Raw genomic sequence first — 72,089 nt, 5'->3', positions numbered from 1 at the left:
TAGTCCAAAATGTCGCACCACTGTAGTTTAACCCCGTGAGTAGTCGAAATACTCAAGTCTAGGGTTTTCTACTCCGGTGGTATTATTTGTGTAGGAGCTGTAAACATTTCTGTTGGCAAGTGCCTTGAACAGTTGTGCCAAAAAGCCGGAACCACTTACTGCTCCCCGCAGTAGAGTACATAGAGTACTCAAAGTCATTTCCCGTTTGCTTTAATCACTTTTTACGTAGTTCGGTGGCTTTCATAAATCACAACTTATCACTCTGCCGACGGCAGAATACTCAGCACTCTAGTACCTCTGCCACGCTGGCAAACTTAGTGCCATTTCGAGCGAGTGCACTAACGAGCACACAGTGTAATTCGTCAAACATGTTACAGCAGAGCGGTTAAGGGAAATCCTGCTTTATTGTGGCGTCCATCCACGAACAGAAATCAAAACACGTGACCTCATCCGACGAAGCAATCCCGTCACGTAATGACGCCATCTCTTTAGATCGTCGGTTGTCCAAAGTTGGGTTGATCCCGGAGGCCGTGTAACCGGTGATGGGCCGGTCTCGGAGGCTGGGTAGAAACACATGTACAGTATGCCTTTCGTACGCGTTCTGCCGCCGTCGGTCGAGACTGGGTGCTGCGTTGAAGTGGTCGTGCGCGGCAAGTATGGTGTGATCGCCCGATGGGACGCTGTGCTTGTGAAGGACGCCGACGAGAACAGGCCGCGGCGAAAGTGCGCCCGTCAGCTCCCACTGGCCCATGCACCTTCACAGAGTGAAATGGCGCCGACGCAAACCGTCCACCCTTTATTAAATGCGAAGCATTTCTTAGCGAACATCAGGCACTTTGGGCGTTTCTATCTATCTATCTATCTATCTATCTATCTATCTATCTATCTATCTATCTATCTATCTATCTATCGCCGCCTACGTCTGCGCGCTCTCCCGGTCGTCTCCACAGGTTGTAATATACCAAAATTTGCCTAGCCTAGGATGAGTGTATTACGAACACGATTCACTAATGATGACGTGAATAAAGCAAATACCTGCCGCGTACGTTATGAAACCCTTTCACTCATTCACGTGTGGCATATACCTGCAAACGAGAGTTTATGTTATGCGGCTATGTGCCACAGGTGATAAGAGAGTCTCAATCAACGCAGTAACTGCAAACATACATATTTATACAGAAAGAAAGTGATAATAATAGTAATTGTTGGGGTTTTCCGTCCCAAAACCACGATATGATCATGAGAGACGCCATAGTGAAGAGCTCCGCAAATTTTGACCATCTGGTATTCCTTAACCTGCTCTGACATCCCCCGCTCACAATACACGGGCCTCTATCTTTTCGCCTCCATCGAAATGCGAGCGCCGCGGCCGAGATCGAACAAGCGACCTTCGGCGAGCAGCCGAGAACCGTAACCACTACACCACAGCGGCGGACGCAAGGAAAATTTGGGAGCTGAAGACAGAACAACCCTGGAACACGCTGGGCTACCATCCACTCGTCTAAGTCGTCCACAACGTCGACCACGCGGATTACGCGAAAACCGGGGTCAATATTTCGTACAATAACTCTGCCGATAGCACCATGTTCCTCAGAATTACCGGTGATGTCAGCATTAGTTTAGCAAAACCCAACAACGCATGGTTCTGAGACGGCTTGAATGTGGACAGGGCATCACAAGACCTCGGTGCCACGTCCAGGACAGAAGGCGTCATAGATCCTTTCTTCGTAATAGCCATCCGCGGTCTCCAGCAGCTCTACTATACCTCGCACTTCACAACACTTAGACCGTTCGTAGCCGCGATCACGAACGGATCCGATAACAAGTACTGTCCAGCTGCTGGTGCTCACTGATCACGGTGACGATGACCTTACTCAAGAACTGCCAAAAACCCCTTCCACATATACACAGGGGTTCGTGAAACGTGCGCGTGTTCTGCGTCATAACAAATAAGTATAATCATAACAGCTGTAACTTAACTCTAACAACTGTAACTGTGACTGTAACGTACGTGCAGTGCGCCTGCGCGTGCCACTCGGCAGCGTAAATATCTAGGGAGAATTTTCTGAATGAAGCTTTGTTGCGCGTAGCGTCTGTCCTCTGTGTTCCTTCTTTGTCCTATTCGAACCCGTGCTATCCAGTATTGAACAACATAAGCAATACATATCACCTTACTGCGTTTAGTGTTGGTAACACCTATGTTGGCATCGTTAAGCAACTGTAAAACCAGTGGATAAATAATACATAGGGACTCTTCAAAATATGTGTGCGCGTATAGCCTTTGCACATTTCTCTAGCGTCATTCCGTAACGTTTCGCTCAATGTGAATTATTGCGGCACAGTCACCTTCCTGCACATGCTTCGTAGAAAGGTGGCGCATGCACAGCCACCTTCCTACTATGAACTCAATCTGGATTAGTTTGGAACGTGTAGTAGCGAGCGCTGTTGATCACCATCAAGAAATGCGATCCGTTTTGAGCCTTATCGAGATCAAAAGTGCATTTGTGACACCCGCATTCAACAGATCCTTGTGGACTTAACTGCGTTTCAGAGAAAATATAAAAGATTCACAATACTACGCACTCGAATATGCCGAAGCAGTTTGCTGTCCCTGTGTTGAAAAAATGTAGGGTGCCTGCCTATCACGGCACGGCGCCACTTATAAAATCAATGTTTGCGGTGGTGCCATAGTTCCTCATTGGTTGCATGGTAAAAAACTATGCATCTGGGAGATGACGACACGCCAGCTGTCGGTGTCATGAAAATGTGCCGCGCCGACTTGCACGGTGCTGTCCCGTCGATGCTGACACGTCTGCTTTTAGCTACCTTTCCAGGGCCCCAGAAGTCAGTCATGGCAAACGCCTCATCTATTTTTTCAATGCCAGTGCAAGCGCTCGCTCTTCAATGGCAGCCGTCGATCCGCATTAGTTCAGGGAGTTTCCATGGTGCGACGCCACATAAGGGGTACGGCTGCTTGCGTCACACGTGCGTCTGAGCGCGCAACGTTTGAAGCTGTGGTAGACGCGCCGTCCTTCTCCTATATCACGCGTATTTAAGATTTTTTAGGGGCGAAGCTCCTTAAGGCGGCACCCGTTCGTCCCTCGTAATCGTCGTCATCGTAGTAGTGCGTAACAAGTCTTTTTAACAAGTGCGTAACAAGTCGCCATTTCTTTTTTTTTTTGCTTCATCTTTTCTTTTTTGGTGACGTCATATCGCGGCATAACGAGTGGGGTGATCGGAGATCTCTGTTCTGCGCCGTTCGTTCTGTACCCATTCTGGCGGCGTACTCGATTGGCCGAAGCCGGAAAAAAGCACGTCCCTGAGGGGCATAGCCATTTTTCTTTTTGCCTGATCATTTATTTTTTGGTGACGTCATACCGCGTCATCACGAGCATGTCATCTGCTACAAACGAACGGAGCACGAGACCGTTCGCACGTGTTCTCTCGAGCGAACAAACGGCTTCGCACGGCATGATGCGGCGGTTGCGGCTGCCGCAACAGCTGATTTTGAGAAAATGGCGCTTGAGACGTGTGCTTCCCTTGCGGTTGGAGGTGCTAGAGCGTTTGAAGACATGAGCGAGTGCGGCGTCGCTTTCTGTTCTCGAAACGAACAGTGCAAAAAAAATGAACGGGCCTACCACTGGGCTGTGGTCTTACGCGCAGAAACTTCTTAGTTCAAAAGCGCTACCAGCTACTCCCACGTGTCGTCCCGGTCCTCACTCGTGAACGACGGCCCCAGTGGGCACGACGGCGTAGGTATCTGTGGGTGCTTTTTTATAAAAGCCAGCAGAAGCTCTTTTTGACGATTCGACACCCGGGAGCCAAGCCAGACATTCCGGTGGGACGACATCTTGAAAAACTGCGCCAACCGCTACTTTTCTCTTTTTTTTCGCATGCGCGACTTCACATAGCGAGCACGTTAGAAAAACTAACACCAATGAATATCAGCGCTCAAACCAATTGCTCTTTCAGAAACTGTTTGAGGTTGAAAAGAAAAACAATATCTTTTCGTGTAATAACTGTATTTACTAGAAGGCGAGAAACACTTCGTTTTGAAATATACGGTCCCCTTGCCGAGGACAAACGATGAGCGTCTACTTCCGGAAAGCTCGCCGCTCACCGCTTGACGATTGGCTGTCCTCTTCCTCTCGGCGGAAGAGAGCTGCGGACTGCCCACTTTTGTGACGTAACAGCGCCAGAACGAACGCGGAACGAACAGAGATCTCTGATCCCCCCCTCAGGCTATAACTAGACGAAATATTCGTGGTTTTCGCGAAGTTGTGTCTTCTTTTTGACATCTTGAATGCAGTGTTTTCAATAGAACATTTGAGTGGAATTACGCGAAAAACATATATAAAGATCTTGTAGAAGTTATGCTACCCGTGCCAATGTATCGCGCAGTCTATGAAATCGGATCCGAAGAGGGTAAAGAAAGAGGGTAAAGAAGATTCCATTAAGGGCGTCAACAAATTCATTGTTCTTTCAACTACATAGCAACACACTTATTGTCAAGCCTTCACTAGAGCAAAAAGGACTCTTCGTGCGCTAGAGTATAAATTGTATATTATGCGACAAACCAGAAACGCTAAAACACATATAAACGATAACGAGTCTCGTTATGGGGCATTCTTCAACGCATTTTAAAGAAACAATTACCTGTTACTCCCAATGGTATTCGCTTCCTTCCCACAAATACAACAGGTTCATCCTATGACATGGCTATGCTGGCATGCATGCTCGTTCCGCTATATAGCTTTTTCATCGAATATGCATTATATTTAAGAGAAACCTATGGAGTTCAGGAAGAAGCTCCAATATGGATGTCTGTGTTAGATTATCTCGTTTCATTGAAGCGGTATTATTGGTTGGAGAGGTTGACCTTTTTAAATAGCACCGTCTTTGTTACGCGTGTTGTCTGAATTTTGTGTGTTGAATATGTGTGTTTGCGACATGAAATTGAAAACTATGAGTCAGTCTGAGGCATGCAGAGTCGGCGTGTTGTTGTGTGGTTCAGTGTACAAACTGCGCAGCGCAGAGAGATTCCCGCGTGTCGGCGCCGCAAAGAGCAGACGCGGAAGGCCCCGCTCTGGGAAAGAAAGGCGACTCTGTGGTGACGCCGTCAAAGCGCAGGGCCGCCAAAGCCGCCTCCTTGCTTGTAACAAAAGGGAGGAGATAGGAGCTGAACGGGAAGACCGTCGCGCCGGTGGGACGACCGCGACACACGGCCGCCTGGTTTCAGTTATCGTTTAGCATCCGCATGCACCCCTTTGACCGTTTACCTGCGCTGCCGTTCCGAGAACCTGCTGCTAACAAGAAACACGTGTCGGCGCCGCAAAAGGGAACGCGAGGAATTGGTCTTGCGACCGCTTGGCCGGATGCGACCGGGGGATGTCTTTGTGTACAATCGCTGTCTGGTCGTAATTACGGAACTCGGAGCGTTCAGGTGAACCGGCCCCCAGCTGCATGGAATGACCGAGTGTCATTAGACTGGCGAGCAACGCACTATCGCGTACACATTTCACCAGTGGCCAGGGCCTGGGAAATTTCTGGCTGCTTGTGTGGCGGCTTCTTGAAAGAGACGTTGGTACGCGGGCCGGTTGAGCCCGAGCCGAGCTTTCGGCGCTGGCGGACGACAGGGGCATGCTCAGACTATAACGTAGGGGAGAGTGAGATGACACGTGTTGCGCAGTGAACCTATCCCCTCGCGTGTTGTAGATTGTGTCGTACGTTAGACCAATGCCGTGTCTGTCATGAAAGTGTTTGTGCCATTGGTTGTGGTGATGCCAACCCCCAAGTGTGATTGGTTTGTTGAGGGACTCTTTGTCTAACTGAACGTTGAAAAGAGGCTGTTTTGGATGTGAGAGGGGAGCGGAGGTTCGGGCTTGGACCCGGGCAGACGCCTGAGCGTGGCAATAAAGCGTCTCTTCACTGGACAACGGCTCTTCCTTCGCGCTGCCACCGTGCACTCGAGTCATCGAGGGGCGCCGATTCGAACCTCAAACACCTTCCCTCCTTAGCTAGTGTTGAAGCTAGCAGAGGATAGTAGGGAAAGGAAATTAACTCTATGCATAATAAAGAAGAAAAAATTTGGCGATAGCTCGGTGGGCTACCAGCCCGCCAGCCATCGTCGCGGACCTAGAGTCCATGGGTTCCACTCCTGTGAGCGGTACTTTTTCTAATAGTTTTCTTTTCCTTTCCGTCAGATGGCGTTAATCTTGCTCACGTATTTCCGGGATGCAAAAGCGTCATGAAAGTCTCGGTGGACCCCGGCATAAAACACTTTCGTGTTAAAAGACGCGACTTTATGACGCGTGCAACAACGCAAAGGGACAACGCATCAAGTAAAACAAGGAGAAATATCTCACCGATGCGAACTGTGTCCTATCCCAATAAGCTAAACGTAGGAAAAACATTACACCATCTCCCGCGCTAAAAGAAACCATGTGTGGATGCGAAGCAGCGGGGAGATATGGTTCGCTTGAACGGTAGATGATGTAGTTTTTTTTAAGACCTGGCTCACTAGGTCTTTAAGGTGGGGCGACCTCCCGCGCCGTAAGCTGCATCCATCCATTCAAAGCGTCGTGGAACGCGAAGAGGAACGTTACGTGCGTCGTGTCTTCCCCCTAGCCTGGCCGTTCATTCTCACAGGGCGAGCGGGGAAAGCGGTCGACAGGTGCGCATGTGGGGAGGACCGTAGGAGCGGAGAGAGAGGGGGAGGGGAAACGCATGCGCTGGCGCTCATCGCGGTGTTGCAGCATCTCCCGCTAAAGGAAACCATGAGTGGAGAGGGGAGGCGATAGTGGAGGAGTGGAGAGGGGTGAGGGGGAGTGGAGAGGGTTTGCGCATGCGCAGTAAGTGTGGTCCGGGCGCACATCACCGAATAGAACTCCGCCACAAGATGCTTCGCATCTTATAAAAGGAGTTTTTTTTTTCTTTTGCATTTGACGCTGAATATAAATACACAATATGGGACTGCACTCATGAGCAGTAGCCTTCGCTTCGTTGACAAGAAAAGTTTTCCGCAAGTGAATCGTAGAGAAAGAAAAATAAGTTAAGAGAGGACACTCCGCGAAATCTGGCCTCAGGAAGTACGTCACGAGTACGTAACGAACTAATGCTCTCACCAAACGCCAGAGGACGCAAGCGCGAAAAAAAAAGTTGTCATCAATCCAACAGAATTGTTTTTACAAAACAATAATTATATGCCCTTAGCGGCGGAACATGGGAGAGGCCTTTGCCCTGCAGTGGGCGTAGACAGGCTGATGATGATGATGATGATGATGATGAATTCTATGCCCAAATTTGGCATGTTCTTTATACATAAAAACAATTTATTCAACACACCTTACGTGGTTATTTTTATTCAGCCGTACTGTCATAAACACCATCTCCCAGCGGAGAGCCCACGCATGACAGCGAGAAGGTTTCGTCCACGTCGGCTGCGTCGGTGTTTTCGTGAGTGAGACAACCGGTGAGGCACGTTTTCAAGCAAAGCTTGTAGAATGCCATGTTGGGCTAGTTGGGCCATTTATTCAGAAAAAGGTTACAACTGCGCGAATAAGACACCATGTATGAAACATAGAGACACGCACACACACACACGTGCGCTTCGTGTGCTTGCGTGTTTCTATGTTTCTTACGTGGCGTCTTACTCGAGCAGTTGAAACCTTTTTCTGACGGTTGTAAGGACGGCGAGGTTCGCTAAAAAAACAGTTTGAGGCTCTATGCGGCAGCTAGACGTGAACATTGTGCAACGTATGCGTCAAGCCGAGGCGACACGCGCTGCGTCTGGCACCGACGCGAGCGTCTGTGCGCTGAGCTCGGTGAGAAACGTTGAGGAGCGTTCGCTGGGCATCGCATGCTTCACGACGCGTTTCCCGAAGCCTCGGACCACGAATAAATCCTGGCTTTTCTTGTATGTTGTGTCGTGTGGTTTCTGTGCGCTCTTTTTTTTTTCTGTGCATTATTTCGTTTAATCCTAGTCGTGACTCGCGATTTCATTGCTATGTGTATTTCACTTCTTCCGCCTTCAACCTTGTGCGCTGTGTTTTTGCCAGAGATCCTTACGCCCCAGTGTATCATACTTCACTAGCTTCTTCCAACTCTAGCGATGTGTGCATTGTCTGTGATCTCTCTGTATTTGTTACAATGTTTGTTACAATTTATATGTAAGCCGAGATGCATTTGTTGTCTACCTTACATTTCTGTGCGATGCTGTTCTCATTTCGCGCTTTTTACATGCTAGCCTCTACTTTGCATTGGAATAAAAACATTGCGGATACTCTGTCTCTTTGATTGATACATAGATGGACCGCTTGTTCGAAAAGAAAAACACAAGCGCGATGAATAAAGCCGTAGTGAAATATGATTACCTGCATCACTTTCTATTATAACCTAATCGAAATAAAAATTACGTCACGACCTCACTTCGCACGAACCATTAAACTAGACGAAACAGGGAATCGCTAAATCACAACGACAAACAATAGCTTTGCCATTTCGGCAAAGACAAGTGGTCTGAGATCATTAACTTTCGCCATAGCCAAACGTCGGTTACGCAGAGTAATTCAAGTTTCGCGCCAGTGAAACCGAAACAGGAAGCGCAGGCCACTTGCTCTCACCAACCACCAGGTGCGCTAGGGTCGATTGGGCCGCTGGGGTCTATGGGAGTGTCCACTCTTAACTTTTTTTTCTTTCTCTATGAGTGAATTAAATGGGGACGCGGGGGTGGAGCGTCAATGGAGCCAAATTCAAAACGACACCCCTAGCTTAGGTCAATCTTGAAAGCCTACATGCTCGGTCGAGTTTCAATTCGGAGTTTGGTTAACTATATGAATAGTTTTACATGTAACCTGCAGAATTGTAATTACTGCAAGAAAATAAATCAAGTTTCTCTTCCATCCTTTAGGCAATCTTCTACAAAACAGATCAATCGCTCAAACGTTGCAGCATAAATGTATTCTACGAGTTCCTATGTCACCAGTCAAGGGGGAGGTTCAACAAAAAGAAGCACTGCTAGCCACAGCAGTGAATAAATGAATGAACGAGTGAATGAAATGAAAATGTACTCCGGAATCTCCTTTTGAAGTTGTCTAGTGGCGAATTCCACTGGGAGATCCGGAGCGGCCGCCGAAATCCTCGAGCGAGCATTCGCATTGCAGTGCAGGGCTGGGCAAAGATACTTTGAAATTGTATCGCGATACGATTCAAGATATTCAGGCAAGAAGTACTGGAGATACAGATACAAGATACTGCCGCAATGATTGTATCCCATACGATACTTGGTAAATGTATCTTAAAATACTTCGATACATTCTCTAATTTGTTATTATAGATACATGTAATGTAGCAGCGAACGCGTATGCACGAAAATGTCTTCGTGAAAATTTCCTAACAGTGACCTATTTTGTTTCACTTAAATGTCTGTTAGTATCCAAAGGTTGTGCCCTTCTTGCTCAAAGTACATTAGTTTCCTTCCAAAACAATTTAGTGCGGTTTGGCTTAGCTTCTTCACAGGACAACTCTTTATACAGTTCGCTGACAGCGGTTCTTGCTTATGATTTTTACAATTAATGGGAGTCGCTGCTCAGCTTGCCGACCAGCTAGCGGGTTGCCGTTTAATCACAATAACTTCTATAGCAAGCCTTTGAACGGCGGCGCAAATACCGGTGTAGACTTTACCTTGTCCGTAAAAGACAGCTTGCACAATATCGTATATCTGGACAGGTGTACATCAGCAACAACGCTCGTAGCGACTATTTTTTGGGGGGAGGGGGCAGAGACGCATGGTGTATACTAGGGGTTTGAGACCGTTCGATAGCGGCCCCGCCCGCACACATGACCATCTTCGTCCCAATTCTTTATTTTCTAGATAGGTATGTTCGTGCTACACAGACATGACAGGTCTCAAGCTTTCCTTTCGCGAGGAACATGTGGTCACGATGTGCTCAAACATAACCGTGGAACAAACACTATATTTCAGAATCTGCGTCCAGAATTCACTCGTTGCGCACATCGGTATCGATGTTTTTGTAATCCTGACTCCAAATTCCCTTCAGAAATGACCTAAATATGAGACGTGGGAAAGGATTCCTTTCGAATGGCAACGTCATTTTGTTCAAACTATCTCCCACCATCTTCACTGTCCCGGCGCTTCGAACTAAATTTCGCGACTGTGGCCCGCTAGCTATAAGCTGAGTTTGAGACCCCTGGTGTATACGTAGATGACGTAAAAGAGCAATGAATTTTCATATTCTACTTATCTGCTGGCGTGTAGGGTTCTTTGTTGATATCCCGAGTAACGTGTAATCTTTTAGCAATTTTTCTTCAACGAGAAAACATGTGCAACACAGAGACGTCTCAGACGTATTGCGTAGCTGCACAAAGCGTCGGAGGACACCGCCATTATTCGCGCTATTGCCGCTTATAGATCCCATTAGGCGGGGATTAGTAATACGAAAAATATTTAAGAAGTCCTAAAACAGGAATACTAATATAAGTAAAATAGAGAGGTGGTTCTGTATCAAACATTCACATTGAATGAGTACAGAAACAATACAGACGGCGCCCTTAATACCTATGAGCATGAAGTATCGTCAACTTACCTATTAAGACAATAGAATGTTCAGTGCCTATAGGAAATTGCCTGAAACGGCTCGTTGGGACGCTCATGAGTAAAACGGAGCATTCAGTAAAACAACGTTCCTCGAATCGGCTTCCTAGCATCTTTAAGATGGCTCCTAATGATTTCCATTATTATAATGCAAACTCGGTTTCGCTATTTTCCTAAGCCATAAGCAGAATGCTTCGTACTGTAACTGAAGGGACGCCAGATACTTATATATTTGTTTTCAAAATCACCTTGGCAACGTGTAAATGGGTAAACAGTAGTAGAAATATGAAGCAGACAGAAGAATAAAGCAGAGATCTTATTTTGGGAGTGCTTTACAAACGACATACTGAAGTGACCAGACCAGCAAAACAGTACAGAGACCTATGTGATGTATGGGATGCGAAATGACAGCAAAAAAGCAGTTGTGCTAATATTCAAGTTATGATTTCATCAATACTTTAAATAAACGTAGCAGGACGTGAAAAATACGGTACGCCAAGTTATTTTCTGTTAGGTAAACGCTTGCTCTATTAGATCTAGCATCAGTACTAGTGGTGGTGTAGTTGCTTGATATCTTATTTGCATATAAGTGAATTCATTGTACGCAAGTAAAGCTTTACATCCACGAGATCCTTCAAATCGCTGATACGTAAAATTCACGATACACAAAGCAACCCCATTCTTGCACGCATCACATTTCGTTACGGAGCAAGACGCAAGAGAATCTTCAATAACGACACTGTAGCAACATCAGAATTTGCGCGACAGACGCTGCGCAGGACAGTGGCTTTGAGCAAGTGTCGCGGCACTTGCTCAATCGACAAAACAAATGTACGTGGGCTGGGCGTAGACGTCCGCGTGCTTGTCTTCCTCATCTTCTGTCCGCACTGGAGGACTCTGGCGGAAAAATAAAATTGCGTCACCGCCCTTACACTTGATCAGATGGCTTAGTGGCACCAGCACCAGCTTGAGAAGCGGAGCTCGGCCAGTAATTATTGTTTCGCACGGTTGTGCTGCGATTGAAGTATCTTGTATCTTAAGATACATGATACAATATCGAATGAATCAGAAATACAGATACTCATCTTTCGAGACGTATCGCGATACAGATACAAGATACCGATAGAGTATCTAAGATAGTATCTAAGTTTATACTTGGAAGGGCAGCGCTAGTACCGTATTTTTCACGTCCTGCTACATCTATTCAAAGTATTGATGAAATCATAACTTGATTATTAGCACAGAGTTGCTAGAGCGCTTCCGTCTGTGTGTCCGTGTTTCTTCCTCTAGTCCGTGTCTACTAGCGCTACTCTTCCAAGTATGAATTTCCAACTCGCCCAAGAAACAGCACTCCTAAGATAGTATCTAAGATATATGTATATTCCAGACTGCCCAGAACTGGATTGCACCAAGCCAAATCTGTCAGCGGAACACGTGAATGATCCACGTGAGGTAGCTCCGAAAGTTGTTTAGCATACGCCACGTAACCGGTTCTGGAAACGATTTCTTCTTCCGCTCTCTACGTTTCCATGGTAACTTCGGTCGCCACTGCAAAGCGCGCATTTTGACGACGCAGTCGCGGAAAGCGGGGATATCGTCTTTTTGCGTTGCATTGACAAATATGGACGAGCACATGGAAATCTCTCCGGCTGTGCTTCGGCTGCTGCTGGGCGTGCTTACGAATGGTGGGGATGAGTTCAGAGGAAAGTGCCACGTACGTGACACTGATCATAAATTATAAATCATTTTGAAATAATGGTTTATGACAATCACTGATCATAAATCATTATGAAAATAATGGTTTATGACGGCTGGCCACATACCTGGCCGGTATATATGTGCGCGCGGCAGCAGCCGCAATCGGGGCCCGCAAAAATGCGGCATGTTCTGAGCAGAATTTTTTAGGAGCTGGCTCGCCAGGTTCTTAAGCTGAGGCGAAGTTTCGCGGCGTAACCTGCATCCATCTATTCAAAGCGTCGTGGAACGCGAACAGCAACGCTACGCGCGTCGTGTCTTCCCTCTAGCGTGGCCGTTAATTCTCACAGGGCGAGCGGGGAACGCGTTCGACAACCAGGCGAGCGTCGGACAGCTATTTTATATGCGAAGCAGCTTTTCCGCTGGGCTTTGTCCTTACCAAGGAGGTTAAAAAAAATTGCTGGAGTGGCGATTATTGCGCAATAGTGAAGCCGTGCCCACCAAAAGATGGCGGCTGCACCCACCATCTTAGTAGGGGCACGATAAGCCATCGGCGTTTGGCGAAGGAAAGCGAGCGTTCTCCACGCACGCCAGAGAAGTTTAATGTGGCAACTTTTGCGGGTCAGATACTGCAGCAAGTGTGTCTTTGTGTTACTAGTTTTCTTAAATAAGCCTGAAAGTCATGGCAAATTTTATTGGATATCAATCGCCAATAGTCCTCTCGACGGGTTACTTTTGTCGGCAACAACGATCTTTTATTTCATAATTAACGTAGCTCTTACACCAACAGATTAAAACTACTTGATCTCTAAGAAGGCACCACCAGAAAAGAGCATGTTTCCGAGCTCTTTGGTGGGCAAAATCCGGCTTCACTTTCTCTGGCAAGGCGTTTCGAGAGCTTCCACTCCAGAATTTTTTTTTAACCTCCTTGGTCCTTACACACCGTTATGATGGCTAACTCCGTTTCACAAGCTGTTGGCAGCGTTGTGGAAGGTACGGGCGCCCTCAGCCAATCATGACACAGCGCACTTCATAAGTGTGTTCCTACGCGGATATCGCGTCCGTTAATTCGACCGTCTGTATGGAAGTAGCTGTACTATAATAACTATCTTTTAATTTTGGTAGCAAATGGCGCTTGGTACTTTTTTGATCTGTTTTGCTTATTTACAGAAGGGACGACCAGCGTTGCAATAAAACTGGCTCGACCTTCTCTATTTATCGCCACCCGGTTCGTATGAGTTCTTGGGGCCTTAGAGTTTTTTTAATTGTTTATGCACCGTGTATAAGAATATTTACTTCAGTCACTGAATTACTTAACGAACGAATGATTGAATCAATCAATCTGAAGCTTTATTTTCACTTCTCAGTGTGACTTGCTTGGTTCCTTGTCATAATAGCAGACAGTTCTGTGTTTTCATTTTGGCTACTCTCACTACGATAGTACTCAATAATTCCGACCTCTACTCATACATGTAATGATAGACGTGAGCTTGTTACAAGAGCTCATATGTCATGGTTCTCATCACAACTTAAATGTGAACTGCTCATTGTTTCGTCATCCAGGGTGATTACGACAGCTGCATTAATGTCAACATCATCAATGAAGTGCTCCAGTTTTCTCATTACATCTTCCTGAGCGGTAACATGCTTCACATATCTCTTCCACTTCTCAACGGTTACTTGCTTAATTCCTTGCCATAGTAGAGTGTGAACGTCTTGAAGCTTAAACGCATTGTTTGCCGCTGCTACGAAGCCCTTCACGTCCCTCCAAACAAGCTCTATGGGGTTAAGCTGGCAGGGGTACGGAGGTAGGCGCACAACGAGGTGACCAGCAACCACAGCGATGCAGTACACAACGTTATCGGTCCGCGCTTGCATGTACATTGTCGAAAAGCTTTATGAGCTCCGCCTTCACCATGTCGCCGCTCCACGTAACACCTTTTTTGGAAAGCCAGGCCTGTATGTCATTTTTTAATATACTCATACGCGGTACTTCTTCCTGCTTCACAGAATGATAAGGTGTGTTATCCATGACTATAACACTGCGAGGTGGTAGTAGTGGAAGCAGCTTCTGGGAGAACCACTTTTCGCAGTGGTTCCCGTTCATTTCTTAGTGGTAGTCACCTGAGCTTTTTTTTTAGCTTGGAAGACTTCCGCTGCGCCTTCAACGAAACCATGTTCGCTACCGCAGTGCGCGAGAATCAGTCTACCTTTTTTGCTACTGGGGTTTCGAAGACCAGTCGACAAACCAAATCGACGGGCTTCGTGCGTAGACTGGACAGTGCGGTCTATCCACACCCGACTACGCGTATGACCAGCGTTGATCCACGTTTTGTCGGTAAAAAAAATTGCCCTACCCTGGCGTGGCAGCACCGCTATTTGTCGCAGGTACCGGCGGCGACTCTGGACAATGTGCGTCGCTTCTATGAGAAGGGCATTCCGACAGCGTTTCTTGTACCCGAAGCCAAGCTTTTTCAGCATCCTCTGCATCGTCATCGTGGACACGGTCGGTAGCGTCTCGTCTTCTTTGAAACGCTGCACCACTTTGGCGATAGTAGGAATTTCGCCTTTCTCAAAAAAGCCGTGCACCACTCTTCGCAAAACGCTCAGGTCAAAATTGTCCAGCTTTTTTTTTACCGATCACGGCCTTTCCCACAAGAACGCTTCTAGCGTTTTACTCGACAAGTATACGCCCCTCCCGACAAGCGCCTAACAGGAGAGGAGGCAATAAATTGGAGAAAAATTCAAACTGGGGTTTATCCCCACTTAAACGATTACACGCCATGTTCCCTACGTGCTATCGAAGTTCCTGCCCCTGGTGCGGAGGAAGCCCTACACTCTATCACATTACCTGGGGCTGCTCTGATCGACCAGGTTGAACGGGCGGCCAAGGCCAGTGGGGCCCTCGACTAGGGCTCCCCCCAAAAGAATTTTTTATTGTAAATAAAGTTTATCTCTCTCGCTCGGTGGTAGGACTTCGCCGGCGTCTTCCATCTTCCTTTTCCACCGATACAGCGTTCGCTCGCTCCCCTGGGTAAGTTCCGCGGTCCTCTTGATAAGTGCATGCACACTTGCACTGTCCCCGCACTCGACGCGAAGTCCTTCAAAAACATTTCAAGCTATCTGCTTCGCCAGCTTTTGAAAACCGCGCATATTCGAAGGATGGCTCGCTGGTCGCACAGCTTGAGAGGCATCTTGCACAGACATAACCAACTCGGGCGACTCCATGATTCCAAAAGGGGGCGCATCACCACCTCATAACAAGCATCTGCATAGATGCGTCTATGCGGGCTTTCTCATTTAATACCACTGACGATAAAAACACTCTGCACGCTTTGAAAAAGTGAATCCTAACAATATTTTCAATTTTTGTGGGTGTAGATTGCGAAATAGAACAGGATTGCTAAAATATTTCAGGGACTATTTCCTGTGCCCCTACAGCCCTCATTGGACGAGAGAGCTCTACCTTTGGCTGCACTGCCAACAGCTTGTGAAACAGAGTTTAGTTCCATTGGCGACCGTCCGCTTTCTAAAACCTACCATAGCCATCCGTAACATACTGAGCGCGCGCTCGTGACAAGTAGAAGTCTTCTTCGTCTTGTTCTTCGACCGCCATGATGATGATAGGTGCAGAGCACGTTAGGGGCCCGGGCTGCCGTATGCTGTCCTAGCTTGGCGTAACGCAGACAAAACCACGTGTGCTGGCACGCACTAGCGCGTTCAGGCCCGCGCAAGGGGTAGTGGTGCAGAACTATCGGTTAATTGACTATCCATGGCATCGATAGTTTTCTTTTAACTATCGATAGCGTAAACAAACTATGGATAGTACTACAATCGACAAACTATCGATTGTACAGTCGGTAGTACCATCGTTTATATTACTAGCCGTATAACTGCCACGCGTGTTTATTGCTTTGTTTTGATGTATTCGGTTTTCACCCACAAAGACTGTTAGCAACGTTTGACCGCGCCGTAATGTTTGAGAAGCTTCACGATTGTTTGAGATCATTCTGTTAAGATTACGCGCCGGACACGAATAGTCAAGTTCATTCGAGAGCTTACGCGAGCACCAGCGATAACGCTGGAAGGGATGATGATTGATGTAAAAAACACGACGCGCTCCACCGATGATCAGATTACTTGACGGCCAACGACTGTTCTCGGCGCTTTCAGTGTGCAGCGTATATCGGTATTATATTGAGTTTTGATTTTCTGGCCACAAGTTCGCCCAAAGAAAGAGCTGAGTATTTCCCAGTCTTGCTACAGCATTCTTCACCGTCACAACCACGTGACAATACTATCGATAGTGGTGTGAGTAATGATGTTGTTGCTAGCCGGACATATTGCCACAAACAATGGGATAGCTACTATTAGCTTCGCCTAGTTTATAAGCAATTTCTGGCGAGAAAAATAAATTATTTTCGCAGTGAAAACTGTGGAATATATCCAACAAAATATTCATATTCAAAAGCAACTAGTTACACCTTACAATTACCAAACTTAGTTCTTCATATTTCTTTATTTTGAAATCATAAAATGCAATAGAATTTCATGTCGTGATAATCCACAACATGTAGGCGCTTCCTTTCAGCTACAGCTGAACAGTTTGACTTCACGATCATGTGTCAGCAAATAACTCTGGTGAAGAACACAAGCATGCCAACTTTCTTGCCCTTCAGCCTGCTCCTCCGGCTCCTCTATGTACCACGGGAGCGGGGAACTAAGTTTATTCCGCAAATAGTTCAGGCTGATGATTTTATACTATCGACAGTACCATCAAATTTGATACTATCGATAGAGCTATCGATAGTAATTTCACCATCTATAGCTCGATAGTGACTCAGCTATCGATAGTATCGATAGTACCATCGATATTTCTGCATCACTAGCAAGGGGCTGGGTAAGACGCTTTGGTCTCTTCCCCCTACACTCGTTCAGCCGTCATGTGACGGCGTCGGCGAACCAAATTCTGCAGACGCGCGATGAACCAACGCGTTGTATCCTAGTCAGAACGCGCTGGCACGCCCTAGCGCGTTCGGGCCTGTGTAAGGGGCTGAGAAAGACGCTGTGGCCTCTCCCCCTTACACTCTCTCAGCAATCACGTGATGGCGTCGGAGAACGAGATTCTGCAGACGCGCGATGGGCTCCAACAAGTGTTCGGGATGAGTAACAGGAACAACAACAGTGAATTCATGGTGTGCTCCACATGCAAGGACGCATTAACATCGGGCAAGGTGCCCGTGATGAACGAAGCTTTTTGTCGACCCATGCGCTCCTTCCCATCCCCACATGGTTCCCTTTAGTGGGAGAGGGCGAAATATTTTTAGGGCCACTTTGTCGTGCGCGTCTCGAGGGCAGTTTTCAAATTGAAATAACATTAGGAGCGTTGCGTCTGCAAGTGTCAACAATGGAGAATCAGACGCTCTTGGATGTTTCTTGTATATATACTCGCTAACGCTTAGAGCAAGAAGCAGACCAGCAGCTCGTCCAGCGAATTTGAACGACGCCATTTTTGGAACGTAAACAAGGGCACAGGGTGACCAGACACGGCATCAAAAAGCGCTGAAGACAACCGTGTTGCCCGACTGCACCGGAAATGACGGCATTGCGTTGGCGGAGTTCCGGCGAAATTGACCTCTGCAAGACGGAGCAACGCGGAACGCTCCGTCGCGGAGTGGGTTGCTCCGAATCTGCCAGTGGAATTATCTACGACATTCTGTACGACAGAATTGAAAATAAACTTTGACTTTGACTTTGAATACGCGAACTTGCTTCGAATCGACCACACTGTAAAAAATTTTTTGTGAAAAAAACAGAAAATGCATGGCAAATTTGGTGACATAACAGTTCTGTTCTTGTTTGTTTTCTGTTTTCCTTTTCGCAGTAATTTTGCATATAATGTCTGTCATTGGTTTTCTGTACTTCTACAGAGATTTTCTGTTTATGGCACCATTCTTAAAAAAACACGCTTTTTGCATTTTCACGCAATCTTTCTGTTAATGCTTTTTCTGTTATCCTACAGAAATTCTTCCTCCCTAAATCAGAGTTCAAATAACAGACTATTTTTGTAATCGCACACAATATTTCTTTTAATGCTTTCTCTGTAATTCTACACAAAGTTTCTCTGCCTTGCATATCTGGTGTTAAAAGAATTATTTTGCGATCACAATTTTATTTTGTTTACATGTTGGATTGTTATCCTGCAGAAAAAAATGTGTTTTGTTCTCTCCTAAACTCAGTACATATTTTGACTAACATTTGGATACTTGTAGTTTATGTGCCATTATCTGCAAAAGCATGCAGCAGCAATTGGGCAAGCATGGTGCTAGCATTAAAACCAGTGTTTCATATTCACTAATGAATTTGAAGGCAACGGTATGAACTTCTAAATTTTACTTTTTATTAAAGCTCAAACACAAGATCAGAACTTGTACTGATCCAGGGCATTCGCCAGGGCAGCCACCTTTGGGGACAAACAATACTGCTTCTTCGATGTTCGCCGTGCCTTTGTGCTTCTTTCTGGGTTGATTCCCGCGATTGCCCTTCAAGAAACCAAGAGTCGATATTAATGAACTAAAAATGCCACCGGGCTAATAATGTGTACTCCCAAAGCTTAGATGCTGTCTGAAGCATAGATGAAACAAATCACGAAAAATGATCAAAATGGCTGACTATAATGCTGTTAACATAATGAAAAAAAAAACATTTTTTTTTGCCAGTTGAACAAACAACTGGCGAGTGCCACGCCAGTTGTTTGTTCTTTTGAACGAAATTTTCGGTAACTAAGAAGTCTAAATTTCTGAGAAATCCGTAAGGATTTATTTGTGGCTTCGTGCTACAAACAGGTGGTTGCCTATTTTCCCTTTCTTAAGGGTATGACATGACAGCGTTAAAGGTTCATATCTGCCAGCTGCTCTAGCCCATACTCCTTTACAAATCTACTCCGCATCCTTCATTTGCGCCTCTTATCTCGCACATACCCATTAGCATGCAGTCGCAAGCTAAAACGTTACGTGAAATACAGCCCGATGTGGACATAGAGCCCTGCTATAACCAAACCATACAATCGCGGCTGCATTGCCTAGAGGTAAAGTGTCTGACTCGGGATGCAAGGGTCCTGGAGGGTTCGATCCCCTTCACCTTGCCACTTTAGATTAAAAGCCTGAATGAGCAGCTCGTACCAATATGGACAGGTTATCTGATCGCAATATGTCACAAACGCTGTGAGAAATCAGTGCCCGGCCATATCGGCTGCCAGCTTGCACCTGTTAGTTACGCGTGTTATCTTCCGCTGCCTAGCAAGCTTGCACTCCTACACTTCCCCTCAACTAAACACCCACACGATGAGCCGTGAAAGCTCCGATAGAAAACTACAAGCTTTGCTACGAATAGAAAATTAGATGCATACTGTTTCTTGCAGTAAATGCCAAGTAAATTCGTTTCAATCTTCTCTTGGGGGCTGAATATGGGCACAAGAAATCAGTAAGGTTGTGGATAAGTCTGCCAACTGTTTTTGTCTCGAAGAGGAGAAAATGTACGGTATCTTGAATATTCTGGTATTTCGTGGTCATTTTATGCTTAAGCGCTTCCAACTTCAGCTTTAGGAAAACCTTAGTTAATCCCTGATAGGTCAATTTGCAATATGTTATAGCAAGATAGTAGAAAAAACATTACTAAAAATATTTCCAGCACTTCCCAAAACAGCCCGTTCTTTCGCGGTCCGTAATCGGTCAAAATCACTAGAAACCACAATTTTTAAAACGTTTCTCCCCCTCCTTCTGTAAAGGCATAAAGGTAACCAGCTATGACTAAACTATGTGGAACTGTAAGAAGTGCAACAGGTTAACGCAAACATATATTAGGAAAAATAAGGGGGATAAGCCCTCACCTCTGCACAAACTCCAATGTCAAAGCCACTTCAGGTGGATACTCGATGTTAAGGACAAAGTATAAAAGAAACATGGCTTTGAAAGCTGCGGCCCGCTGAGTAGTCAATAGAGCAACACCATCCACACAGACAGTGAACATTTCTGCCTCAAAAAGACCCGGTCCTAAAAAAAAGACAAGAAACAAACATCAGTGCTTTATGAGACGGTGAACGATTCCAAAATCTAACCTTTCATACATATTATGGGCGTCAAGGGCATGTCTCCTAGGTCATCGTCATGGGCGGTCTCCTGCAAAATGAGGATAGCAAGACAGATGGAAGGCATTAAAAAACTGATATCATGCTGTGTGAAATGAAAATGAGATTGTGGCAGCTCGTGTTCAAATGTACACGATCATACACTATGCAAAGCAATTGCGTTTCTACTCATTTCAAAATCTTGTTCAGCCATGGCGAGATATGCAGCATATTTGGACGTAGCAGCTGTTAACATGGCTGCACCTGTCAAGCACCCAACAAACAAAGGTACGGGGCATGAGTGAGATTGACGACCAATCCATCAAGATTCTGGGTTCAAATATGCGACTGGGACCAATTTCTATTCAAATGCGAAGTTCGCATGAACGCTGCACTTTCCTGAGTAGCCGTGTGGTTGTACTTGCGAGATTTTAAGTAATTACTCCTCCATTGCATGCCAACTGTAATATTATAAAAAATGACAAGATAAACCGCATGCAAGAGACAAAACAGTTCTGAAGACTGACTTTGTTAGCTGCATTAACACATGGAATCAGGCCGAGAACAATGTCGTTAAAGAATACGGAAACGTTTAATGGTTGCAGTCGCAAACATATCTGTTACTAAGGTAGACTAAGCAGATATTTTAATATAAAGTTTGTCACCATCAAAGCTTGGGCGACTCCTAATGGGCTCTAAAGAATATTGTGCAACCGCATTAACGTCTCCTATCTGCGGACCCTCGTTCGCATACATGACATGCACTTTTCTACTCAATAATCCCTTAATTTACGCTGCTACATCATCTCGCGCATACTCATTAGCATATAGTCATAAGTTATAATCCACGAGACTAGAAAGATATGAAGCTCCCCTTTAACCAAGCCGTATACGGATGTGCCTTAGGAGCAGCTTCTTTCAAGAGGAATTCAAAGGTTGCAGAGGGCACGACACCCAATTTCGACCTCCCATCTCAATGACTAAATGAGCTGGCTGGTCCTGCCAAGTCATTTCATGCAGCCTCGTGACACCACAGAATTCACCGACCAATCAGTGTACAGCCAGATACGTGTTTGTGATTTTGCATTGACCTCGCCAACGCCGAATAATCTGTAGGATGAGGCCTTGGACAATTTCGCGAGAATAGTTCTTAACACTATATATTAAAGCCATTCTACTGTATTTTTCGCGATACCTACTCCGAAAGTCTCAGAGCAGTCTAGCATGAACAAACCTATGATGTGCAAAGATCAAAAAGATTGTAAAATGTATGACAGATTTTAAACATCACTATCTGAAATACATTGAGGTAACATACTGCCGGTAAAGTAATGCAGTTATGGTAAGCGGACTTTTTTATACACAAATGCAATGGCCATCTGAATTCTGCATGCACAAGCACTTTTCTGGCAGATGGGAGAGGAAGGGAAAATTTTAAGCTTGCCTCAACGGTCTTGTAGATGAGCTCTTCATCCTCGTCAAGCAGGGCAAGGAGGAGAACAGGCGCACCTTCATGCTCTGGTGTCACACTCTTCAGACGGTTCTTTGCTTGTTCTATTTCTTCGAGACATTTCTTCACCTTTGGCCGTTTTATCTGACTGTAAGCATAGCGATATACACGAAGCCCAACAATTTCCATGCTAGCATCAAGTCTTTGGCAAACCTCACTACCAAGTAGCTCCTTGGAATGCTCAAGAAGACAGTCCTCAGTAAACAAAAATGGCCAGTTTTTTTTCACCTCTGTCACACTCCTTGAGTGATTAATGGTCAGTCTTTGAGATGCATACGTCTCTATCATCAAACGACAGACAAGTTGCTTGTTGGGGTACATTTTAGCATGCTCACAAAGGAGCTGCTGCTGCTTTTCCCGTTGTGCCAACATATTTTCTCCACTTGGCAGCTCTGGTTGCCATGCTAGGCAACCGTAGGAGTCACGTCTAGATCGTGGACGTGGCTGGAATGAGTCTGGGTCATCAATTTCCGCAGGCAGCTTATGCGCAATTGGTCCCTTCTTGTTGTTGATGCAGTTTTCGAGCTTCCACATTAAAGTCTCAACTCCTGTGCCGACAACTGTACCCTCTAACAAATCCTGAAATGTTGAAGGATACGCTGACACAAGTTTTGCTGCAATTATTCTCAGGTTCCGTCTGCCAGGCGCTGAATGCTTATCCAAGATGAGAGAACTTAGCATTCTCACCATCTGGTTCAGATCGGCTTTTGTAGCCCTTTCTTGTGCTTTGCATGCTTGAAGTAAGCGTGGTGGAAATATTTCCCAAGGAATGCAAAATTTCTCAGCCCATTCATCTAGCTGTGAGTTAGCATCTGAAGTCACTGTAGCACAAGTACCACTTGGGCCTGATGGGAGAGGAGCAGCTCTGATGGTCTGAAATTTCTCAAGCAGAATGCGCCTTTGCACAGGGGCTAAGAAGTTTAAGTCTGATTCTTGTAGATATCTGAAATGTTCTGCACATTTTACTCCCAACTCCTGTAGTTTCCGACCAATCGTTGTGAGGTCTTCCTCGCTGAGTGCTGGAAGCCACTCCTGTACAAGTGACATGAAGTCCTCAGAGCTGAAAAAAAAATTAGCAATGATCTAAAACAGCATGCTTCAGTGCAATGACTGTGACTTTTGGATGGCCAACAACATATGACTCAAGCGGATAGTAATCTTGAAGGTCCTGAACGGAAATGCACTTCAGTGCCCCAGATTCTGGACCCGGCAACAAATATATCATCATCATAGGTTCCAAAACAGAACAAGTCACACGTACAAGAAAACAGACTTTGTTGTCTAGCAATAAAATAAAAATGATCCGGCCAAACACTAGTCTGCTTTCCTCACGACCCAAAATTACAAACATGTCTTTGCTGTACTTGGTGCCCCTGTATTCAACTTGGTATGTGCAATGCAATTCTTTTCCTAGTAGTCCACAGGCCTTTATGGCTTCTTGAACCTCCATACTGAACAAACTAGGGCAAAAAAGAAATGTGGAGTCAACCACTAAGTCTCTTTCAAAGCGGCAAGTACTCCCTCTGAACGCCTGAAGAAGCTGGTGTTTTTCAGCAAGTGTTAATGTGATGTTCTTGAAGTTCTGGGCACTTCTTATGCACTTGCGAAAATAGCCATGCTTGCTTTCGCAACGCATAGTCCATAACCAAATAAGCGGTCCAAACTGAGTAATCAGATAGGGGTAGTGAACCATGTAATGGTGCTTCGGTTTCAGAGGTGTACCAGGGAAAAGCTCAGTTCTCCGGGCAATGTAATCTTCTATCAAATCTTTCAGTCTCATTACCATGGCCATATTTATTGCCGGAGCACATGCCAATTGAACAAGTTCAGTGAGCATCAATACTAGCTCCCATACTGGGTCATTTCTGCAGACCTTGTCATGAAGAAAGCAGGGTAAGAACCGCAGCATATTCCAGTTCTGGATTGCATGTCCACTCAGCTTTTTAAATGTTTTAGAAACCTCAGCTGGCTGGTCGTTCACGTCTACTCTTTTGAACTTGAACGAGAGAATCCGCTTATTCAGTTCTTCAACAGACAACCATCGCTGCATGGTGATGAAATATTCTAGCATCAACGCAAGGTCATAAGATACGACACCTTCAAACAGGTCATGCGCTAAACATGGAGGGAGCCCAGGAGCACAAACGTGAAAGTATTTTAGGCCGTTAAACAGAGAATCAAATTTAACGCCTTTGCATGAAGGAAGGGTAGAGTCATCCTGGAGCTTCTTTAGTGCCTCATTGTAGTTCACTTCATTTCGTAGCTCGCTGGTGTGAAAAATGTTTTTCTCAAACATATTTTCACGCTTTACTGAACAGAATCTGCAGATATATTCAGCTGTGCTGAAATTTTCCACGAATCCACCAATAGTGTGACTGCCTAGGTTGTCGCCCAGAATTGCCACCACAGTGCCATATGTGGGAACGCTGTCAACTAACATGCAGCCAGCTTCCAGCTTTTTGATGTCACTAATCAATGAAGCAAACACCTTCTCCTGTCCGAAGAACAAAAGGTCACTTTCTTTACAAAGCAGCACTAACTGAACTGCACAGGTACGACTTCTTCCAAGAACGTAGGTTTCCAAGCAACAGATACACAGCTAGGATTTTGTGCTTCTTTTTTGCTGAACCCAGAGGATTTACCACTTCAAAAGCATCTTGAAAAAGAATCAAGCGCAAAGCCGTGGGGTGATCCTGAAACAGTGTTATTGACTGAAAGACATTCCCATCGGTCCCTTAAACACACCTGGTTCATGAACATCCAGGTTAACACACTGCTCTTGAACTGAGTTATCGCTTAGCAGCGATTTCATGGTTTCAATTATTGGAACATAATGAAAGTGAGCATCTTGATTGTTTTTATTTTTTCCCAGACGCACAGCTACTGGCTGCACATAATTAAATTTGCTCTGAAAATACTCTCTGCGAGAGTAAGCACTGCGAAAAGCTCCGCTGTTGCTGTGCAGGCCGACAATAACATCGCTTTCAAGCATACTCTTGACAGCCAGCTCAATGAAATCCTCGTTCAAGCCCGCATCTCTCAACTTCATTTTTAGTGCATCAGCCATATGGTCAAGGTTGTTGCTATGGAGGTCACAAATTGCCTCAGAAATCACTTGAACTGTTCTTGATGGCACAAAACTGTCCGAAAGGAGACGCAGATAGAAACGTCCGAAAGCATCTGTTATATCAGTACGTAGAGATTCTTGGTGCATGACACCTTCAGCCACCTCTCGTTTGCTTCCATAAAGCTCCGAGTTGCAGTCTTCATTATTTTGTTCCTCAGATGCACATGTCTCGAAGTCATCTCTATGAGTCTCCGTTTGTAGATTAGCTTGTGCTCCTATGTGCCATACTGTAGAGATGCCCCCCAAATATGACTCGCACACACCTGGTTGAAAAGCATGCCTGTGACATCGTGAAATATGGGACGAAAATGTGGACTTGTTTGCAAACATTCGTGAACAAGCAACAAAGGGGCATGAAACATTCTTGCCTTCAGTGATATGCCTTTTCAGATGACTCAATAAGGACTTAAGATCTTGGCATGTCTGAATACATGTATCAATGGTGCAGGTCAGTGACACGCTCCTACAAGTTACCACAGCCGCTGGAATGCCATCACGCTTGTGACATCTAAATATATGGCTCTTCAACGAGCTCACTTTCCTAAACGCTCTGCAGCAGTCAGAGAAAGGGCAGCGAATGTGAAGGCTGCTTTCATTTTTGTGCAGTGATGCATGCTTCAAGAACTGAGGCAAAGTAATGGCAACTGCTTGACATATGCTGCACTTGTACGTCATTCTGAATGTTACGGGGCACTTTGGTGGACTGGACCCCTGCAACAGCAACGAATTAAATATTTCACAGAAATTAGCATCAAATTTTGCGTCATGAACATTGTTGTAAATGGTAGCTCATAAAGAGTGCTGCGCTTTCTATATCTCACCTTTCCAAACTTTCTTTTAAGCAGAGCTTACTACAATGCTGTTATATAATCTGCAACTGCTTTACACACAAGTACAGAAGGTGAAACACTGAAGGTACAGCTTCCATCAAATTTACTATTTGCTGTGTTGCTGTGGTCGCAATAGAAATTGCACACACTTGCACTGTTTGCTGCTAAAAGTGAGAGGAAAAAATACTTCAGAGCTAGCAGTTCAGCTTCATTAAATTCGTAGTCAAAGGCGGCCGTTGAGAACAAAAACGCTGCGAACACCTACTCCTGATATGTATTATCTTAAGATGCAAACAAGCTTAGCAGGTATCTAAGAAAAGTGTGAGATAAAGTGCTTGAAACAGCTCACCTGGTTTGTGAAGACATCACAATGAGCTTCTGTTAACCGGGAGCAACCCACACGATTATGTTCGACTCGTTCCGAACCAAAATGGCTAATCTTTGTCGTGGCCACTAAAAGGTCATTTGTAGTAAGCCTGGAGAAGGTTGCCACTGCAGGAGAGAAGCGAGGATCAATATAGAACCGACACATTTAAAATTTAATTTCAATGCAATTAGTTTCGCTAAGTTCTATTGCATGTGATGGCAGCGACAGACAGTCATTAATTAAAGCCAAAGGCCTACTAGTGAGAGAGAGTAAGCTTTACAATTGCAGAAAATTAATTGATAAAGAGTTAAACGCTTTTTCGTATTACCCTCGGCTCTCGAATATATTGCTACCAATTACTTGACTGGGATGTGCTGCGCGCACTGAGATGGTCAGATGACCTAAGAATTAACGTGAAGCCCAACAGTAAAAGCAAACACACCAGACGTCTTTTGAGGACTGAATGCTGGGCAATGCGCTCATGGCTAACTTAAGATAGGGTTACACAAGCGAAATAAACGGCACGACAGGCTAAGCAAATGAAGATATACCACTGGCCGAGCGCTTAGGAATTGTCTAGGATGCAAGCGCGCTAACAATTCGAAGGGCGCTGCCCGTTTACACAGCCATGCAGTTGCAGTTTCGCTCTCCTTGCAGCTGGATATATATATCATATATCTCTCTGAAGCTGCTTTGTGGGATTCCATCGGTGGTAGAGAAATACCAGAGATGCCTGCGTGAGTTGAGCCACGTCCTTATTGATCAGTATTACTGCCATGAATTCATTATTCACTGGCGTACTTTTCGCGGCTACACAAGCAGTTGGTAAACACGAATTAGTGCACCCGAAACAAGATACAATGCGCGCAACACGAACAGCTGCCAGTTGATAATCCAGCGCTAGTCTCAATATTAACCAGTAATGTGCTCATCCACGACTTCTTCGACCGAGCACGAACGCGATCCAACGTTATCCGGCACCTGAAGCAATATGTCAGCGTGCGCCGACTGCGCGATCTCCTAGGGATTATGCGCCGCGGTGCTCACGCAAGGAATATATAGTACCCTCGCAGATTAAACTTGCGTCCGCGCACTTCTAAGCACAAAGTAATTATCAACAACTCATGGCGAAAGCTGCTCCGTGACAGCGCATTAAAAGAACGGTTGCAGGCCGCCGCAATAAGCGTTCACTATAAGCATGCTTTGCTGCCTAATACTCGATTACCTACGTTTCGTTTTGTTCATAGCGTTAAACTTCTCAAAGCGACAGCGGCAATGAGGCGCGCCGCAGAGAAATGGTGAACAGCGCAGCGATGTACCGTTGGCCAAAGCGCGAAACTATATCTACCAACTGTACTCCGCCGACAATCAGCCGGTAGCGCGTTCTACGACTTGCGGCGCGCTTCGAAGGCTCCTGGCGCCGGAGAGGCTGGTCTTATTTCGCGCCGAGAGCGTTGGCCCCGTCGTTGCCGTCGTACCGCTTTCCTTCTTCCCAAACCCACAACGGAGGTCCCGCGCACTGCCGCGCATGCGCCTCGACGGCCACGCCGCGTCGAAGGTATTCGACTGTAGCAAAGATATGAAAGTGGGGATAGGCGCCTGGCGCGACATCGTTAACTTTACCAAACTTGACGTGACCGCACGTGTGCGCCGTAATGTCGAGTATACCGTAGTCTTAACACCGAACACAGCACAATTTCAGACACGAAGTTTGCGATCCAGTGCCCGAATGATAGACATGGCCGCCGCCAAAAAAGAAGGCTTAACTCGTAAGCATGCAGTGGCAGCAGGAAGGCTCTGTTACGAGTTACGGCATTTGCAGAAGTTGCGGTGCTAAGCCCATTACCCGTTACACAAGACAAGGAACTCACAGAGCTACGCCGTGGCTGTAAGTAAAACGAAGACAGAAATGAACTACTGCCCTTGCTTACCTTGTTTCAGCGTGGACGAGCTCGGTGCCTTTTCATTCGTTGGCCGCTCCAAATATCTCCCAGCAGCAGTAGTGAGTCACAAGGCCACAACGACACGGTGCAAGTAGAACCAACCAAGCAAACAAACACGCACCTGACGGCTACCATTAACGAGCAGCCCGCGATAAATTCAACATGGACTCGCACAGCTACCGCACGGGAACAAAGACGCTAACGCAACTGAGCAGCTTGCGATAAACTCAACATGGACAGTCGCACCCAGAGCTCCCGTACGGGAACGAAGACGAACGCAACTGACGACGCAATTCATAAAGTGCGCTAAGCGGCGAAATTAAACCTCCGCATTGTGAACGTTGTGTCACTCCGCTGCGTCCGCAAAATAGTTCAGTTTCGCTTTCGGCTTGTTTCGGTTTCTTCCTTATATTGAATGTGCGTAGCGAACTGGTGTGCACGACGCCTGTATGAAAGAGGTTAGTCTTGCTACGTTGCGCCGTTGGTATATCGCGACTGTCGTAGTCGCTCACTGAGGATTTTATACTCCGTTTCATACATCAAGTACAACGCTGTGGAAGCTATGCACACAGTTAGGTCAGCATCACGTCCAAGTCCGCGCGTCGCGTACTTGGCCTTCGCGATTCATTCCGTCATCGCGCAGCCGGAACTGATTGCGGAGGTCACGTTACGAAAAGAGAGACGTTAAAAACTATGCACAACAACCTACTGACAACTGTTTAAATAACGGGGTTTGTTTATTTCTACGGCACGAAGCATTTTCATTTATTACTCAGCGGTGAAACGAACAAAGAAAGAACTTTCTTTGTTCGTTTCACCGCTGTGTAATAAAATGAAAATGCTTCGTGCAACTTTGCATTGCGGGTGGTAATAGAGAGTTTTAGAATGGTGTACGCTAAGTTTGCGGTCGTTGCGGACGCAAAGCGTACGCAACGCTTTGCGTTAGCGTTTCACGTCACTGCTCATGTGTCGTACGCTAACCTCTTACGGGCTCCCTTTAAGTGATAGAAATAGGGAGCTTTCGAATAGCGTACGCTAAGTTAGCGTTAGCGATTGCGGCCCGCTATTTCCGTCACTAGGCAGTTTTCGAATAGCGTACGCAAAGCTTTCCGCGTAACTGCGCATGCGTCGTACGCTAACCGCTTGCGGGCTCCCGTTAAGTGACGGAAACAGCGGGCCGCAAACGCTAACTTAGCGTACGCTATTCGAAAGCTCCCTACTTTAACGGGAGCCCGCAAGCGGTTAGTGTACGACGCATGCGCAGTTGCGCCGAAAGTCAACGCAAAGCTTTGTGTACGCTATTCGAAAGCTCCCTATATCTGTCACTTAACGGTGGCCCACAAAAGGAAAGTGGCGACAAACGCAAACGCAAAGCTTTTCGTACGCTATTCTAAAAAAAACAGCCTAAACTCATTGAGCTATTTGTTTGTTCGGCAGCATGCAAGAAACCTCGCTTGCTTCCCCAGTGTGGCACCTGATGCCATAGTGGGGAAACGGGGTATAGGCCGTGTTTACTTGATGCCGTGCGCCGCCGGGCTCATTGATGAAACGAGAGGAAACGCCCGGTTTGCTCTCGCTGCAGTTCGATTACAGTTCGAAATGATTTCGATTAAAATGATCACGTGAGCGCAGACATCATAAAAGGCTTTTATGATGTCTGCGCTCACGTGATCATTGTAATCGAAACGTATCCGCTTATATGCTGTAGCACCACTGCAGGGGCGTAGCCAGATTTTTTTTCTTTTTTTTTTTTGGGGGGGGGGGGGTTCAACCATACCTTATGTATGTTCGTGCGTGCGTTTGTATGTGTGCGTGTATATATACGCAAGCAAAATTGAAAATTTTCGGGAGGGGGGTTCGAACCCCGCAGCCCCCCCCCCCCCCCCTCTTGGCTACGCCCCTGCACCACTGTCACTTCTGATATTCTGACGAAGGCCGGTCCCACGGCCGAAACATCAAGAAGCCATTCTGTTTTTCGACGTGTGTCTTCCTTTTGATTCATGTATATATATGGTAGGGCATCGCACGTGGTATTGGAAGGTTACAGGTTCGGTTCCCGCCGGCAGCAAATTGTCGTCTCGTCCACTTCATTTTCCTCACATTTATATCATAATTACTACGAATAACGTCACCTACACTTTCCTTAGCTTGATTTTCTTTTGGTTGTCATAATGTTGTGTCTAATAAAACAAGCCCTTTAAGGGCCCTTAAACAACACCTGCGATAATGCTTTTGAACATTTCAAGTAAGCGCACACATATCTTGTTTAGATTACCGTCCCGATCAACAATGCCAAACGTGGCAGCGCAACGAGCCGCGGGCGCCCCACAAATTCACAGGAGCAATCCCTTCTCCTCTCCGGGCCTTTCGGATATTCCTCAGATCCTCAGCCTTTTCCGTGGTGTCAACATTCGCGTCTACTCATGTCATCCACAAAAAAAAAAAACCTGCTTATCTGCACGCAAGCATGTGCGCTCGCTGCTCTTCCTCCGCGCATGGTGAGGAGGCCAGCAGGAGAGAGGAGCCGGCGAACGGAACAAAATAATATAATATATGGGGTTTAACGTCCCAAAACCACCAAATGATTATGAGAGACGCCGTAGTGGAGGACTCCGGAAATTTCGACCACCTGGGGTTCTATAACGTGCTCCTAAATATAAGTACACGGGCCTCAAACATTTTCGCCTCCATCAAAAATGCAGCCGCCGCGGCCGGGATTTGATCCCGCGACCTTCGGGTCAGCAGTCGAGCGCCATAACCACTAGAACACCGTGGCGGGGCGAACGGAACAAAGCGAAGGAAAGAGCGAGACGAGCGAGGGCCTCTTTTGGATCATCAAACCTGTGTAAATGCGCTATTACAAGGCCATTTCGAAAAATTTTCACTGCTACGTGTTCGGTGTAGACTCGTGCACAACTGCTACACCACAACTGAATTTCGACCTCTTGGTCGTGTAGGGCCTATTAAATTTCCCTCCTTTCGTGTGTCGGCTATAAAAGGCGAAATAGCGCGTATGTGCAAACACTTTATGGGTCAACTCTCGGTGGCTTAGCAGCTGTGGCATTCGCATTCTGAACCCAAGGACATGGAATCGGCTGCATAGGCCGCATGCATTCTAATAGAGGAGTGCCTAGTAAAGAGCCTTACGATGGCAAAAATTCGCCTGAGTTTCTCCGCTGCGCACCGTGTACCATGTCGTTCCAAAGCATCTCTTTACCGACTGAGGTGTGCGAACGCGTGTCTTGTTGCAATAGCCCTGTATCGAAGCACATCTTCTACAGAGGTATTCGTGAAATGACTTACGGAGGCAAAATGACCCTAAAAACAAATAATTTTCAACATTCAGCATTTCTGTGAAATTCAACAACATCCATGTTTCTTGCGTAGACATTTTCTGTCAAATCCAAGAAAAAGTGCATATATAGCGCTAACAGAAAAAGCTTGTCTTCTAAAGAAAGAAATTTCTGTTATTTTTTAGTTCAAGAACATTTCAGTACCTAAAACAGAAAATCTTCTTCTTTTTTGTGTTATTTAACAGTTATTTTTTACAGTGCAGTGGAACGCAGATTCCCGACGGAGGAGCAAGAAAACTTGCTCCAGCTCGACTCGGGGAATTCGCCACAATTTACGCGTGAGGGTAGAGTTTTATCGTAGGTAGCGTCCTTCTTTAGAACGGCGCTTTCGCGGGACATCAACATGTTAACGCGATAGCGTTAAGAAGCTCGTTTCGCATCAATTGCGGTGTCGGCGGCGTCGGTGGCAGCTTCTCTGGTTGTGAGCGAAAAATCAGCGTTGTCTGTGAGCGAAAATTCAAGGTATGTGCAAATAAAGACATGAGCCGGAGGTCAGGCGCACTTTGGCTTTTCTTGTGGCAAGGCTTAGGTCTCCCCACAGAAGGCAAGGTAGACTAGCGATTGAGAAGGCGATACGAACACGGGCCGATTACACTAGCTTCTTGCCGCCGCCTCCGAGGGAGACAGGTGCGCGGTAGGGCGCACTATCTCTTGGAAGCGTTGTGGCTCTGCTCCGTAGTTTTCCCGCCGTTTCTGAGCGATGGCGTGACCACGCCGCGCGGATGTTCTCTTACAAACACGTAGTGGGTGCATCGCTGCTTGCCCATGACAAATGACACATATTTGTGCGCGCATTCTCTTATACACACGTAGAGGGCTCATCCCTACATTGAAAAAAATATGGCTGATCCCTCTGTCATAAAAATCGGTATAACGCGAAAGTGAAACGTGTCGCCACAGTAATAGTTTATTGTTTATGTTGCATTGGTATATGGGAGCTTGTACAATGTCTACTGTTGTTTGGCAGATATAGCACCGCTTGATGTGGACGCACCCACGTTGACACCTAGTGGCACATCTCCGCATATGGTGAATCCCTCCGAAAGATGGCATCAGCAAGCACATAATAAACACTAATACTCGATGTGCACTTATTGAAAGCGCCGCGAGGCGCGATGAGAAACGCTATGCGCGTCGTGTCTTCCCTCTAGCCTGGCCATTAATTCTCGCAGGGCGAGCGGGGAGCGCGGCGCAAAAGCCGGCAAGCATCGGAGAGCTATTTTTCGACATGAATGAATGCTATGAGCGAGGCTTGGGGTCTGTTAAAGCATTGACGAAATTACACTTCTATTGGAAACGCGCAGAATGGGATGGCAGTAGGTACGGCGTGTTTCTTTTTTTTCCGAGCCTTGTGGCACACATGTCACCGCTCCGTTATGAAGGGGACGTTCATAGCATCCACCCATTCATCCACGAGCACTGTGATAGGAAAGTGTGAAAGATAAAAGGCGCGTTCATGTAACCTCCGTAATGTGTTTGGCGGTAGCTCAGTGAGCTAAGCGCCCGCCAGTCATCGTCGCGGACCGAGAGGTCATGGGTTCGATTCTTGACAACGGAACTTTTTCTTCGGTCTTTTTTCTTTGCCAGCCAATGGCGTACATTTTGCTGACGTACTTCCGTGACGGAAATACGTCATGAAAGTCTTGGTGGACCCCGGCATAAAACACTTTCGTGTTAAAAAGAGTCACGGCACCGGGCTGTTGAGACGATTGTGACGGATTCCGTGCATTAGCAATTTGGCTGGATTGGCTGAAAGTGTCAGTGCATTGTGTGTGTGGGTGGGTGTGCAGTAACTCAACTCAACGCGTACGGACGCAGAGAGAACCGATGCGCAGGGCACTGTCTATATATTTCCTGAACAGTGCACCAGCAAACAATACTCGCTCGTACTTTGGACGCAGAAAGCAATCTTGTGAAAAACATTTTGTTGAAGAGGGCGGAAACATTAAGCCTATAGGTACGCGTTTGTGTGTGTATGTATGTGTGTGTGCGTGTGTGCGCGTGTGTGCGCGTAAGCGCGAATATTGCTCTTGTGTTCAGCTCTTAAAGGCGATGCTTAAAGGTCCCCCAAATTTTTGTGGCATGACCACCGCCTTTCATGTTTAGAACATTCATGAGTGCCTGCAACGGGCACACAGCAGCCGCATACCGGTACTACAGAAGTGGCTGTTCAGCATTAAATTGTGGCAAGGCATATTTTTTTTTTTTTTTGCTGTGTACGAGCCTCCATTTCGTTTTTACATCTTGTCCCATTGAGGGCTTTTAAGTGCGCCAGATTTTCTATGCCGACTCAGCAAGAAAACTGTCTATCCATGCCTGTGTCACGTAAGGCGATATTCGCCATAAAGAAGAAAATCTATAAAAGAAAATACATTTTATTTCCGTCGCTAGCTTTGTACCCAGGCTTGGAACCCTGTTATAATGCCGCGCGTCTGATTTTTCATGAGTTGAAGCTTCATCCACAAAGACGGTGGGCAACGCGCTGCGCAGGCCGCGCCGCGACGCGTAAGAAGCTTCGCGATTGTTTTTGAACGTTCCGTGAAGGCTGCGCGCTGCACGCGAATGTTCCAGCTTTGTCGAGAGATAACGCCGCCAACAGCGATATCGCTGGAAAGTTCGACAACGCCTGCATAAAAACCGACGCGCCTGATCGCTTGTCAGTTGATCGATGGCCGACGCTCTGTTCGCCGCTTTCAGTGCATGCTCTGTGTATTGCTCTTGTAGCGAAGCCTTCGGCGTTAGCGTGGGTTGCCTCTCCAGCAAAGAGAACTGGCGCGCAATTTCCTCGTGCACGAATGACTTCCCCTCTGCGAGCAAGGCGGAGTGGTCGGATATGGTCGACAAGCTAGCGAGCTCGGCGTTGCGGGATGGACAGCGACGGGTCATCGACCGCTGCCGGCGCAGCTCTCCGTAGCTCTGGCAGAGCGTTATGACCTCGGCCACTGTGCTGAGGTTTTTGGCGAGCATCATCGCGAAGGCATCGTCGCCGTTGCCTTTCATAATGTGCCTCATCTTGTCAGATTCCGACATGCTGGCGTCGGCTTTCTTACACAAATCGAGGATGTCTTCAATGTAGCTGGTAAAGGTTTAGTAGCTGAAAGCCGCACGTCACCGGCAGCAGTTAGCCGCTGCAACGCTCAATCACGCCGTTTTTAGCGTCTAATTTTTGTAGTCGAATATGCAAAAATGACCTTGCTTGAGTCAGTTCTAATTCAAAGCACATTTGAATGGCTATTGCATTCTTCGTAATTGAATATCCACGTTCTTCACAGCGATCGTGGCGCAAGGAGTACAGCTCTAAGCCTAATGTTCGGTCCGGCTAGGGTCGACTACTGCGGCTGTGTAGTAGGCGGAACGTTAAAAACAAGGACAGAAAATATAACCAAACGTGTGAAGAAAACTAATGTGTTCTGTGCGCAGTTCAGATAGACGTTGTTTTCTACATAGGTACATTACTAACCGCTTAGCGAGTCAGTGCGATTGCGCCAACACATCTGCGGTTACGCTAATATGTTCTTGGGCAGAACGTGCCAAATAGACGTTCTGATCCTAGGCAGCACAGAAGAAACTAACTACCTTCTGTTACGTTGTCGCGAGCACGAAGAGACCGAAATCTGCGTTTCTAAACGAGAATATGTAAATACTGGCTACCGGAATTAGTTATACCAAGAAGCAAAAAGAGACCGACTCGCGTCTTCGAAGTGTGGTGCACCAGTAAGATAAGTCACGAAATTTAGAACTATGTGTATACGCACCTACACACTTGCGTGACAGATGTTTGTTTTTCCGTGAGTTGCATGCGTACCTTGATTGTCAGAGGTGTGTGATTGTGTTGGGCGACTTTATTTGTGTTCTTACCGAAGAAGATAGTACCACTGATGCCAGGATAAGCGATGAAAGCGTTGATTTCCTTAGAGATAGAATGAGCAAGTTTTTCTTTACACGACGTGACTCTGCGAAGAGTAGTAGTCGCCAACACTTCACACATTTTCAAGGCACTAGTCATGCACGACTACACAGAGTATAGGTGTGTTCTGAGATTGCGCCTTTGTGCCAAGACTATGATGTTGATGCTGTTTCCTTCAATGATCATTGCTTAGTGTCGTTTCAGCTTGGGCATAAGTGCAGAAGATAATTGTATGGGAAAGGTGGAAATTGAATACTAAGTTAATCACAAATGAAGGGTTTGTTGATAGGACCAAGATGAAAATCGAGAATTTTTTTAATGACACAAAACGCAGTGCTGCAGAAAGATGGCAATTATTTAAGGAAATGATAAAAATTATGGCAATACAGAGGGGCTGCCATATGCAGTGTCAAGCTCGAAAAGAGGAACGCGACCTCCGGGTGGAGCTAAATGATTTGGTAAAAATCGAAACAGAAAACCCGGGATTATTCACGCATCAACTGCAGGACAACAGGATAAATACGTTACAACTACAGGATAAATATAGAGAGGGAATTATACGTGCAAGAGCCGAGAAATACCTCGTGGGTGAAGCCCCACCAATGTGAGCCTTATCAGATGAAAAAGTGAATGATGATTGAGGAGCTGGCTCGGAGATAATAGGGTAAACCGTGGAAGCTCTATACAATTCCTATACCTTCATATAAAGACGTCACACGTTTTTATAGTAGCCAGTGTGGTCAGGTTGTTGAACCACAGGCGGTCGCAGACCTTGCAGCTGTGGCTGAACGTGTGGTCGAGGAAATTGAGTAAATGTGGTTTTGCCTGCGTTAATGTCATCATCCAGGCGCTCGAAGAACACGATGAAGAAGACTTTTCTTTCGCGCGAACGTGCGCATGTTACAGTTGGCTATGCTATTTGTGGTTTTGCCTGCGTTAATATCATCATCAAGGCGCTCGAAGAACACGAGGAAGAAGACTTCTTTCGCGCGAGCTGCGCCTGTAGCGGTCGCCTATGGAACTAAGGTTACGGTGACGACGCGGGACATTGCCCCAGCTGAAGAACCTGGCGAGCCAGCACCTAAAAGTATACGCTCGAGGTAGCGGCATACTAGAAATAGAAATGGATGGTAAGATATTACGAGAACATAATTATATCCTGAACGCTTTTGAAAGTTACTATCAAGAATTGTTTTCTTATCGTAAGCCAAAGGAGTCGGATTATGCTGATGAGTTCTCGACAGAAATGCCGATACTTCTTGATGAGAACACAAAACTATTAGAAATGACTATTACTGCAGCCGATAAGTTGAACGAACAGGAGAAAATTCCTCAGACAGTCTGGCCGACGTTTCGATAGGGGACATTTCTTTGTCAAAGCGCCTTGTCATCCCTGGCGTGTTACTTTTAAGGGGTTAGTGATGACGTCATGTCCAGCGGTGGCGCGTCTGTTGTTGTTGGCAATTTCTGCCTCGAAAGAGAGAAGCTGGAAAGCAGAGGAGTGTAGCCCTTGTCACATTTCAAGAAAGTTTGCAACCGCACTCAGGTCTCCCATCCCAGAGTTAAACGGCGCTGCAAAGAAAGAAAAAGAAAGAAAAAAATGGGGGGGGGGGGTACAACAAAGCGAGAGGGCGAGTACAGACATCACAAAGAGCTGCAGAAGATGGTGGGGAAGGCAACTACAAGCGGGGAAAAAAACTGGGCGGCGTATGTTTAAAGTTCCACGTGTCTACTTTAAGTGATATTGAAAGGGGTGCCTGCAAAACTCGTGCTTAATGGCTGAATTCATTGGCTGTCGTCGAAAAATTCAAACGTTGGACGGCCTAAGGACGACTAAGGGAAAAAAAGAGGGACGGCTGGGAGGAACAATCGGAATACGAAATGGAGAACTTCCTGAGAAGGCGAGGGCTGTGACAATGCTGGGCAGGAGCGATCTTAGAAGCGCGGAAAGGGGAAAGAGAACCGTGGTGCGAAGGCACTAGAAAATGAAAATTACTTAAGAGTATAATATATACATACATATGTGCACATCTATTCGTGCAAGATTAAGAGATTTTAAAAAAAGAACATTGATAGTGTATTATGGGAGCTTGTCGGGATTGTATTTTGCGAATAGGATGTTGGTTAAGGTTTTTTTGAAATCTGAGCGTACTTTACGTCTCTTAATATTATAGAATTCATGCTATGGCTTTTAGTGATTCCAAATTACCGCGTGCAGAGGAAAAAGCATGGAACAAAGAACAAGCATGGGTACCTCAATCAGGCAGAAATTACCAACAGCAACAGACGCGCCACCGCTGGACATGACGTCAACACTAACCCGTTAAAACTAACACGCCAGGGATGACAAGACGCCTTTGACAAAGGTAGGTCCCCTATCGAAACGTCGGCAGCCTCTCTGATGCATTTTCTCCTGTTGGCTCAACATCTCCGTGTATCCATCTGTCAGCTCCCTTCTTGACTTCGGATTATTGTAGCGGAAATTCAGAAGGCGATAGACGATCTTAGCACGGGAAGTCACGTGGTCGACATGGGATTAATGCCGCTTTTTAGAAGGCGTTCAAGTCGGATATGGCCGCAGCATTGCGTGAGGTATTTTCAGTCTTTAGCTCGGGAGACTTTGCCTCCATCGTTCAGTCGTGCGCACACTGTACTGATTTCTAAAGGAAAAGAGAAACATGTCTTACGTAAAGCGACAGGATACAGGTCCATCGCTTGACGATTGTGGATTACAAGGTATTAATGAAAGTGCTGGCGAGGAGGTTGTAGGGGGTTATACACAAGTTGGTTGGGTCGCATCAGATCTGCGGTTTTAAGGGTAGGAACATGTTCACGATAATATTCACGTCACCAGGAGCATCTTGGAGTATTGTGATACTGCACTTTTTGAAGTAGCCATGTTACAAATAACTCTAGCCAATGCTTTTGACATGGTGCCACACAATATTCTGTTTATATAATTTGAATACGTTGGTCTTGGTTCGGTCATGTGTAAATGTATTAGGATGGGATACAAAAGCTCAACTACAAATCTGATTGTGAATGGAGAACTTTCACAAAGCATACAAGTCATTTCCTCGGTGCGCCAGGGGTGTAAGTTAAGTTTTTGCTTTATTTTGGTACCACTTTGTAGGACAGAAAATAGCACTGCTGGAATTAAAGGGTTAGGTTACAGGCATGTCAAGTGCGTGTTTTGGCATACGCTGACGATATTGCCCTTTTTGCTGTTCATAGAGAGAGCGTCAATTCGTTATTGAGAGTTCCTGAAAAATTTTGCGACAGAAGTGGTAGTTCGATGAATAAGGATAAAAACGTGGGTTTGTGTCATGGCAATTGGGATCTCACGCCTGCTTTTTTATGGAAATATTCGGTGGATCACGACACCTAGCCGTTATCTAGGGGTACCACTGGACAGATATAAAGACAGCGAATCGCTTTGGCTTGGCAAGTCGGAGGAACTGCGTGCGACAGCTGAAGCATGGGTGGCCGAGAATTATCGATTTTCTCTCGGTACGCAATGTGTAACGTTTTTCTGGCTGCTAAAATTATGTACCTTTCGCAAGCACTTAGTTCTACGCCTAAAAACATTTAAAAAATTCACAGGATATTTGTTACGTTCGCCTGGAGCTGTGCATGGTAGTGCACATCAAGAACTAATTTGTTTCGTCAAGTTAAGCGAGGAGGGGTTTCTTCGTGTCATCTGTTTCTCAACCATGTAGTGTCACGTTTCATGCATGTAAGAGATCGAAGAGATGCATTTTTATGTTGTTTATTTCAAACAATGTTATTACATCAGATGCCTGACTTCTTTGTATCGTCCGTGAGGGGAGAACGACACACTTTGTCTCCGTTCTTCCGCGAAGTTGTGTTGTCCCATCGATTCCTAAAGACAACGTTCTTTATGGATTACCAATGTAACGTGAAAAAAAGCGCCTTATGGAGGCGCTTTCTTTTCACGTTACACTCGGCACTCGGACGAGACGTTCTAAAAGGAGTAAAAACATGTGTATGCTACCTAACGTAAAGACCTTGTTTTTCAAGCTGCATACGAAAACCTTGCCAGTGAAAACGTGGCTGGAAGACAGAGGGATTTATGTAAGATGGGGAAGCATGTGTTTCCTGTGTAATCAGTCTGAAACTATTGAACACATATTCGTCGATTATAATAATACCATATGTTTTGGGACATATTGCAGAGGACCTTAGCTCTTAATCCGCACGGAATTCGCTTTTTGCTCTTTGAATGTTCTGTTCCGTATTTAGATGTTATATTTTTACTGGGTGTGCATTCGGTGTAGCGCACCACGTTAGCATTTAGACACCGTAATGTTAAAGTTGCATCTGTTCGTGAGTGTTTTGTCGAAATTGTTGTCAAAGTGTGTGATGTGTATAAGACGACTGACTGTGATGAAGATGTCATATCTTTGTTTTATGCATTAACGCGCATGAAACGGGTATGATGTGCGATTGTTCAGACTATCGTGACCTGTAGTGAAGAAGCCAATAAAGAAAAGAAAATAAGTGTGGTGCAGCGGTAACATGTAGGACTCAGTAGGCACCGTGCGTCGAGGTGGTGGTTTCGACTCCTGCTCGCTCGTCTTTTTCTGTTCTTTTTCATGTTCCAGTGCTCGTGTCTTAGCCGTAATTACGATCTGGGCATGTCCACGATTTTTAATAACTATTGAAAAGAACGATTTCGGTCCGTATCGGGTGTCCCAGTATGTAGCGCTCCAGCGTCCAGGGTGCCTCGTGCAGCATGCCAGCGTCCCAGCAGCCAGTGCCACTGTTGGTATACATTCCTGATGGTGAAGCGCTAAAAGAAACGGAGTCTTATGAAGATACCTTAGGAAGAAACCAACGTCCTCTTATACATAAAATGCACGTCATCATTAAAGCCAAAAATTTTACACGTGATCATAAAGAAACAATCTGGCAAAAGATAAAAACCGCGCATGCCCCCCTGCCAAGGGAACAAAACGCACTTTATTTTACCTTCTCTCTCAAAAAGCAACTACATATTCCGATAGCAATATGGATGGCTGGCTAAAGCAACCACTGCCACTTCTGGTGATATGAGCCTCCACGATCTCTCTGACAGTTCGATCGGCGTGCCTGTCAACAACAATGGTTTTTGCAAAGTCAGGTTTGCACGTGTACTCTTTGCAGTGCATTGCTAGATGTGCATACGGTGCCCCTTTCAATGAAGTTTCGTGTTCGCGAAGGCGTACATTTAAGCATCGGCCCGTATTGGGCGATGTAAGGCTTTCCGCATGCAAAAGGGGCATGGTAGAGCACAGCCTTTTTGCAATTGACAAACTTGGGACCATGCCTGATGCCACACCCATGGTTGGTTTCAATACGTTTTTGTTCGCCAACCTTTCCACTGCAGGTCATATCTTAGCCAACTTGTTTTTGGCCGAGAACACTACACGTACCCCATACCTCGACGCTATCTTCTTTAATATGTGTGACGTGCTCTGAAAGTATGGAACAACGGCTATTTTCGTTCTCGTTCCGCCTTCATCCTCAGTCCCCCCGACCCGTGCCTCCGTCCTCATCTCTTCTATCTCCCCGCGATTCTTTTTACAGGTAGCAATGTGATTAACAAATCTAGAAACTGAATTTCACATTATTTTGGTAACTCGAAGGTGAACACAAGGCCTCATCCTTTGTCTTTAAACGTTTCTAAAACATTCACAAGAGTGCTGCTGCCATGCCTACATTTTGTAAAAACAAGGTTGTCATCTACAAATTTTAAAGCCTTCAAATCCCTGCCATCGAGCTGCTTCTCGATGTCTCCATCCACCTTCCTTAAAAAAATATATTGCAAAGGACTGGGGCGACACGAGATCCGATACATATGCCTTCTTTCTGGACATACACCCCGTTATTCTGTCCCACCAAGGTGGACTTGATTATCTCAGAGCCAGCAGCTGCAAAAAGCTACGCTGGTGTGCACTGGGTAGCTCATGGTCTGACATTACAGTGTCATTCACGTGACAGCACAGACGTCGCTGTCGTCGCAACGAAGTGCAAGTTGCGCTGCGATGATCTGCGTAATAATATGCAGCGTTGTTGGCGTGTTTCATCGACGCATGGCTATATTTCGCTGAGTCACAGGAGTACATATGTAATGCTGATCAGATTGTTATCAAAGCAGATAGCGAACATTGTAACAACAATCGGAGTTGCTTTGACATTACGCTTAGGCTGTTAACCTCGCCTCCTTGTATCTTCAACATTTAAACGTACAGTGCTGTGGTAGACATACACGCGTGAAAACGGCTTGGTCAGCACATTCGACGTTTCACGACCTTTTCAATTCACGTTGCCACATAGAAAAATTAGAAAACATTCGTTTATCAGCACAAGCTGGTGGCGCCCATATATCTTACGTAAAATCGTACATAGGGTCTTCTTGCAAAGCAGTTTAAAGCAGTGACGGGGTTCTTTAGTAGAACACTTGACTGCCGTGCAGAATACCTGGGTTCGATTCCGCCCCAGGAGGTGAATTTTATTTTTTGCTTCTATCGGTATTTCTCGATCATCGACAACGCCGCGACTCCGGCACTGCATTGTGTGCGAAACGAGCTCGGCAACGCTTTCGCATTCAGATTTAAAAATTTTCTCACTGCGCTGGTATAGAATGCGAATGACCTGTGACGCATTCCTGCATACCAAGGGCCTTAGCGTGTGTGTATCTCCCAGACGTGATTTGTTGAAAGTTGCTGGCCCTTGGTTCGCAAAGAAAGGCTTCGCAGTTAAAAATACATTTTCTTGGCATTTTTGGCCTTGAACCCCGGCTTTCAATCCAATCGACATACGTACTCAATGTGTGACATTTCCTAGCGGCCCATTTCCTAGCAGCACTCCTTCTTCGACGACTTTTCATCACTTCTAGTCTTCATCATCTCCTCAATTCTGTCTTGTTTGGTTAGACACGATATGCTGTTTATCGATTGACCATACATTAGAAGCATATATATTCGGTAAATAATAAAGTGAATATCATTTGTCAAGCCATTGCGCATTCATGTTTTCATCTTTGTTTTCCCGTCCATGCAAATAAACAGAACATGGCCTCTAGTTATTTTTTTTGAAGGCGGGACTGTATAAACTGTATATGAGTGTGAACTGTTTCACCTTTTTTGAAAGTGCGTGCCAAAATTGTCGATTGATCAATGAAAACACTCTCTTCTCTCAGTATTCTCCGAATAATGGCCAAGTTGGCAAACGATTAATCGCTAATCCCTTAAAATAGAAAAAAATCACCGCTCGAACACTTCGTACAGATGTTTAAGCAAAAACTGACGGCACCATTGTTGGTCAAGAACTGGGATCTATAGAAGTGTCTTCTATTGCAGCTTTTGATTACCTCATCACCACATTTGGTGACGCTATTAAGGATATTAAGAACACCTAAAGCATTTCACGGGTAGTCAGCCATGCATCGGGACGCGTCATCCCTAGCGACATACTGTATGCTGACAAAACCGGTAGAGAAAACACTGGGAGCGCGGTGAGCCTTCATTGTAGCTTGTGGTAGCCTTGCTTCTGCAGTATAGTTTCTGCGCACTCAGGAACCATCGCATTTTCCCACCTCCTAGCATGCACAACATCGCAGTAAAAATTAATCGCCCATCTCTACTGCGTTACAATGCTTGTGAAGTCCAAGAAAGTGACCACACGAGACCGTTCTCTTACGATAAATTGAACCGCATCAATCCGCTACTCAGAGCCCAAGTTTACTTCGTCAAGGCTGAACGACGGAATCCACAAATGATTTCTACCTTTCGTCTTTGCTGGCCATGTTTGCATCCTCGGTGAGTGTGGTTTCTTGTGGCTACGCTGTGAGGGCGAGCTGAACCAGATTCCGTCTGATCTGTCGTTCACGTAAGCCGGAGAAGCTGCTCCCGGACCCCATTTTCCCTTCAGCGTTCAAGCACACGCTTCCAAGGATAGATTTAGTAAGGCACAGACCCAGGCCATGAAAGCGGTCTGCCATGCCTACGCCACAGCCCTGGCGTTTAATGACGTTGCGCTGTGTTAAGGGAGAGAGAGGCTTGTGAAGCAAACGTTGCAAATGTTTCTTACCCTTCGGAGGAAGCAAAGGAAGAAAATAGGAGAGAACAGGAACAGAAATATGGAATCAAGCGTAGACCCACTGCTTTTAGCCCCAAGGTGACCATAACCTTAAATGAAAGAATACGTGCAAGTCAGTAGAGTCACTGTTCTGTACTACTATTATTAAGCAGAGGGAACTAAGAACAATAGAGAAGCAAGGAGGGAACCTAAAAGCTAATCGCACTAACCTTCAATTATACAATGTGAGTTCAAAAGCTAACGAGAATAAGTATATCTTATCTTCTGCGTGACTGTCACATATGATCGGTCATTGCGGCACATTGCCAAATACAGCGCTGTGGTAACGTGCAAAACCGTAAACCTTCCCACGCAGAGTCACACAGTCCCAATTTCCCGGACGGTTTGGTACAATAAATTAGGAATTGGAAATAAAGGGCTCCACGAAGCCGCTGGTTCACGAGCAATTGATTCTACTGGCTGTTGTAACTCTTCGCTCTTTCTTCGCCTCTTCTCATGTGTTGTCCTGAGTGTAAATCACATTCAAGTTCGCCAGATACGCTAAGCGCACATCGACGCCGCGCGTTGTCACGCATCGGGCACGACAAGCGCCACCAGCCTGGTTCCGGAAACATCCTGGTTCGTGCGTATGACTGTGTCTCAACCACCACACGTAGTAAGCACGTTGTACGTGCGTGACATCGCTCACTTAGGTCACCATAAGCTGACAACGGGCGTGCTGCGTGGCTCGACCGTTGGCACTCGCTAAAACTCGCATGAGCGGCCGCACTGATTAGTGTGACTGAACGAGGTGTGAATGAGGAAATAAATAAAACAAAATAAGCTTCCTTGGTACGCTGCGATATATACTCACGTTTGCTCAGCGTGAGCTTCTGGGAAGCATATTATTGCGAGAGAGGAGTGGCCACGTGACCCACTCGCACCTCCGCTCTCGCAGAGGGCCACGTGCGCGTCTGCGGGGGTCATTCTTGCTTCGATGTTGTTATGTTGAATCAGTGGCCGTGGTGCAGCCGAGACGCCGAGCGTTAGCAGCGAGATGACGGCGACTACACTGCCAGTGGTTCCTCCATCACCAACACGAGCTCACGAGGAGAGACTCGTATCACGAGCCAGCGAGGGGGTATATAAAATACTTAATGAAATCTTTGCCGAAACTTACGAGGCAAATGTTATGATGACGAAAGTGGCGGCAGCTGTGCTGTACGACGGTTTTCACGGCATGGAACTGTCTGGATTTTTTTTCTGTGCAGTGAAAAATTAATGTGTGTTTTATGAGGTAAGATTTCTACTATCTATTCTTTGTTTATACATAAATGTTTCTTTACACAGTGACAGTTATTTTCTGCCATCTCTCGAAATGTGTTACACTCATATGTGACAGGTGTAGTTCCACAAGGCCATTCAGAATTCCAGCTCTTACTTCTCATATTTGCATAAAGTGATAAGGAATTCGCTACGTTTAATGTAGAAGGCAGCTTTCAGACAAAATTATGTGCCTACAATTTGTGCGCTCGTTTGGTGAGGTGACAACGTCACACACGGAAAGGATTTCGCATTTAAGGGCGCTATGTCCTCAATGACATACCATGACCTTAAGCTTCTGTTTCAATTCCCTCCTTCATAATGAGTAGGTTTGTGAAGGTGCAGGTGCAGGAGGGATATCCTGACCCCCCACCCTCCCCTCCGTAACATTTCTCCATCACCTCTCGATGACAGGGCAATGGCCCTGTTACAATATATGGCTGCCAGCATTGTTCAAATATACTTTGCGCGAGTTTTATCAATATCAGTCACGCATAAGTAAACCTAGCTCGCAAGTTTAGCTCTTTTCCGTAGGGGGTGGAGTTGCGTAGTTCCTGTACTTATTTTTTATCAAGAACATTTCGGACCTCCCTGCGCCAGCCGTGCCTTACTTGCACCGTCCGCAGGGTCGAACGACAGCGGGGATGTCCCGTTTTGTCCAACGCACACGTGCCTGCGCAAGTGGCTTTTCGGCTGCTTAACGTAGTTCTTTCTCGGAGTGTCATTCGTTGACGCCTGTTTTTTCTGTTGTCTGGAAAAGCCAGAGCTACGGCGCAGTGTGTCCATACCAGAAGCAAAACCTGACAGAGTGGAAAGGCGTCGACGCCAACAACTTGAACCAGGCGCTGTAGATACAGACAACGAGAATTAAGACAACGAAACCGGGACAGTGCAAAAGCGCAGAATGCGTCGAAATGTCACGAGGCCGAGGAAGAACGTCACCGGCTGCAGTCGCTCAAGCCGGAGAAACGAGTGGACAGGCGTCTACAGCCGAAACGCGAATGCAGCGTTGCTGCTAATCTGTCCGCACATGGATGTTTCGGTGCCACGAAATTTATTTTATTGGAACTCTCCATGAGAAGTCTGTTTCCTGTATGTGAAGGAAAAAAATGAAAGACGTCTTCGCCGAGTTTCCGGAGCTCAGCGCCGGACGTACCAGAGAATGTGCCATGTTTCTTTGAGTTTTATGTTGTCTACAGTCAGAGTTCCCCAGCGTGCAGTCTACTCTATATTTATTGAAACAGTAAATATCCGAACTTAGTATAGCTTCCTGTCCTTCGAAGTTCATCTATCTGCCCGTCAATTCCACGTAGCGAATGCCCGAAATTTGGCGCTATGATGTCACAAAAAAGGGTGTTGTCACGGCTAAAAGACGGCAGGCTGACAGAGGACAACGAAGCGAGGAGCAGGAGCAGTAGCCACCATATTTCTCTGAAGAAGATGACGTTGAAGAATCTGCTCTTTTGATATATCAATGCAGACCTTAATTTAACACGAAAGCCGGGCTCCACCAAGATTTTCATGACGTATTTCCTTCACGGAAATACGTCAGCAAAATGAACGCCATCAAACGGCAAAGAAAAAAAAATCACAGGAAAAAGTTGCGTTGACAGGAGTCGGACCCATGACCTCTCCATCCGCGACGATGGCTGGCGGGCGTTTAGCCCACTTAGCTGACGCCAAATACATAACGAAGGCTACGTGAACGCGCCTATTATTTTTCACACTTTCATCTCACAGTGCTCTTGCATGGATTGATGGATGGATGCTATGAGCGTCCCCTTTTACCGGGGTGGTGACATGTGTGCCACCAGGCTCAAAAAACAAACTAAAAAAACACGCCGTTCCTGCGACCGTCCAATATGGCGGGTTTTCAACACAAGTGTAATTTCGTTTAACACACCGCGAGGTCGTGGCTTCAGCCCAAGCCTCGACATAGCGTCCATCCGTATCCAAAAAATTTGCAGTTACTTAGCTCGGGTATGCCAGGATATACGTAGCGTTATCAAAACTTCACCTGAATATTCTTAGCTTTCCAGATCGTCTAGGATTATTAGCCTTCTTCTGTCGTTCTTCGCTCGCTGAACCACTAATTGCAATGCAGCTACTTCGGGATCCGATGAGATAAGCTTCTCGGCTCCTCTGCGCCGTTGAGCAGCATTTGCGCTCTCCTTCTTCATGGCGTTACCGACCTGCCAACGCCAGTTAGAGGCGCTATCAAGCGGCTCCAGCAGAGTGTCAGACGGCGACTGCACAGCGAAGGCAAATAGCTGCACGTGCGCTGGCGATAATACGTCTGCCAAGGCTACGACGTCACTCTGGAAAGCGCAGACCAGCGGCGGCGAGTCGCGTGCGGCGGTGTCGGAAAGCGCGTGAGATGCCAGCTCCGGTGACCCAGCTGTGTGACAACACTGATCCTCGCGCATGCGCAGCACGGCTCATGACGCTCCGCGCAGAATCGTCTCCGGCTAAGCAAGTGTAGCTAACGCTACAAAATAGCCCTCCGATGCTCGCCAGGCTTTCGCACCGCGTTTCCCGCTCGATCTGTGAGAATTCACTGCAAGGCTACAGGGAGTACACAACGTGCATAGCGTTTCTCTCCGCATTTCACGACGCATTGGAGGAATGCGAACCGAGTATCAGTGTTTATTATGTGCTTGTTGATGCCATATTTGCGCGGGATTCACCATACGCAGTGTGCACGTATATGTTAAGAACGTCAGGTACCGCAAGGGGTAAATCGTGATCATGGGCGTTAGTCGTCGGTACGGAGATGTGCCACAAGGCGTCAACGTGAGTGTGTCCACATCAGGGGGTGCAACATCTGGCAAACAAAAGACAATATACGAGCTCTGAAATGCCAATGCACTAAAGCAATCAACTCCTTCTCTGACGGCACTTTTCACTTTCGTGTTATACCGATTCCTATGACAGAGGGATCCACCAGTTTTTTTTCATTGTCGCACCATGGTCCTGTGTCCTGTTCTTTCCGCGTTGCGATACTGATGGATGTGTTGGGCTTCAACGCCTGAAACTCAACACTTCTTCTCGGCGCGTTACTGCCACTCCGATCTCACAAACCTTTCCTGCAGTGGGCGCTCCTGTCCACCGCTACAGTCGCCGACTGCAAGGCCTTAGTCCCGAGGCAATACCCTGGGCCTTCCCCAACCAAGGACTTCGTCTGGTGAAATGGCAACAGCCGGCGCTCCGCAGGTGATTGTTGAGCAGCCTCGGATTCCTGAGACCTTCCACAGTGAAGTTTATGAGGACGTCGAGAATTGGCTCGAACAGTATCAGCGAGTCTCCAAGGCGAATCATTGGACCGTAGAGGATGAGCTATAACGCGTGCACTTGCTCTGGCAGACAGCGCTCGTATGTGGTACGAAAACCTGGATGCCAGATTCTCGTCCTGGGATGCATTTCGGCAGCAACATATCGGAACCTTTGCAAACAGCGACCGTCGCGATTCTTGTCAGCAAATCATCGAGTCGCGCATACAGAAGTCAAATGAAAGTGTCGCCATATTCGCGGTTGACATGACGCGCCTGTTTTGCCGAGCTGGCCCTGAGCTGCCTGAAGCTACGAAACTCCGATATTTGATGAGAGGCGTCAATGAACAGCTTTGACGCATCTCATCAGTGTTCAGATGTTTGGACAGCAAACGCGGGTCCGCAAGCTGCGTTCTACCTTCCCCTGACGTATCTACGGACGCGGTACCCTCTCGTCTGAAGCTATTTAGGTAGTCAAAAAAATAGATCAGCACAAGAATAAAAAATTCAGCGAGTTGGTAGGCGTTAGTCTTTGGTAGAAACAGCGTACACAAACGCCAATAAAATTTAGTTGCCAGTCAGCGTCTGCCCTCTTCTTTTAGGGGCGAAGCTCCTTAAGGAGGCACCCGTTCGTCCCTCGTAGTCGTAGTAGTGCGTAACCAGTCGTAGCGCTAGTACCAGGTCTTGACCTCCAAGGTGGTGCCGGTGGGAGATTTTCCTGTGCGTTGTTGAACAACAAAAAATTCGCAGCGTGCGCGTTAACTAAAAGCCGAATTCTTCTGTCTCTCATTCCCCATTAGCAGCCATTGGCATGTTCCAGCAGGAAACGTTAGTAGAAGTAGAAGTGCAAGTGTTAGCTAAAAGCCGACTTCTTCTGTCTCTCATTCCCATTAGCAGCCATTGTTTACCTCCAAGGTAGTGCCTGGTGAGATTTCTCCTGTGCGTGATTAAACAATAAAAATTTTGTTCAAAACGCCGTTGATTGATGAAATAAAGCAACGAAAGACGCCAGATGTTTTCTAAAAGCAAAAGGAAAGAACGCCAGATGTTTCTAAAGCAAAACGAAAAGACGCCAGCTGCTTAACGAAAGACGCCAGATGTTTTCTCAAGCAATGGTTTTCTAAACAATGAAAATTCACAGCGTACATGTAAAATTAAAGTGAGCTGTAAGTTGTCATAACTCATCGAACCTTAAGTATAAACGCGCGCGATCTCACGTCGGTGATGATGTACTGGGCAGAATTCACGGAAGATTCACGGTTTACCGATGAACCTCCGCAGCTTCGCCCACTCATCATCATTCACTCCGTGGATATGCTGTGATTTTTTATTTTTACAACCCCTCAAATAAAATGGGCTGACGAACTGTCTTATATTAACTCTGCTCTTTTATGCCAGTATTTCGAGTCTAACGCGATCAAAATATTTCTTGGTTGCAGCCGATATCGCTGCGGCTCTTGTTCTGTCGATTTCATTAAAAATAGAATAAACGTGACCTAAACGAGGCGCGACGAACGAAAGTTCGTATACAGTTTGCTATTACAGATTATTCTGCATCAGGGTTGGTTAAAACGAGGTTGATCATATAAGTCACTTGAATGATTGCTTGTAGGAAAAACAAACGAACCAAGTTCTTTCGGCAATCGCTGCTTCAATGCGTACGCGAGCATGCGGCGCACTTACGTGCCGCCGAACGTTTGCTCATACGCGGCTTCGAATTAACGACGGTGTCTGCAGCGTATGGTGGCTTTAAAACAGCAGCATGTATGCGTTTCAAAGAATGGTTGAAGATTACGAGGGACATGTACTCTACTAATGGATGGTAGCGCGCCGTCCCGCAAAGGAGAGAGAGTGCACTCCACGGTAACTGTCAATGGAGCCCGGTTTTACGGGGCGCACCAAACCCGTCAATCTCGAAAGCCTCCCTGTTGGATCCAGTTTTATTTCCAAGCTTTGGCTACCTATAGGAATAGCTTTACTTGTAGCCTACACCACGGAAGTAACTGCAAGAAAGAAAATCTAGTTTCCATTCCATCCTTTAAGCAACCGTTTAGAAGACAAAACAATTGATTCGAATGTCGCCGCTTAAATGTCTCCTACGAATTCCGATCACACCAATTGCTGTCACCGATCAATCAAAAGAAGCACTGACATACATAGCAAGGAATAATGAATGAATGAATGCAATATCTACGAAGTGTCCGCTTTTTAGTTGTGTTAGTGACGCATAAGCGTTTATTTTGATTGCACGTTGGGGCCTTTATTTGAACTCTGTTTATGAGCAGCATTTCCTGTGCCTGTTTCAGCTTCGCAACATTCGTCAGCATCTGTAACGGCCCCACAGCAGCCGCACCCCGCTGCAACAGAAACGCATGAGCATTAAATTGCGGATAACTATTAATTTTCTGGCGTGTACAAAGCTCCCTTTCGGCTTTACATGGTGCCCAAAAGAGGACTCTTAATTGCGCCAGCTTTTCTATGTACACTCAACTAGAAAACTGGCCGCCAGTTAAATGTTTTGTCAGGTAAGACGATAATTTTCATAAGTAAATAAATGTATCAAAACTAATCAATTTTCTTGGTTGTGGGTCTTGTAAAGAGGCCACTTTCGAAAGTGATTGGCTGAAGAACTGGCCAAAAGCTCCACGCTTGCGAAATGTTCCTATATCCGAACCGCATGAATGCTTTCTACCTGCCGTGCAAAAACAAATGTAAAAGTGCAGCACGTGATTTCTGTAAGAGCTTAAATCAAATATATTGCGGTTGTGTCAAAAACCCCTTCTATGCGACAAGACGTAAAGCCAACATTGAGTATTCCAACCGCATGGAATGTTTGGGAATTGGGATAATTTCATGCAAAACATGCGTTTTTTCGGTCGAGGCATGAGCTTTTTTGGAGCGGTTCGAGACCCTGACAAACGTCAAAAAAAAAACATTCCGGCAGATTCCACGCTTTGCGGGAATCGATTTCATGGGAATCATTCAAGGAGTTCATGCGAAACATTCAACGATGCCGCACTTTGCGCCAAGCCTTACGAGGTGGTTTGACGTATTCGTGTACTTGAGTAGTTGTGTTCATATTTTCTGCATACCAGACAAGTTCGCTACGCTTGTGTGTGAGGAGTAGCTCATATTATGACGTAAAACCGGAAGTGGCGGTGCAGCACAGACGTCCCTTTTATCAAAACGAAGTGCAAGCAGCGTCCTTGGACGCATTCCTACGGGAACGAGCAACGCTAGACCATAGTTTGTTAAGTCATGCGAGTACATATTGTTGCGACTACATTTACAAGATATTCACAGAGGAAAATAGGCCGATAGTCAATATGGTCGTTGTTCAGCAAAACACGTCGTCCTTCTCATCTTCCCTCACTTAAGCGTGGCGATAGCTGCAAAACCGCACGTCGAACACTGGCGGCGAAAGCGCCTCCCCGGTGCTCCCCGGTGTTGGGCGATACTTACGGCTTCAAGCGGGCGCCGTGCACGAAGTCTAAAGACGTGGAATGCGCGGTAGTTTAGAGGGGCCATTTGATAGGTAACGTCACTCACCTGGCTTTGCACACAGTCGCGGCCGAAGTATTTAGGAAGGAGGTTTTCGGGCAGGCCAAGATGCCTATACGGAGACCACAGTAGAACGAGGCTATCCGGATTAAAATATGTGTTCCGGTGCACTGTCGCATGCATCTTTCTGGTGCATCTGCGAGTCAGGGATGCGTCGATGGTCTATCTGACGGGCCTTTTCGGCCGTGGTAATAGCGTGCCGAGCATCTTCTCGTCCATACAAGCAATGAAAAGGAGATTATCCAGCAGCCATATGGCGCGAGGTGTTGCAAGCTAAAGGGACAGAGGATGTCCCAGTGCACGATGATGACTCGTAGAGGAAGAGATCACATATTCGCCATTCGGTACAACGGGAGATGGTTCGACAGCGACGCAGGTTAGTGCTTGTGGTGCCAGACGAAAAAAGGGAGCCCACGAAAGCTTGCTCCGAACCGGCCCCGACACCTCGGTGGACGCAGGCAAGTCAAGTAGTGCGACACCAGCTGAGCAGTCAATGACAACCGAGTAATCAGACAAGAAATCGAGTCCGATGGTCACATCATGAGGACAATGCGCAAGAACATGAAACCGGACAGAAGTTTGGCGGTCGGCGACCCTAGAAAGTGGGGTTCACAATCCAAGCGCAACCGTAGTTCCTCCACTGGCGACACGTACAAACAGGGACTCGGACGCCGTAAGGACATTCCTCCTCCGTGCACGGATATCAGAGCTCATTATGAAACATGTGCACAGGTATCAATGAGGGCAGTAACAGGCAGGCCATCCACTTCTACAGCAATCAGGTTCTGGTCTGTATTTGGGGTGAACAGGCGGTTTTCAGGTCGGGGTTCCAATGCAGCGTCACCTTTGGGAGCTAGATTGCTCAGTTTTCCGAGTATGGGCGTCTAGTAGGGCGGAACGACGAATAGCTATGAGACTGAGGTCAACGGGAGCGATGTTGCAAGAGCCTCATTGTAAGTTTCACTGTCACGAGCGGCAAACTGCAGGGGCCGGTTTTGCTCGCGTCGATAGCTAGAAACGAGCGAGATGTTGAGGTCTGAGAGCGACAATAAGGACAAATGTGTCCCACGCCATGGCAACGATAGCAGATCGGCTTGTCGTTGGGCGTCCGCCCTGTCCATGGTCATGATAGCGGCGAAACGTTCCCGGTGCATGCGAAGGCGGCGTCATGGTAATTACAGAAGGTTACGTGAGCGAACATACGGGCGACAGTCCGACATTCGCAAGCTCTTCCCGCACTACCTTCTGAATCAGCCAGATCGTTTATCGAGGATGATTGGACTTGCTACTTGAAGAAATTCCAGCAAATTTACGGGACATGAGAAAGAAGCAAACGCACACAACGCCGGAACTAACAACTGTGTCTTTATTGAGAGGAAGCAATTGCCCACGAAATCTCACAACGCATGTACGGTTCATCATTATCGCCTACAACGTAACCAGGTCTAAAAAGACCACAATCATCCTCCCTGCCATCGTTGCAAAATACCTAATTCTTTGTCAAGGAGGCAAATCGACGGTGTCCTGATACAGATATATCCACTTTTCTTAATGTAGTATGCCTACACCATTTCACGCTCCTCTTTTCTCTTTTATCTTCCCAGGCAGCTAGCATTATTGAAAAGCGGGTGGCAACCACATGGACGGCAATCATTGGACGGCCGCGCCAGAAAGGATGGTGCAGACGCCGCCTCGAGTTAGGGACGCCCGATGTGGACTACGCTCTCGGTGGTGGGCAGTTGACGGCATGTCGGCTAAAGGTCCTCGCAGGAGAACGTAGCGGCAGTATTAGGAAGCCGCATGAAATGCTGTGCGATGCGGCGACTCTCCAGTTCCTCGGCACTCTTTGATGATGTCGACCACGGTTGAGCAGTCCTTACACACCAGCAGATTGAAAGCATCGTGCGCAATGCTTTTGAGCACATGGCTTACTTTGTCTTCCTCGGTGATGTTGGCATCGACACGTCGGCAAATGTCGAGAACGTGAAGTATGTACCACACATAGGATTCGGTAGATGTTTGAGCCCGGTTGGAGAGATCTTTAGAAGGAGCCCGTTGGCGCCCGGTTGGTCTACCAAAAAGGTCACGGAGCTTGTGCTTACAGGTCTCCCAACTCGTTATCTCTGCTTCATGGGTTTTGAACTACACGCCTGCTGTTCCGCAGAGTTGAAGACAACGTTGGCGATCGTCATTGTTGGGTCCCTCCGATAAACCACTGCAAAACGCTCGTATTTCGCAATCCAGTCATCGACGTAGACGTTGTCTGGGCCGCAGAAGTTACGAGGATCGTGCGGCTGAGTCAATATGACCGGCTGTACCGGCTGGACGTGAGTCTCGGTCGATGAACCAGCAGAATTTCCATCTGTTGACATTGCGGGGCTGTCCAGGACACGTCCGCTGCAGAGCTCCGCCTTGCGTCGTACGCAGCACGTTCAACAAAATGTTGTGGTTATGTTTACAATATATTTACAGAGGAAAATAGTCCGACAGTCAATATGATGGCTGTTTACCAGAACAAGCCGTCCTCCCCCTCTTTCCTCACTTCAGCCTGGTGAGAGCTGCAACACCGCACTGATATGTAAAGTAGGGATGACGAACTTTTGAATCATAATATGCGCAGTATTTACATTGGCAGCGAATAGGTGCTTACGCCTGCAGCGGAAACCACCTAGGACTACCCTCTTGCCCAAATAAATGGCCGCAGTGTTGGGGGCGGAGTTTGTCTTTATTCTTAAGTTGAGACCGGCTTTGGTTTGTCTCTGTGGATATCTTGGTGGAGATTACCGTTCTTCCATAGTAAAGCATAAAGTGCTGTGAACACACGCATTGCCTATACATGACTGCTCCCTCGTAGTGGAGCATACGTAGTACTCTTAAACTTTTACCGTTTCGCAGCGAAGCTGTGTAAAACAAGGCCAACTGTAACTCCATGAACAGCGACCCTTTCAACAAGAATCCCTAGCAGGCATGTGCCTCATCATTTGGGCAAACCTGACCATCACCATTGCTCCACTAATAAAAGTAAATCAATGAATAATTCATTTAGCAAATGAATAAATTGATTAAGATATGTATGGGTGGATTAACAAATAAATAGGTAAATACACTCTTAAGGCTTCCGCCTCAACATCAGGGTTTGAGGAGGAATCGAACCCAGGTATTCTGGAGGCAGTCAAATATTCTACACAGAGCCACTCCAGTGCTTGAAGATACTTAGAACAAACACGCTATAGCGTCGTCAAGTCAGGGAAGGACTCGCGTTAAAAGATTTACTATTCCGTGGCAGAAGCGCATGATCGCTTCACGCGTCGCACCATGTAAATTGCGCAACGAGTGGGCGGGTGGTTCATGGTTAAAACCTACCCTCCCCGTTACAAGGGACTAAGCCATAATTAATTATCATCATCAGCTAAAGCATCAATAAAGTGTGCCGCTACGTAGGGGTGCGTATTGCTTTACATACGCGTAGTTGGTGCTACGTAACTGTAATTGCTGTAGGCACGCTCGGAGAGTTCACAACGGCCAAATAATTCGCGATGTAACAGGCACAAGTGGATAGGAAAGTGGGTAGGCTCGGACGGCTCAATGACGTCACACTCGGAGAGCTACGGCAGGACTGGTCAGACTTCGTCCCCCCTCCCCCCTAGGGAATGGAGAACCCTGCGTACGCGTATACAACCCAGGCATATACTGCGAAGGGAACGCGCACGAAGAAAACGCGCCGCCGTGATCAACACTCCGGTAACATGGTAGACGCAATGCGGTAATCCGGTAGCACGGTAACGTTGGAACGTAATACGCACGAGCTAAAACATATTGGTGGAGGCAAGCACCGCAAAACCCGGGCCACCGACGCGACGTCATTTCCGCCGCCATCCCCATCTAAGAATGGCACAAATCGAGCGCAGCGCGCGCACTGTGCAAACGAGACTGGCGGCGCTGATGTGCAGTGAAGGGAATTCTCGACTGTCATTTTGTGCGAAATGTAAAAAGGTAATCTTCGCGATATTGCAGGTAATTTCAGGGGCGGCGAAATTTCGATTTAATATTCAAAGCTTAGTGGTTGCGAGGCGCTTTAGGATTCTCCAATCGTTTCCAGCGCATGTAGCTAACAAAATCACAGCCTTTGGGAGGACTTCCCAATATATATACATAGTACAATTTTGTTCACTCCGGCGTTAGACTCTTAACACACATATGCGCAATGTATTTGTAGCACATCAGCTCTGATAGCGTAGCACACCTTAGAGAAAGTTATTATTTTGTTCTTCATAAACTGGCAACAATGTCGGCGAAACAAAAGTATAGCAAAAAGGGAGCAGCAGTCTTCTTTCGTTGCACATGTTGGCTACATCGGCTGTTTTGTGAGAAATGTACGGATGATGGTGCCGGATCATCAGATCCTAAACGGGCAGAACAAACGAGACAAAGATTCGTGAAGCGGTTTGATCGGAGTGGCTCAGCCTGCCGGAATTTAAAGGATGGTTTGCAGAGCACGCGACTACAGAAACGAAGTGCGAGACCTGGGGCGTGATGATTAAATGCGGTAAGAGTAATCGCCTAAAACGTGGTGAAACCCCGAAACAGTAGTCGGCTGAGATCTATCAACGACATGCTGTCGAAAAGTGCTGTGTTTGAGAAAGCCCACGCTGAAAATGACCCCGTAAATACGGCGGAGGTCAAACTGGCAGTGTTCTTCGCTGCACAAACGTTATATATTCAAAGTGGTGCATCGCGTTGTGGCGCTGTTGAAATACATTCTTCAATCTAATGTGGTAGCTCAAGTGACATTGGACCGAAAAAAATGAACTAAAATTCTGAAGAACATTCACGCAACTGTTGAGGCTCTGGAATCAGTTCAAGCGCTGCGAAAAACGGAGTTTTCTATTTTAATCGATGAAACCACGGATATGTGCAGCCAGAAACAACTGTGTGTCTTTGTACGGCCCGTAGACAAGCCTTCAGGAAGGGTGAAGAAATATTTGTCGCAACTTGTTCAAGTTAATGCCGCCGACGGAACAGCTCAAAGCGTGTTATCAGCCCTCAAACGCTGCTTCGAAAAGAGAGGAATTCGACTGAAAATGTCATAGGGTTTGCATCGGAAAATGCGAGCTTTACGGTGGTAGAGCATAACTCCGTAATTACCCGCCTATGGTCGTCCATAAACATCTGGCCAATATTCGATGCATATGCCTATCAGCGCATCTCGCTGCAAGTGTTGCTGTTGCATGCCTACCGAGGACACTGGAAGAGATGCCGCACAGCATTTTAAACTACGTTTTCGGACTGAGCAAGACCACATCACTCACTAAAAAAAAACAATAAAATATTTTCTTTTTATTCAGCAGCCATGTCTGCACAAATACCTGCCTACAACTTGCATGCAGAGAGCACCGCACAGCCCCCTTAAAGCGAGCTGCACTGAGCAACCCGGGTAATTAAAAGCCGATTGCGGAGGCAATGCTTTGGTGTTGTGCAAGACTGCAGGCGCAAAAAATGAAGACGATGGCAAGAACCGGGAACACTTCGCGCAATAATATTATATATATATATATATTTATATATATATATATATATATATATATATATATATATATATATATATATACTGCGAAGTAGAGCATACCAAAGCATACTACCTGAAGGCATCAAGTCTGTCAGAACGAGACCTTCGCTGTTAATGAAAGAAGGAAGGTGACTTTTCAAGGGCTCGTTTCTTTGTTGGACACAATATTACTGAGAACAGACAATAATGCCAACGAAAGCATAGGGGGTGTTCTTTGTAGTGATTAGAATATAAATGTGAAGAAATTAAAGTGGGCCGAAAAGACAACTTGCCGCCGCGAGGGCCTGCGACCTTTGAATAACACATCCGATGATCTACCACTGAGCTACGGTGGCGGTCATCCTCTCGTCCATTTTATGGGGTTTCACACATTTATATTCTAATTAACGACAATAACACCCCCTATTATTTCCTTGGCATTATTGTCTGTTATTTCTCAATATTATTTGTATGTTTATATTTTTTGTATGTAGATATGTTTATACGTGCGCATTGCAATGATTTTTATTTTGCACCCAATGAGCCCACTTGTGCCAATTGCTGCGTACGTGCACCTGTTGCTGTTTGTTATGATAATGGCAATGTAGAATTGTTTTGTCGTCAAGCTGATTACTGCTTTGGTGAAAATGTGCTTCGTGCATTTTGTATTTCATGTGTGTATGGCTATGTAAGCACTGCTACTGTTACGCCCAGCGCGAGCTGGACCACGTCAGGGGCCTAACCATCTCCTTTTGTCCTGACCACGGTGTTAGAAGTACAGGTGGAACGACGCAGCACCGGCGCCATGCGCTCGCTGCGTCAACTTCGGTTCCTCCGCGCCGTCACGCCGCGAGATGGCAGGAGCAGTCACGTGGCTCACAGCGGCGCGCGCCGGCTTCTGTTCCGACAAAGCCACGATGACAAAGCTGTTGTCACCACGTTACTTTCTCGTTTAATTCTCTTTGTGCGATGGCAGGTCATGCTGTTCGAGTGAGAAAGCAGTGAAATGGGCAAAAAGTGTTTTGTGCCGCGGTGCATCTCTGGGTACAAGACCTGCACTGAAAATGTCGATTTTAGATGCGAAAGAGCTTTCGCGCTGGGCTTTGTCCGTAGTTCCATTGGCGGCCGTCCGCTTTCTAAAACCTACCATAGTCACCTGTAATATATTGAGCGCGCGCTCGCGCCAAGGAGAAGTCTTCTTCGTTTTGTTCTTCGGCCGCCTTCATGATGATACGTACAGGACACTTTAGGGGTCCGGGTTGCCGTACGCTGTCCTAGCTTGGTGTAACGCAGGCAAAACCATGTGTGCTGGCACGCGCTTGCGCGTTCGGGCCTGTGTGAGGGGCTGGGTAAGACGCTGTGGCCTCTCCGCCTTACACTGTATCAGCAATCACGTGATGGCGTCGGGGAACGAGATTGTGCAGTCGCGCGATGAACCTGCTTGGCGTGCTCCAACAAGAGTTCAAGACGAGTAACAGCAACAGCAACTACAGTGAAATCATGGTGTGCTCCACTGTCAAGAACATGTTAACATCGGGCAAGGTGCCCTGGATGAACGGAACTTTAAGTCGGCGTATGCGCTGCTTCGCATCCCCACACGGTTCCCTTTAGTGGGAGATGGTGAAATTTCTTTCTGCACCCGGAGATGCAGAACGCCTGAAGGTTTGGCGCCATGCGATTCCGCGCAAGTACCGCGTGCTGCAGTCGACTTATTACGAATGCGAGAAGCACTTCGAGCCAAGGTATACAACGAAGGCGTGACAAGCAGTGTAAAAAGGTCACGTTCTTGTCAGTACACCTCGAAAGGTGGCTCTAGCTAATGACGCCGTGCCGACGAAGTTTTGGGTTCGTTTTGAGTTCATCATCTTGAGTTCATCCACGCCGTGAGTTGGCCCGTTTTTTAACCATACCTACGTGCGTGTGTAGTCTTTCTCTCCCCGCGCAAAAGCTACGCTTGTTAACAATGAGAATTTCTGGGGTTTTACGTGATGAAACCACGTATTGATTATGAGGCACGCCGTAGCAGAGCTCCACAAATTTTGCCAATGTGGTGTTATTTAACATGCACTGACATCGTAGGGTACAGGGGTCTCTAGCATGCCGCCTCCATCAAAATGCGACCGCCGCGGCTGGGATCGAACTAGTTAATTTCGGTCCGCAGCCGAATACCGTAAACGGTGTAGGGATAAGCGATTAAGATTTTAATCGATTAATCGTTAATCGTTAACCGACTTAGCCTTTAATCGAATAATTGCTTTCGGTAGAAAGTATTAATCGATTAGTCGAATAATCGACATTTTTTTCTGGGTGATTTAAAACCGACATCTCTTTGTTTGAGACGCATCGTTCGTGCTTGATACAGACCCAAATCTTTTTATCAGACGCGCTGACGATCGAAAATTCCCGCTTTCGAAAGTGTCGACGATGGGTTTCTTGTGTCCAGTGTGTGAAAATTCCCACTTTCGCACACTGGACACAAGGAGCCCGTCGTCAGGAGATGGCTGTTGGCTAAATAGTGAGATACTGGTAACTTACCTGAAGAGGCGGATTGGTGTCGTCAGGATAGGGTTCATCAACACTGTCGCCTTCGTCGTAATCATCTTTCTTTGGGAGATGGCTCTTTGGCACGTGGATAGAGTGGGCGTGCAGCTGGTGATATCTTAGAGTCTCCGTTGCTGGCTTCGAGAAGTGCTTGCCACATTTGGTACACATTGCAGTCTTCGTTTTCTCATCTTCTGCGAACAACGACCACATTGCGCTCCCTTTCCCGGCATTAGGGCATCCCAAAGGTAGCAGTATAACCACCAATGTGTAATAATTACACAATATAACACGCAAGTGACGCAAGCCCCACGTATACTCAGGCGACGCTCAACCAGCTTAAGAGAGAGGAGGTGAAGGCAGTAGCAGCAGCACAGTAGACTGTGAGCCGGAGCTAACCGGGCAAGTTCATTTCTGCCTCGATGGGGTGGAGCCGCCTCCTGTCCGGGCTTGAAGCATTGGGGAATGCTTGGAGTTCAGGGCAAGTTCATATCTTTCTCTATGGGGTATGGCCGCCGCCAGCTCCGGGCTCGTTCTGCTAGTGCAGAAATATGCGCTGTAGGGAAAGGAGTGAAAAAGAGGCGATGTGCACGGCATCTGCGTCTCAGGATAGCGCGCCCATTGAGCGCGCCTCGAGGTCATGCGCTCCGGCCAAAGGGGGAGGTTGGCAGCGGGCGTGGGGGGTGCCGTAATCGATTAATTGAATAGCTTTATTCGATTAATTGGATTAATCGAACCGCGGAAATTGATGACGATTAATTGATTATTTGTGGACCTTTAATCGAAAAATCGTTCATCGATTTTACCATCCCTAAACCTGCGTACCACCGCGGTTGACCGGCTACGCTCGTAAAGATTCCACACACCGCGATCGACGTGTTCCTTGAAAGACGAAGTAGTAATGCTGTCTTCGGGTGACTATGCGAGATATAAACACTGGAAATTATTCCTCAATTGGCAACAGAGAAGAATCGGAAACACATATCCACCATTCTTAATGTCTTCCCTTCTCGCAGTGCCAAACCAGGATGCCTTTTCATGTCCATCATCGGTGCCTCAAACTTAGCTGCTGGCATTCGCTAAAATTCAGTGTTGTACGCACGACCAGCGAAAAAGTCGTATTTGTCACACATTCGTGTTTATCCGCGATCAACGACCACAAATTACTTCAAATGTTCGCGACAGCAAAGTCAGTATGCATTTTATGTTGTAATACTACGGCTAATACTAGATCAAGAAGGGAGCCGACAGATGGTTACACGTTATGGTTTCAAAACAGGAGAAAGTGCTTCAGATCAGGCTGGCCGACGTTTCGATAGGGGACCTATCTTTGTCATAGGCGCCTTGACATCCCTGGCGTGTTAGTTTTAAGGGGTTAGTGATGACGTCATGTCCAGCGGTGGCGCGTCTGTTGCTGTTGGTAATTTCTGCCTGGAAAGAGAGAAACTCGAAAGCAGAAGAGTGTAGCCCTTGCCACATTTCAAGAGAGTTTGCAAACACGTTCTGGTATGGCATGTCCGAGGTAAAGGAAGCTGCAAAAAAAAAAGGAAAAAAATAAAGGGGGGGGGGGTACAACCAAGCGAGGGGGCGAGTGCAGCCATCACCAAGAGCTGCAGAATGTGGTGAGGAAGGAAACTACAGGCGGGGAGAAAAACCGGGCGGCTTACGTATAAATGTCCGCCAAGGAGCTGCAGAAGGTGGTGGGGAAGGCAGCTACAAACGAAAAAAAAAGAATAAAAAAGGGGTGAGGTACTCGGGCGGCGTACGTTTAAAATTCCGCCTGCCTACTTTAAGTGATATTGGAAGGGTTGCCTGAAAAAGTTCCTGATTAATGGGTGAAGTAATTGGCTGGCATATGCATCCAGTGTCGTCGGTGGCTTCCAAAAATTGGGCGCCCGTCAACTAAGAGGGGAAAAAAAAGGAGAAAGGAAGGAGGGGCGGCCGGGGGGGAACAATCGGAATAAGACTCGTAGAACTTCCTGAGAAGGCGAGGGCTGTGACAATGCTGGCCAGAAGCGGCCTTTGGAGCGCGGAAAGGGGAAAGGAAACCGTGGTTCGGATTCACTAGAAAATGAAAACATCTTAAGAATATAATATCTACACGTATGTGCACATTTATACATGCAAGGTTAAGAGATATTAAAAAAGAATATTGATAGTGTATTATGGGAGCTGGTTGGGATTTTATTTTACGAATAGGTTAAGGTTTTTGAAAGCTGAGCGTACTTCATGTCTCTTAGTATTATAGGATAATAATATCCTATAATACTTAATACTATAATATCCCCGCTCGCCCTGTGAGAATTATTGGCCAGGCTAGATGGAAGATACGACGCGCGTAGCGTCCCTCTTCGCGTTCCACGACGCGAGGTCGGTAGCATGCCCAACGAACGCCAACGGAACGCGATCGTGCAAGTGCTCCGGCTTCTCCTGTGCGTGATTAAACAATGAAAATTCACAGCGTATATGTAAAATAAAGTGAGCTGCAAGTCGTCATAACTCTCATCGAACCTTTAGTATAAACGCGCCCGATCTCACGTCGGTGATGATGTACTGGGCAGAATTCACAGAAGATTCACGGTTTACCGATGAACCTCCGCAGCTTCGCCCACTCATCATAATTCACTCCGTGGATATGCTGTGATTTTTTTTACAGGTGGCACACTCAATGCAGTAGATCAGGTTGTTTGAGGTGCACGTGAAGTTCGATGTTACCTTGTGAAGGTAATCGGATGCTGTGCTTTTTACGTTGGTGGCTGGCTGTATATGTTTGCACGTAGAACATCTTGGACGCCCACAGGGTCCAGACGTTGGTGTAGTTCTTGTTGCGAGTTTTGCATGTACGAGCATATCTTTAAAATTGGCGTTGCGTCTGTAGGCAACCTTAGGCGGTTCGGGGAAGATTTTTTTTGTTTCTGGTTGGTTGTTAGAATCAGATAGTATTTTGCGAGGATGTTGTTTATGTTCGGAAGTGCTTTGGAAAATTTTGTAGTGAGAAGAGGCGTTGTTGTTGTTGTGGTTTTAGGGCGTGGATTGAGTGTCTCAGTGCGATCTAGTTTTAGTGCGTCCGTGTAAGCCTTATGTTTTTTTCCCTCTTAGTTGACGGGCGCCCAATTTTTGGAAGCCACCGACGACACTGGGTGCATGTGCCAGCCAATTACTTCACCCATTAAGCAGGAGCTTTTCAGGCAACCCTTCCAATTTCACTTAAAATAGGCAGGCGGAAATTTAAACGTACGCCGCCCGATTACCTCACCCCTTTTTTTTCTTTTTTTTTGGTTTGTAGCTGCCTTCCCCACCACCTTCTGCAGCTCCTTGGCGGACATTTAAACGTAAGCCGCCCGGTTTTTCTCCCCGCCTGTAGTTTCCTTCCTCACCACCTTCTGCAGCTCTTGGTGATGGCTGCACTCGCCCCCTCGCTTGGTTGTACCCCCCCCCCTTTCTTTTTTCTTTTTTTATTTCTTTGCAGCTTCCTTTAACTCTGACATGGCACACCCGAAAGTGTTTGCAAACTCTCTTGAAATGTGGCAAGGGCTACACTCTTCTGCTTTCGAGTTTCTCTCTTTCCAGGCAGAAATTACCAACAGCAACAGACGCGCCACCGCTGGACATGACGTCATCACTAACCCCTTAAAACTAACACGCCAGGGATGACAAGGTGCCTTTGACAAAGATAGGTCCCCTATCGAAACGTCGGTCAGCCTGATCTGAGGCACTTTCTCCTGTTTTGAAACCTACGGCTAATACGGTATTTCTACGGCTTATACTACGGCTAAAACTATGCTACTACAAATAGAACTAATATTTGTGATATTTCAGCGTGACGTCACTGTCATATGTTTAAATGCACGATTTCACATGTCCTAATGAGGAAAGCATATGTTGAATTTGCCACCGCGAACCTTCGCTGTGGCAAATTCAACATATTCAACAGATAACGGCTATATCGTCAAAATTTCGATTTATTCGAAGCCATTATTTATTTATTTATTTTTGCGCTCGTCATAGCGCGAACGCACAGTTCTTTATTCATTTCCAGGGGCGTTCGCGGCTCCGAGGCCGGTAAGTTAACGGTAGCAGGCCGATAAATTAACGGTGGTTTCTTGGCCCGTGCTCGCTACAACTTGCACCATCACGCGCGCCAACTGGCTGGCAACGGGCCAAGAAACCACCGCCCACTTATGGGCCTACCACGGCAACGGAGCCAGCGAGTCCCGGCCGCAGCTGATTTCGTTCGCTGAAACCACGGCTGAGGGCAGCACTCTCGCGGCGGGCGAATGCGCTGGTCACGTGGTTCTTTTTTATTTCGCGCGCTTTCTTTGTAGATTGGAAAGAAATGGTATACGGGAGACTTTTTTTATCGCAAATAATGCAGTTGGGGTTTTTGAAGACGCTCTCGAAATTGGAAGTCGCATTTCATGCCTAAAGTCAATACTTAGCAATTTAGTTAAATAATCCTAATTAACAAACTTGTTAATTGCCGAACAAAAAGGATTGCCTGTAGTGGCAAGGTGACTGTCAGTAATTTGCAACTAATTTCAATCGCCTGCCTCTATCATTGTATTTTAACCCTTGGTGCAGCTAGACATGTGCGCCGGACCCAAAATCACCGGCGGCGGCGCGCCGGTATTTCCACCTCCAGCGGCGGCGCGTAAACAGCGCGGGGTTCATCGAACCGGCGGCGGCGCGTCGCGGGTGGGGGAGGTGGGGGCAGGAGGGCGAAGCAGTGAATGCGATAAGTACACGCCGTAATGTCGCATGAACAAGGGCTAGCAGCTAACTCTTATTGCTCCGATGTCACTTAACTTTACAAAACGCTGGTGTATGGCAATACGGCCGCTCCTGGGAGAGAAGCGGTTTTCGGTCAGTTTGTCGTATCAGTGGTCCGAGCGCGATGTTGTGAGATCACAGCGCTTACAACGCTCATAGCGTGTAGAAGGTATACGAGCCGTTCGCTGGGGGATGTCTGTCGAAATAGCGCGCGTGCCAGCGCTCTCGACCGCGCCCTTATCGTCAAAGCTCACAGTTGCTACTCGAGTTACGCAGTCCCTCTCCCCAGACATCCCTTCTTGCTCCTTCGCCCAGCAAATGACAGGCGGGGCGTTTGCTTCTGCTTGAGTAGCAATTGACGGCAGGCCTCGCACGCGGGTTGATGTTATTCCGTGTGACTGAGATGGCCAGCTTGTTTCATCTCTGCTTTAGCCGTGTTCCTTGCCAACGCTCGCGAGAGCATACAATGCGCAGAGCGATGTTATGGATTTAGAATTTACACGCAGCATGACGGCGCCGTTGAAAACCTGTCCTGAGTGTCCATACAATTGCTAACGCAATAAAAATATACAAAAAACCGTCGAAGTGGGCTCGCCTTTTCCCTGGAAAGCTGCATCGTCCCCGCTGTAGAGACTGCGTCCGTTAGAAAAATAATATAATCCGGAGCCTTTTTCATTGCTTTCGTTCTCGCCTTCAATACCCTGAATTCTTACAGGGGACATCTCCTCGCCACCTCTTTCTTGATAAAACACGCGTACAATGGGAGACAATTCACAACTCTCATTTCTCGTATATGGAGCAGTCGAGAGTATGTACCCTGATCATGTCACGTGAATCACTGTTCCAGCATCACGAAGTGCACCAAAAGACAAAAAAAACGCCAAGAGAGAATAACGCGCTCGTTGTTTTTGTTCTTTGTTGTATTTTCAGAGGCTACTAGGGGCCCTTTATAAAAACAGGGCTAGCAAACACGGACACAGGAGAGTAGTCACGACACGAGAAACTCCGCTAACAACTGAAAAATCACACAGCGACGGAACCGAAGGTAGACACAAATATTTATCTGCGCATTCCCACGTAAGAGGCCATACCTATCAATCAAGTGCGAGTAGTGGTCTATGTGAGAGATAGCTGTCCACTCTCTCGATGTTTCTCTTATGTCCGTGTTTCCACGTCATGTCTTCTTAACAGGAATATGAACCAACTAGCTCAGCTATATTCTAAGTTTGCCATTCTCTTTACATCTGTATTTATTTCTACAGAAGAACCGACACTTGGGCGAGTTGGATTGCGTTAAACATGATGAGTGGTTCTCAGCGCAAACGACGAATCCATTTACTCGAGTAAGAATGAAAGGAAAAGTGTACTAACGTACTGAGATATATATATTACTTATCTCTTTTATTTATTTATACACAGTGTACTAGGTCCAAGACTCGAAGAATATGCTAACCAGCGAGTTGGGTCGTCGCCCTTTAAGGCTGGAGGACGCGGCAGCGTTAAGGTCAGGCAATACTCGTGATATTTCAGGAGAAGAAAAAGATACAACTTCTGGGGAGCTATTCTCGATGCGTTCATCCAAAGGAGATGTCAACAATCCATTTTGACAGAGCGCATTCCGTGATTCGAAAAAGCGGTGAGCCGTGATGTCACCTCGCTCTTGACCACGTCGCCGCACCGAACCCGCCAGCACATTCCTAGCGTAAGAAGAGAGTGGACGAAATGCACAGAAGCAGGAACTTTTCCAGTCTGAATTTGCATATGAATGTGTCCCAGATGTTTGAGAACGATGCAGGGAATGCGTACCGACCTTACAGATGCGTTAGATGAGCGGCCGCTCATCTAACGCAAATCGATGGCTAACACGATCAAAAGTATTTGCACCGAAAATCGGATCTCTGAGGGCTGCGTTCGTTGCACTGAAGCGCATTACATCCCTATCATTTGTGTCGAGAGTGTTTGAAAGCTTCGTGATGTCATGATGGCACAACAGAACAAGAACTGGAAACAGGGGGCGCGCTTCTCGCCGAGCTCCCGCTATTCAGCGGCCGCTGAATTGGACAGTACATTACATGGACACATCGAGAAGAGCTCCTCCGGCGAAGTGCTGTCTTTTATTTTCAGATTCCCCATTGGAATAAAAGAAAACACTAACGGCGGCACGCCGCAATTATTGCGCGGAGGCGGCGGCGGCGTGATCTCTCTTGGGATTTCGGCGGCGGCACGAGCGGCGTGACCAAAAACAGGCGGCGGCGGCGGCATGGCGCGGCGGCGCACACCTCTAGGTGCAGCCATCGCCGCCAAATCGTCGCACCCAACGTCCGCAGGCGCAGATGAGATTGATGCAGAGGCCCGTGATGCAACTTCTGCGTACAAAGGCATGCGAAAGGGTACAGGACACGGAGCACGTGCGACGCTTGTCAAGGATGCCAGTTCCTCCTTGATAATTTCACGCAGGTTGGAAGGAGGAGAGTGGACAGACGAAGTGGCTGTGTTGCCCGGAACAAGACCGTGAAGTTGCACTTTGACATCCACTCTGACAATAGTGCGGATCAGGGCTCGCAATTCATGTTCTCCAGCAAAGCGAGCGTCATAGGAGGCGTGTGGAAGGAGCATGGAATAGAGCACGTCGAGGCGTTGGCATGTGGTGATAATGTCCTGAACTGTATTTGGGCTCTGAACGACGAGAGCATGGAAGGCCACAGAGTTCACGCCTTTCAGTATGTGACGTATGCGATCGGCATCCGCCATGTCAGGTTGGGCACGGCGACAGAGAGCCGGAACGTCTTCAATAAAAAAATCACAGCATATCCACGGAGTGAATGATGATGAGTGGGCGAAGCTGCGGAGGTTCATCGGTAAACCGTGAATCTTCCGTGAATTCTGCCCAGTACATCGTCACCGACGTGAGATCGGGCGCGTTTATACTAAAGGTTCGATGAGTTATGACGACTTGCAGCGCACTTTAAGTTTACATGTACGCTGTGAATTTTCATTGTTTAGAAAACCATTGCTTAGAAAACATGTGGCGTCTTTCGTTAAGCAGCTGGCGTCTTTTCGTTTTGCTTTAGAAACATCTGGCGTTCTTTCGTTTTGCTTTTACAAAACATGTGGCGTCTTTTGTTGGTTTATTTCATCAATCAACGGCGTTTTGAACAAAATTTTTATTGTTTAATCACGCACAGGAGAAATCTCACCAGGCACTACCTTGGAGGTAAAGAATGGCTGCTAATGGGAATGAGAGACAGAAGAAGTCGGCTTTTAGCTAACGCTGCGAATTTTTTATTGTTCAACAACGCACAGGAAAAATCTCCCACCGGCACCACCTTGCAGGTCAAAGCGTAAGACTGGTTACATACTACGCTACGAGGGACGAACGGGTGCCGCTATAAGGACCTTCGCCCCTAATACGGCGTATATGATTCGTCGGGCCATTGGATGCAGGTTGCGAGCTTCTGTTTCGCTACCTAAGAGCGTCCTGCACATGTACAAAATATCTCACGTAGTTGCGCCGAGAAGGCTGCCCAATCAGGAAAGTCGCTTTCATGGTTGTAGAACCAGGTTTTAACCACTTCCCTGAGGTAAAAAGGAACGTAGCGTAGTTTGTGGGCCTCGTCCCAATGATTACAAACACTGGTTGTGTCATAATTGTCGAGCCACTCCTCGGCGTCCACACCGCGAAGGTAAGAAAATACCGGAGGGGCTCGTTGCGATGTACTCACTGTGGTGTTAGGCCCAACTGGCTGAGCAGAAGCGGTTAGGCAGCGGAAGCGTTCGGTTGATTCCACGAAAGATCAAAAAAAGGTGTATACTTGATGTTTCCGATTTTCCTGTTAATTTTGTATGTTGTGCACATATTACTGCACAGCACCAAATTTCATTTCATTTTGAAATAAAATTTCTTTTCAACACAGGAAAATTTAACAAATGTCGCCGGTTGACGACGACCATTTTACGAAGAGTGCGTTTTTGTAAACTCGCAACCATGCTGGCAGGTACTGAAGCTATATATTACAAATATCTTTCTTTTTAGCGGAAGTAAAAGTAAAGAGGAAATAGCTCTTATGATTTCATGGAATTATGTGCAAATTATGTATTTTTAAAAATTCACGAAATACGCTGCGTTTTTGAAAATCAGTCAACTTTGGGACGCTATGGCCAGTTCTGTGAATATCTTCGCTTGTTCATATTTGCAGTATGAATATGCCTTTATGTGAACAATGAACCTCTGCATTTGTATTTCTCTAATAATTTTCAAAGTAATAAATTTTCATGCTCGAAACACCAAAAAGACAAAAGTGCTCCACTATCAAAAATCTATAATAAAACAACCCCAGTCTCAATTTTGTTCAGTCCCCCAACATGTTCTCAAAGGACTGCAAAATGATATGAAAAAAACATGTTGCATAATTTTTATTAGAACAAAAGCAGAAAATGTCAAACATTGTGTTTCCAGAGCGTGGTGGCTACTGCGTAAAGGACATCTCTAGTAACAAAAAAATACAAAAACACGTCTTTTTTTCTTCCCTGAGCTTCGCTAAACAACAGTAATGATCTATTGTCGTTACTACGTTAATATGGTCGTTATTCGATGCATATGCCACTCAGCGCATCTTGGTGCAAGTGTTGCTGCTGCATGCCTACCGAGCACACTGCAATAGATGCTGCACAGCATTTGAATCTACGTTTCGGGACTAAACAAGACCACGGCACTGACAAAAAATAATAAAACCTTCCTTTTTATTCAGCGGCCAAGTCGGCACAAATGCAGGCGTACAGCATTTCATCCGCACCACAGCCCAAAACATTATATATATATATATATATATATATATATATATATATATATATATATATATATATATATATATATATATATATATAGGTACTGTCTTTGTGCAGAGAATTATGCCAGGATTTTTTCGATCCAAGCGGGGCAAAATACCTGAACTAGGCCAGTTTCTTGCCTGTCCATGGGAATTCATTGCGGCGCAGGACGGAACATCACTGCCTGGCGGGAGAGACAACCAAGACAACGGCCAGTTTCGATCAAGCATCTCGCAACCGAAGGTGCGTCTGTGTGTCAGGCGAAAGCCTTAGATGCCTCATAAGACGCGAAAATTTACCGTCGACCGTCGGTGCAGAAAGCCTTCGGAGAGCTGTGCGGGAGGATCCATACATTGACTGAAAAGAAAAGAAAAAAGATGGCTTTCGCCTTCGAGTCGTCTTAGGCGAGCGCATAAGCAACCCTGTGATTTTTCTGCTTTCTTCCTATTCCCTGTCGCTTGTAAAGCAATAAACCCCTGTCGCCTTTTAGCCTTTTCAAGCTGAGCTCGTTATAAGACACGGGGTGCCGCTAAGTGCCTGCACCACGTGTACATGTATACTTGACAATGTTAGTGAGCTGGAATGTTTGTAACTGCTTCAGTGTGCATGCATTTTATTTTCAAGCGAAGCCTTTTGACACTGAGACGTCGGTGGCCGAGTCGTACAGGAAACACCCGGAGGTCGGGAGCGTGCAGAAATGGCTCCCACGAAGGTGCGGCGGTGACATGCCCATTTTTATGTGGCCCGCTATGCTCTCTCGATCGGGGACTTGTCGGTGATCAGCCGCTACTGATGTGATCTTATGTCGAGGTCACTTGTCATTTCACGGTTTTGCAGCGCTCATGTCATCTGACGTCCTCTTTGTCCGCGTCCTTTTAGCGTGCAAACCATGAACGTAATCCAACTAGCCCAATGATCTATTGTCACTTCACGTTGCCATGTTAAGGCGAACGCCTTATTGCCTCGCTAAACAGAAAATTCGACCGTCGGCGTCCCGTGTCGTAGGTGGCGTCGGCAAAGAGTGGTACAAAAATTCATCATCGCGTTTTGTGACGTGATCATGGCGTCACAGTTTCTGGTGTGACGTCATGTGACGTAACGCCACATGCCGTTGTAGCGCCCTCCGTTTTGGCGGCGACAAAAAAACCAGAGAGCGCTCGACCTCAATGGAAGAAAATAAAGACGGCGCTTCGCTGTGGCACGTGAGGCCCCGGCTCGTGCTCTCTGCGGGAGTCGATTCCGGTGGAGCCGTTTCTTTCTTTCGCTCCTGTGGCTTAAGCCTGCGCTATAATCACATGAGGGCGTAGCTTGGTCAAAGGTGGGCTGATCAAAGAGGAAGTGCAAAACCAGATGAGATGCCTCTGATCCTGGAGGCAGTGCGGAACCACGCTAGGAGCCCAACGCTTTCGGAAGGTGCCGGGGCAGGATAAATATATCTAGGGAGCCTACACGACCGGCCGTTCATGTTGCCTTCCTAATGCATAGAATGAGCACAAAAAGAGGGCTTTCGCCTTCGAGTCGTCTATGGTGAATATGAATGCATGGCGGTCGTTGTTGCCGGCATAAGCTGAAGTGCCGTGCTGCTAAGGGATCAGTTATGACGGAGTATTGCGCCATGGATAGATAGATAGATAGATAGATAGATAGAAGTAGATAGATAGATAGATAGATAGATAGATAGATAGATAGATAGATAGATAGATAGATAGATAGATAGATAGATAGATAGATAGATAGATAGATAGATAGATAGATAGATAGATAGATAGATAGATAGATAGATAGATAGATAGATAGATTCAAAAACTACAATGTCGAAATCCCGAGGGAACGAAATTCTCACCGCAACGAAATATTCCGGAGCACCGGCGAACGCCCATAGGAGTCAATGCATTTCGTAACTCGCGACTACGAAAGATATTCATACCTCAGTCACTCATTAACGAAATTTTCGAAACACTAGTGCGCAAATAATGTGCTCTCGCTAGAATACTGCTGAAATGCATTCATGCTACACTTAAAATTGTGCAATACTATCGCTACAGCTCACTTGAGACGCAGCCACCATCATTGTTTACAAAAACATAAAGCTGACGACAATGATGATGATGATGGCTTGCCAAAACACCTGCTCGTTATCGTGGACTACGTAGCCAAATCCACATTCCTCGTGAGGTTTCGTTCGTTGGCTGGCTCTGTGGGGTTTGCGCGCACATTTTCGCGTGTGGGGAGCCATTTGTGCAGCGTTCGCTTGGCCGCTTGGTGCAACGTGAAACTGTGTTTTTGCGATTGCTTCGTCCGATTTCGCTGCCTGCGAAGATTCCGCCTCCAAAGGAAAAAGCAGAAGTTCATCACGCTGGAAGATAAGGCTGCAATCATCAGTGATGTGGAAAAGGGGAGGAAAAAAATGGACATCGCCGAAGAATTCGGCGTTGCGTGCAGCTCGATATGCACGATTCTGCGCTGATCCGCGCTGATCCAGCGGAGCCAGAAGAAGGTTCGCCTGTAGGCGCACATGATGACGGTACTGGTGACAGCGCAGTGCTGCCGTCACTGACTATTTCCCGATTCCCGATCGAGAGGCATGAAATTGCTGCATGGTCAGGCCCGCCAAAGCAACCTAATAACTTTTGGAAATAAATATGTTTTTTGTAAATTCCATGTCTTTTCTGCCTCATTCTCGCGCCAACAAATTCCCGCAA

General features: G+C 46.6%; 1 protein-coding gene across 1 annotated transcript; it reads right to left on the bottom strand.

Moving 5' to 3' along the window:
* Positions 1 to 18,691: 18,691 nt before the first annotated feature.
* LOC119402978 (uncharacterized) lies at positions 18,692 to 22,418 on the bottom strand. Its single transcript, XM_037669975.2, has 4 exons — positions 21,877 to 22,418; positions 20,424 to 20,484; positions 20,196 to 20,358; positions 18,692 to 18,849 (listed from the first exon to the last, which is right to left on the bottom strand). Exons 1-4 carry the CDS (start codon positions 22,312 to 22,314, stop codon positions 18,729 to 18,731), a joined length of 783 nt encoding a protein of 260 aa, XP_037525903.1. The 5' UTR covers positions 22,315 to 22,418; the 3' UTR covers positions 18,692 to 18,728.
* Positions 22,419 to 72,089: the final 49,671 nt, after the last annotated feature.

This window comes from Rhipicephalus sanguineus, chromosome 8 (assembly GCF_013339695.2).
Source record: "Rhipicephalus sanguineus isolate Rsan-2018 chromosome 8, BIME_Rsan_1.4, whole genome shotgun sequence".
NCBI lineage: Eukaryota > Metazoa > Arthropoda > Arachnida > Ixodida > Ixodidae > Rhipicephalus > Rhipicephalus sanguineus.
This window is presented reverse-complemented; position numbering and strand designations above follow the sequence as displayed.

What these genes read in the sequence shown, in the direction of transcription:
- LOC119402978 (XM_037669975.2), bottom strand. Translation starts at nt 22,314, where the DNA reads ATGTTGGCACAACGGGAAAAGCAGCAGCAGCTCCTTTGTGAGCATGCT. An exon ending in TCATCTACAAGACCGTTGAG is followed by an intron (nt 20,485 to 21,876) that starts GCAAGCTTAAAA and finishes CTCATTTTGCAG; the next exon opens with GAGACCGCCCATGACGATGA. An exon ending in GCCCATAATATGTATGAAAG is followed by an intron (nt 20,359 to 20,423) that starts GTTAGATTTTGG and finishes TCTTTTTTTTAG; the next exon opens with GACCGGGTCTTTTTGAGGCA.